General features: G+C 45.9%; 1 protein-coding gene across 1 annotated transcript; it reads right to left on the bottom strand.

Moving 5' to 3' along the window:
- Positions 1 to 22,680: 22,680 nt before the first annotated feature.
- MXRA5 (matrix remodeling associated 5) lies at positions 22,681 to 51,718 on the bottom strand. Its single transcript, XM_022561919.2, has 7 exons — positions 51,457 to 51,718; positions 48,813 to 49,028; positions 43,614 to 43,743; positions 42,975 to 43,365; positions 34,315 to 39,291; positions 30,059 to 30,959; positions 22,681 to 26,565 (listed from the first exon to the last, which is right to left on the bottom strand). Exons 1-7 carry the CDS (start codon positions 51,501 to 51,503, stop codon positions 24,657 to 24,659), a joined length of 8,571 nt encoding a protein of 2,856 aa, XP_022417627.2. The 5' UTR covers positions 51,504 to 51,718; the 3' UTR covers positions 22,681 to 24,656.
- Between the last annotated feature and the right edge of the window lie 20,371 nt (positions 51,719 to 72,089).

Below are 72,089 nucleotides of genomic sequence, written 5' to 3'. Positions count from 1 at the left end.
ATGAGAACATGTATGACAACATATAATTTAAAACACATATATGAGAATATATATTACAACATATACATGAGCATATATATGAGAAAACAAATGAGAGAATATGTACATTTTTTCTCATTATTCACAGTAGTTATGTTCAGTGAGATCACTGCAAACTCTGAATTCGTGCATACTAAACCATGGCTTCTGGGGAAATACAGAGTTAGGGTCTTGTGAGTCTCCAGTGACAATATTTTCGTCAGCCGATCCATAACACACCCTGGTTTTATGTGTTTTTCTTTTTAAAGACACTGTATAGAGCACATATTTTCATTCATTCATATTGAACTCACAGCCAACAGCGCTGAAACTTATGCCTGAAGGAAGCTTTTCTAACACAAGCATTTTTTTCCCTAAGACACATCACGACCTTCTCATGCTTCATGAACACTGGGCAGGTCTTTAGTGCTATGCTTGGGGCCCACTTTAAACAGCAAAACTCACCAAAAAAAAAGCACCAAAAAATGGGAAAAACAATGCACTCCATAGGCTGCAACAGGGACACTTGTTTTCGGTAAGACAGATGACACAAGAAGACAGTGTCACCATTTAACCTCAGCTTTGGCCACACAAGCTTTTCACTACTCAGCATGTGGCCACAAACAGCTGTGCAATCAATAGTATTGATTTGGGCATTACAAATGGATTTTAGAGAAGAAGTGAACGCACAAATATTGATTTCTTTTTTACTGTAGAGCACAGAGAACAACATTCAATAGCTTGTAATAACCTATAATGGAAAATAATCTGAAAAGAATATATATATCCGAATCACTTTACTATACACTGGAAACTAACACAACATTGTAAATCAACTATACTTCAATGAAAACAAAAGAAGGATAGCTAGGTCTAAATAGTCAATCAGGGAAATAATTGTATATTCTTTTAAATATAAACTTTTACATTTCTCTTCTTAAAATTTGCAAATGTTCCTGTGAACCTCTGTGGGAATAAATAAGGCAAGTATGTTTATTTCTTAAAAAAAAAAAAAAAAGAGTCTACCCCAGGAATTCCCTGGCAGTCCAGTGGTTAGGATTCTGCACTCTCACTGCGGTAGACCCGGGTTCAATCCCTGGTTGGGGAAGTAAGATCCCACAAGCTGCATGGTGTGACCAAAAAAAAATAAGTCTCCCCCCTACAAAAAAAAAAACAAATATGGAATCCATGAATAATGAGGATGGACTGTGTGGGTGTGTGTGCGTGTATGTGTGTGAGTCTTGGAGAGAACTAATAGTGAGTTTCAACTTGGACTCTCCCTCCCAAGGACTGTCTTGCCTAGTTTGGGAGTTTCCAGAGGATGATGCAGAAGAGACAGGTAAAAGTGAGGGAAGAAGGATTGAGAACCTACTTGAATTACCTACTGATCTGTCAAGACCAAATTTAAATAGTCCTCCCAGTGTCCTGTGTTTCCCAAGAGGAGTCACGCATAGAGTGTTCTCTACACAGTGAAAAGAATCTTGACATTGGCAGGTGTATTCACGGGATTGGTGAAGGGATTTCTGTGTCTGAATACGGCCCCAGAGTCCTGCAAAGGGCAGGTAGACCAGTTCTACGGGAACAAAGACCTGTCCTCACTCAAAATATCAGATTAAAAGTTAAGCTTCAGGCGAGGCTGGGGGGAGGGTTTGGACTCATAGCTCCCCGCTTTATCTGTTTGTCCAAGAGGGTGGGGTTCGGGCGTCTTCCGGGGAATAGTGGTCTTTGCAACAGAGCACTTTTCTCTTCAGGATGGAAATTCCTCCTTAGAGCTCATAGCCTCCTTCATCCAGGTGACGGAACCCATAGAAGAAGCATTGTCAGGATACCATATAATACAGTTAGGGTTAGGGTTAGGGTTGGGGTATTGTATGGTATCCCCACTCACTAAACTGAGCCTTTTGCCCAGAAGTGAATGGATTGATTGAATAATCAATTAAGGTGCCTTATTTCTAGCATACGAAACATGTGGATAAGGTAAAAACTTAAGATTTTGTTGTTATAATGTTACCGAAAGTCGGGTCTGGCTGGTCGCCACTCCAAAGCCAATAAAAAGCCAGGTTGGGGGAAAGGAAAGGTTGCTTTATTTTGGAGGCCGGCGATCGGGGGCGGGGGGTGGCGTGGACGCCAGTCCAGAGGCCGACTCCCCCCCTCCTCCCCGACAATCAGGGGGCAAGGGCTTTTATAGGCGGACGGAGGGGGCCCCAGGCAGAAACAGCACAGTCAGCTCTGACCGTCGTCTTGAAACTGGCCCTGCGGTGCTCTGATCTGCGTCATCTTGACTGTTTTAAGTACAGTTAATCTTTAGTTCCAGGGTTGGTTTGTTTCCACTTCTTTGAGGCCAGTTCTCGGAATTGTGGCAGGTTATATCACGGCTACAGCCTGGTCATCATGCAGTTCACTTCTTCCACATGGCGGGTGTTTCGGTGTCTACAAGACAGCTCACAGGATGTGGCTCAGAAGATGATCTATAGCCCTTGAGGAGGAACTGAAGGTCCTTGACTGACTAAACTGTGACTATTTTGTCCTGTTGGACTGTTTTCCTTTGTCCCTGCATTTTCTCGCTTCTCTGATTAAACCTTTTCTTTGGCTAAAATGTTTTCCACAGACAGAAGGCAGGCCAAGGACATGGGGGGCAAGGACCACAGGGTCCTGCTCTGTTTCAATAAGTATGACAGTTGTGCCATCTTATTAGTAAAGAAAGTGCACATAAGCTGTCCCTTTCCAAACCGATCTCCGTCTGTGCGGAGATCACCATACAGCTGCAACTACCTCATTCTTTTTTACGTGCTTAACATATTTTATTGGTCTTCGCCTTTTTTTTTAACATCTTTATTGGAGTATAATCGCTTTACAATGGTGTGTTAGTTTCTTTTTTTTTAACATCTTTATTGGAGTATAATTGCTTTACAATGGTGTGTTAGTATCAGCTATACATATACATATATCCCCATAGCCCCTCCCTCTTGCGTCTCCCTCCCTCCCACCCTCCCTATCCCACCCCTCCGGGTGATCACAGAGCACCAAGCTGATCTCCCTGTGCTATTGGCTTTTGTTTTTGTTTTGATACATGCCCTGTCTGTTGTCTGTCTCCCCAAGTGGGTGTTGTTGTTCCCCGTTGAGTTTGAGTGGGGTGACACCCTACCTTCTTGTATCAGGTCTCCTACTGAAAACAAGTGTCCTATTTGCAGCCTTTCTTGTGCCATGTTTTTCCCAGCGTGCGAACCCAGTGTCATCCTGTTTGTAATTAGAACTTTCCTGTTGAAACTAGACCGTTCGTAAGTTGGACGCTGTCACTTAGAACCTGCTTGAGTAACACAGTCAAACCCAGAGATGAATTATAGGTCCAGCCACAAGCCTGGTGTTCGTGCCCCGCCCTAGTGGGTGAAGATGGGAAGTTGACATTGTCAGCATCTTCCTACAGGCATCCCTCTCATGGACAGGTTTGCTTCTTTTTTTAATTAGTTTTTTTATTGGAGTATCATTGATTTACAATGTTGTGTTAGTTTCTGCTGTACAACAAAGTGAATCAGTTATATATACACATATATCTATTCTTTTTTTTAGCTTCCATTCCCATATAGGTCATTACAGAGTATTGAGTAGAGCTGCCTGTGGTATTCAGTAGGTCCTTATTAGTGATCTATTTCATATATAGTAGTGTGTATATGTCAGTCCCCATCTCCCAGTTTATCCCTCCCCCACCCCCTTTCCCCTTTGGCAACGGTAACGGTATCTGCGACTCTATTTCTGACTTGCAAATAGGTTCATTTGTACCCTTTTTTCAGATTCCACGTAGAAGTGATATCCTATGATATTTGCCTTTGTCTGTCAGACTTACTTCACTCAGTGTGACAGTCTCTAGGTCTGTCTGTGTTGCTGCAAATGGCATTATTCCATTCTTTTTTATGGCTGAGTAATATTCCATTGCGTACATGTACCACGTCTTTCTCCATTCCTCTGTCGATGGACGCCGACGTTGCTTCCATTCCTCTGTCGATGGACGCCGACGTTGCTTCCATTCCTCTGTCGACGGACGCCGACGTTGCTTCCATTCCTCTGTCGACGGACGCCGACGTTGCTTCCATTCCTCTGTCGACGGACGCCGACGTTGCTTCCATTCCTCTGTCGATGGACGCCGACGTTGCTTCCACGTCCTGGCTATTGCGAGTAGTGTTGCTGTGAACGCCGGGGTGCATGCATCCTTTTGAATTATGGTTTTCTCCAGATACATGCTTCTTCTTGAGGCTTTCCCCAACATCTCTGGCAATGTCTTTAATTCACTGTCCCTTTGGTTTGCTAGAGAAGCCCCGAGTTCTGCCCCTTAGCTGGTGTTAGAGCCATGCAAGAAGGATGCTTAACTGAATGTTGACACAGCCCTTCCCAGTGTGCCCTCACCCAGATAATCCCTGAAGGAACGTTCATTCTAAGGTGACCTTCTGTCTTCCCGTGGTGTCTCTTCAGCGGCCCTGAATCACCGCACAATCAAACGTCCCCGCGGTAAAATCAGCCCCTGAACTGACAGCGCCCTGCGTGTTGAAGCTTGTCATCCCTGCCATCTGGCTGAAGTAGCCCGGGGTTTATATTTTGAGTAGAAGAAGAGGTTACGTGGGATGCAGCAAATAAAGATCACAGAGCAGCTGTGCCTGTGGGCATTTGTGTAGTCAGGGATTCATGGGAGCTCTCCTGGCTACTTAGTGAAAAGGCAACCCCGGGGAAGGTGAGCTGAAGCTGGACAGTTTATAAGAAATGCCTGTGTGGTTCTCTGGACAGCCGGTACATAGGTCAGTTCTACGTACATTTTCCATAGTGAATGACCGTATGTGCAGGCAAGAAGTGGAGCTGCAGTGAGAAGCTGGAATAATATTGTAGGACTGTAAATCCTTCCTAAAAATATACAGAGGGAGAGAAGGAGGGAGAGAGAGGGAATTAAGGAAAACTGCAGAATGTGGCCATTCTATTTGATCGGCAAGGGTTAGAAGCCTTCTCTATGCTTTAAGTCTTGGGAAGCCCGGTAGGCATTGATGGTAGATGGCACTAAAATGCAGAGGTACGTACAGACCTTAACTCTCCTGTTTCCATTTCAGACCCTCTGCAGGGACATCACGGTACAGTGGACAGAGCAGAGTGTCTGCACTTGGTGTGACCTCATTTCTGACTCAAGATCTGCAGCTCACGGCTGTGCACGTTGCTCGACAATGGACCACGTCACCGACGTGGGGAGTGGCAGAGCTTAGGTGTCCCAGCTCTGACTCCAGAGGTCCAGGTTTGACCGTTATGAGTATCACCTGGCGTCCGAAAGCCCCAGTCCCCACCTGGCAAACAGGGAAATAGTATCTCTTGTACCAGGCATTCCTGAGAATCTAGAGAAAGGGTGAGCCTGGGGTTGAGCCAGCCTTGGCCCCTCAGGACACCTGAGTTACCTTCCACTGTCTTAATCTGAGGACCCTGCTTTTCCCGTGAATTATTGTAGTCGTTTTTTTAATGACCTCTGACCAAAAGCAATACATGGTTCGGCACGATCTTTTGTTGTCAATGCCCCTTATAAATTATACAATTTACAAATGAAGAAAAGCTTTACCCCTTTGTTGTCCAAAGAATATATTGATGATTTGATTTGTGGTAAAATGTTACAGCATTCACCTAGGTTTCAAACATTTTGTTAACGTCAGCCATGTCCATGGCCATTCAAGCCTCTCATTAGTCAGCTATGTACACGGCAATCTTAGCTTCATGAAGGTAACGATTTGCGGTATTTACAGGTATGATTCTGATGAAAGTTTTTGTCTGAATAATGCCGGTCTATCCCCTAATCACAGCGTTCCCTTCTGTTCGCTCGGAACGCACGTCTCCTTTCTCCTGGGATACTGACGTCTCCCTGTGCTGTCGCACGACTTCTGTTTACATGTTTCTGTATCCCTGGTGTCTATGGCCTCTGATATTATGCATCGCTTTACTCTCGTAGTAAGATAAGAAAGTTATAATGGAGGGTTTTCCAAAACTTATGGCAGTATTGGTTGTTCCGCCTGACCCTTCCTTTGTGATCCCATGGGGACAGTCCCCGAAAAATAAAATAAAAAGCTGCCAGGCCTGCCACTGCCCACGCGTATTAGTCATCCTGTTTCCTGGTCTGTCTGCTGGTGCGTCTACTGCAGGTTTGGCTTCAGCCTGATTCATCCTATAGGCATGTGGACCGAGCTTTAATGAGCTCTTGGTAGAAGCCCAAGCTTTCCTAGGTACCACCCTTAGGACAAAAGCCATTCACCAAACCTGGACGGGCCCAGCCTGCTTTATTTATCCTGGCAAATTGGTTGGCAGTTGGCTGTTTAGTTGGCACGGAGACCATATCAGGTCACTTCGACGTTCCGCCTAATGAGAATTCCATTCATCGACCATGGATGGAATTCATGGTCCTTTGTGATTCTTAAATCTGTACCTACTGGGTCTTCTCTCTTTTGCTCGTGTCCCTGGCTTGGCAAAGGAAACTTGTGATCCGCCCCCCTCCCCGCGCGTTTTCTCTTGCTGGCTTCTGTGGCTGGGGGCAGTGGCGGCAGCAGTCAGCACATCGCTGCCATGTGCTCAGAGGGAAGTCCGAGCTCCGGAGCTGTCTTTGTGCGTCTGCGATTCCTTCTTGCCGACAGGAAAAGAAAGAATGGGGAGGGGGTCTGCGTCTGGGCCTCCTGGTGGAGAGCCGGTCCCACCCGCCAGCCCCATATGCAACCAATCACCCTGGGTCCTCTACGTCCAGGCACACAGCTCTGCAGGCCAGCTGGGACTGTGCTCTGAGTGGATTTTACTGGGCTTTGCGGCAGCTTTGCGTAGGTTTTCTGGGTTGGGTCTTTATTGCCCCCACTTGGGCCAAGTAACAAAGGCTTTATAGGAGGCTAAGAAACCTTTCACCAGTCTCCGACCAGCACGCACTTGGGGGTATGACGATGCAGCTTTAAATCAAAATCAAAATCTCCAGTTTACCCCCTTGTATGCATCGGCCCGATGCTCCGCATTCCTACCGTGCCAGCTAGGGTTGGATTTTTGCCCCAATACCTCTATGTTCCTTCTTTTGGTATATATATATATTTTTAATTGAATTATACTTGATTTACAATGCTATGTTAATTACTGCTGTACAGCAAAGTGACTCAGTTGTGCATATATATATATACACACACACACACACATTCTTTTTTTTATATTATTTTCCATTATGGTTTATCATAGGACACTGAATATAGTTCTCTGTGCTGTGCAGTAGGTCCTCTTGTTTATCCATTCTTCTTTTGGTATCTTTAGCTCAGATCATATCAATGAGTGTCTAACAGTCAAAAATGTTAAACTTTGAAATAATGGAATAGATACATTTAAAAAAATGTAATTATTTCTGAATCTGGTGATATTGAATAGAATCTAGTTAATTTCTAATTATTGGCCAGATAACTTCAATTCACCATCTGGAAAAAGGCAGCTTCACCTTGGGACTTACCCCTTCTTGCTGAAGGAGATACATTCCTGTTAGTCACTCATCCAACTATTTTTAGGTGGGGATATTTCCTCTTTGACATGCAAGCAATCACCACATCTTAGAGAATCTTCCTGTCCTATTTCACAACCACCTTTTCTCCTTTCTCTTTTTGGTCGACCCCCTTCAATCAAGACTTCATTAATTCTTGTCTGGATGATGACAATCACCTCCCAACGAATCTTACCAGGAGCCCCATTAATTTTTCCCAATGGGAATCATGCCAATTTACCATGTCCCCATTAACTTTCTTGAAGTTTCTTAGAAGTCAAAGAATCTATGGTACGTCGTCAAAAAACAAACAAGACCCCTAGAACTGTTCCGTCTCGACTGTGCCATTCATCTTATCACGGACAGTTCGTCATAACACAGCACAACGGGTATACTTAGCTTCCCCCTATACCCCACACTCCGTGAACCGCAGCCCTAAGCTAAATCGAGCCACTCACTGTTTCTCAGAGACCCAGGAATCCACATCCTTGTGTCTTCCTTAAGGTCATTTTCTTCCAAGGATGTTTGTCTGCCATCTGTGCTTGATCGCATCGTAACCCTCCTTGACTGACGCTTCTTCTAAGACCCTTTTCTCATCCAATTGTATGCCCTCTTTAAAACTCTTTCAACTACCCCTGTTAAGGAGCGTTTACTTGGTGGTCTATCCTGTCCTTGGGGTCATTGGTTTATCTCACTCATTTTTCTCCACCGAATTGTGAATCGATGATCAATAGTAGGTCTTCACTAAATATGAGAAGACGTAAAGCAATGTCACTGATACCTACGTAAGGACATGGAATTATCATCTCTCTCTAAGAAGTCCATGTGAATCTGACTGCCCGTGGACCTCTACAGCTAAGAATAAAGGTTGGATCTCAAAAGGAAACTCAATTCGTAAACAAGTTGGCACGGCATTTTATCAGCTATTTTAATAGCAAACACAATAAAAATGGTACTTCTGTCACATAAAGCTAACGTAAACAACACTTGATAGGGCGAAACCTATTGCTACCTTGTACTGCTTATAAACCCAGGACACAGAGTCAGGGGGGAAAGAAACGTTTCCAAGTTCCTAAACACAGACACATGCAGAATTTGGGCAGTAAGTGAGAGAATATGAAGTATTCCAAGTTATGCTTTTATTATTTTGCTTCTTTTCAAACCATGTGGAACTCATTAGATTTCTTTTCCATGCAGCACTCTGCTACACAGAGACAATAATGTATCTGGGAACCAAAAGGACCAGAATTGGTGGTAGGTTGATGTGTGAGAATTAGACCTGGGAAACTTTGACCTGGAGAATCTTTCAGGAAACATGGTGGGTTCTGAGGATCTCCTGTAGAGTCCACTATAAATGCTCTGTCCCGTCCTTTGATCTCAGATCTCTCCCATATGAGTGAATCTTTATTATTTAATTCTGAGGCTTGGATTGCATACTGAGGCGGGTTCTGTTTATTGTGGTAAGCTGTTTTTTTTTAAAAAAGTGGTCTCTCTGCGTTTGATGTAGGGAATTCCAGTCAGAAAAGAACTGTTCATATATTTATAAGGTCCAGAGTCCTGGTGAGTAACTCGGTCAAAGCCGAGGCGTCATGTCCTCGGGGAACACTTGAGAGCTCAGCTTTGGCGAGATACCTGCTTTACAAACTCTGATCGCGTCCTGTTCTTCTTTATGAGATGTATCACGACTGTGTTTATCCATGGATTACTGTGTAGTTATTCATTAAATTTTCGCCTCCATTTTTGACGTTTTTATTATGCTCTTTTCACCTTGTTTGGCACATAGGATATGCTCAAAAATATGCATTTAATGAATGCATGAAGGAGGTAAGCTATATAATAAGTGGTGTGTGAAGTGGACTGTCTTTCAAACACATGCACTCAGATTTGTAGAGCTTGACAATTTCCATGGTGTAAATACTCCACTAGAGTTGAGGCCAAGCTATCCATGGTTGATCGGATGGCTCTCAGAATTCCTGTTTGACTTGGCTTCTTAGAGCCAAGGTGAGCCACTGCATACGCAGTTCATCCACAGTGTGTGAGAAAGGTCTTTGGTGCATGGAAACACCTCTTCTCAACAAAAGAACATGGTTAGTAACTTAGGGTCAGAAGGATTCTTCTTGATTTAATTTTTTTATTGAAGTATAGTAGATTTACAATGTTGTGTTAATTTCTGCTGTATAGCAAGGTGATTCAGGTATACATATATAAGCATTCTTTTTAAAAATATTCTTTTCCATTATGGTTTATCACAGGATACGGAATATAGTTCCCTGTGCTCCACAGTAGGACCTTGCTATTTATCCATCCTATATATACTTTGCATCTGCTAACCCCAAACTCCCACTCCATCCCTCCCTCCCCCCTCCCCCTTGGCAACCACAAGTCTGTTCTCTATGTCTTTGAGTCTGTTTCTCTTTCGTAGATCAGTTCATTTGTGTCATATTTTAGATTCCACGTACAAGTTATATCATATAATATTTATCTTTCTCTTTCTGACTTACTTCACTCAATATGACAATCTCTAGTTGCATCATGTTGTTGCAAATGACATGATTTCATTCATTTTTATGACTAATATTCCATTTTCTATCTATCTATCTATATATATATCTCACATCTTCTTTATCCATTTATCTGTCGATGGACATTTAGGTGGTTTCCATGTCTTGGCTATTGTAAATAATGCTGCTATGAAAATAGGGGTGCATTTATCTTTTTGAATTAGTGTTTTGTCTGGATATATGCCCAGGACTGGGATTGCTGGATTATATGGTAGTTATATTTTTAGTTTTTTGAGGACCCTTCATACTGTTCTCCACCAACTTACATTCCCACCAACAGTGCAGGAGGGTTCCATTTTATCCACACCCTCTCCAGCATTTGTTATTTGTAGACTTTTTAAGGATGGCTATTCTGACCGGTGTGAGATGATACCTCATTGCAGTTTTGATTTGCATTTCTCTAATAATTAGTGATGTTGAGCATCTTTTCATGTGCCTATTGGCCATTTGTATCTCTAGAAAGATTCTTCTTAAATAAATATTTTCTTTGTGTTGCCTGATGCAGATTTTCTTAAGTAGAAAAGCCCTTGTTTCTTTTTTAGAGCGTCTGTCAGAACCAGAGTTTTGAGCTCTACCTAAGAAATGCTGCTCCAGACACATTGTCCTTCTGTTAACAATCAGAAATGTTGTCAACCGGTGGCTTTAGGATGTATAGTCAATAGAACAGAACAAGAAACATAAAAAAGAGATCTAACAATTGGGGAAGAGAATAAGCTATATTTTTTCACAGACAATGCGATCAATTAAGTAGCTCTGCTGAAAATGATGTATGTAAAAAAGACCTCCATGAGAAGATTTAGCAAAAGGATTCAAGACTTCCATGAAAAAAAGATCACAGCGTTTCTGGCAGATATAAAAAGCAGCTTATTAATAGGAACAATTCATGTCCTTGTGTGGGAAGACTCAATCTCACAAAATACAAATATTGCAAAACTACTTCATATTTTTTAAAAATTCCAACTGAAATGTCGATGACTTTTTGTTATGAAATCTTGGAAAATAAAATTTATCTCAAGGCAAAATTGAGCCAGAATGCAGATGGCAATATGGGAAATACTGGGTTTCCCAGGTGGCGCAGTGGTTGAGAGTCCGCCTGCCGATGCAGGGGACACGGGTTCGTGCCCCGGTCCGGGAAGATCCCACATGCCGCGGAGCGGCTGGGCCCGTGAGCCATGGCCACTGAGCCTGCGCGTCCGGAGCCTGTGCTCCGCAACGGGAGAGGCCACAGCAGTGAGAGGCCCACGTACCGAAAAAAAAAAAAAATATGGGAAATACTAAGAAACTTGCCCTGTCATGTTAAAATATGATATAAAATACCCTCCAATAAGCGAGAGAACCAAAACCCGCAGGGGTATTTAATGTAAGGGAAACTTCTGATTACTGGGAAAATAACACATCAATACATGGCGTTAGAAAAATTGGCTTAATGAGTCAAAATTTAGTTTTTTTCATCTCATACCGTAGAGCCAAGTGAGTTACAAATGTTTTGAGTTTTGATATTTAAAAATGAGAAATATTTTTAAAGTATGTAGGAGAATACCTAATCTCAGAATGAAGAAGGACTTTCTAAACATACAAAAGGATTAAAAAAAATAGAGGGAAAAAAAGAGAGATACAGCTACAAACAATTTCAAAAGGCCTGTACTTCCAATGATTGCAGTTCTCCAAACAACTGAAAAAAAAAATGATGAGTGGAAAAAAAACATGTGCTATATTTAGAACAAGTATTGATGCCTTGTGTATTTGCTGCACTTGGGGTGCGTTAAGGCCTTGTTATGTAAATTATTCCATTGCTCAAGCAAGAAAGCATAAACAGCTCAAAAATGAATAACTAATTCCTCCATGAAATGGCCAACTTATGTATTTGGACCATTAATTCAAAAGTATGAAAGACAGGGCTTCCCTGGTGGCGCAGTGGTTGAGAGTCCGCCTGCCGATGCAGGGGACGCGGGTTTGTGCCCCGGTCCGGGAAGATCCCACATGCCGCGGAGCGGCTGGGCCCGTGAGCCATGGCCACTGAGCTTGTGCGTCCGGAACCTGTGCTCCGCAACGGGAGAGGCCACAACAGTGAGAGGCCCGCGTACCGCAAAAAAAAAAAAAAAAAAAAGAAAAAAAGAAAAAAGTATGAAAGACAGAAAATACAGAGCCACCTTTGAGTATAAAATTAGAAATTGTTAAAGCGAGAGCAGTTCTGAGGCATAAAGGGTGGAAAGGTAGCATCCTTACATGCCAGTACGGTGGCCACGGAAAGTGGAAAGCCTTTTAAGGTTTTCGACAGCACTTCCAAAACGGTTTGCAAGAGCCTTAAAAATGTTCACACCCTTCACTGTTGCAATGATATATCTCAGAATTCAGAGATTTATGGGACAGTCTTTGCAGAGACAGCCCAAAATGGAAAACAATGTAGATATCCACCAAGATAGGATTAAATACTTAATGGCACATCCGTTGAATGGGGTATTAGCCTGACTAATGACATGGGGAGATGCAAATCATATTGTTACGTGGAAAATAAATGGACTTAAAACCATATAGTTAAGCTTATAAATAGAATATATATATATATATATATATAATATATATAGGTATATATTTTCACAAAATCTGAACATGTTCAGAGAGTTTATCCTTGGGTAATGGGATTGTGAATTTTTGTGTATGAATAATTTCCATTTGTTCCTATATTTCTATATTATTTTTAGTTATTTATAAAATGTATACTATAAAATAAGGGTTTAAATCTCAGTAGAGTACACGCTTGCTATGTGACAACATTAGAAACTTGGTCTTTTCCTCCCCAAAGGCCCCCAACTCCCAGATCCACCTTCCTTCCGGCCAATTCCTTCTGTCCCTTGAGCAACCTGGCCTCATGGTGGGTGGCCTTATGTGCACTTTCCTGGTTTCTGCTGGAAAGATGTCAAGAAAGATGATTTTCCTCCATTTTGAAATGTACTCAATGTGGTATTTTCTGCAGGAAAAATCTCAGTGGTTATTTTTTTTTAATTATTAGCTTAGATCCCAGCTTTGACAAAATGTCTCACTTTCCAGAATCAACAATAAGAAAATGAAAAGGCAGTGGATACTAATCCAGTTCTCTGAAAATTGTGTTTTTAGTCTCTTCCTTTAACTGTTGATTTAAAATAGACCTCCAGCTCCTGCCATCATTCAGAAAGAAAATAGAAAGAGAGCTTTTATTCAGAATCTATTTTTATAATTATTCAGAGCCAAGGAAGTCCATAAACTCCAATTCTTCACCCAGACCCAGAAAATGTATCACTGAATTGTTCTGACATACTTCATAGATGCTATACAACACAAAATAGTAAAAAGAGACTGCAGGAACCTTCATGGTACACATGAGTTCTCTTAGGTGTGCTTGTTGGTGTTTTTTTTTAATCATTGTTTTTCAATGCACGTCGCCAGACATTAATGGAAAATAGCCTTGTTTTTTCCTTCCAAAAGCAGCACGTCCACATTTTTTTTTAATAACAAAAAGCTGAATTGGGTTTTTCACTAACAATGCATCATGACTCCCAATCTTTCTAGGACTTTGTAAGAATTAAAATATACTTTACTCGTTCTGTCTCTTAAATGATAAAGGGGTCCTCAGAGTCCAGATGTCTTCACTGCAACATTGTACAAAATTTTAACGTATGCCACGTTTAATAATACAACTGAAATGTTGAGCTGGACTTCAGACAGTCTTTCTCTGCCGCTCGCAGACGGCAAGAATTGGGGCTGGCCACGGAATTCCATGAACTTGAATAAAGACATAATAGTGAAAGTTCCGTTGCTAAAGTCACAGTGTACATGAAAGATTTTGAAAATTGCCACTCTTGTGCCAATTTGAGTCCCACCATCAATCCGTCAAGATGATAATAACAATAATACTAATGACTTTTTAAAAAACAATTTCCATGGCACGCCCTTGAGAAATGTTATCTTATTTAAACATCACAGCGTTTTCATGGCTTAATGTGTCACGTGGGACAATGCTATAGGTAAGATAAATAAATGGCTTAATGTTTCACGTGGGATGATGGTACGGCTGAGATAAACCTCAGGCTTGCAGACGCGTAACACAATAAGCACGGTTTTCCACTTTCAAGAGCAAGGATGGTCCTCAAGAGCCATGGTGGCCATAAGAGGAAAGGTGATGGAGACCAGAGCCCAACAGAACCCACAGGGCAGCCCATGACAGGTGTCTGTGCCCATGGTGATTCAGGAACTCAGGTCCTTCCTATCTTGTGGCTCCTCCATTCCCTGGTCCCTTGTAACCCCTTTACTCAGTTGGGGGATGGGAAAAGAGCCAGAAGGGCATCTCTGCATCTTCACCTTCTCAGCCTGGAAGGGACACACGTCATTGGTGAGAATTAGTCACGTGACCCCACCTCCAAGCAAGGGATCCTGGGAAATATAGACTCTGCCTGGGATGCTGTACTCCCACGAACATTCTGTCATCCGGCAGCTGGTGCTTGAGGCTTGGGGGACGGGTAACCAAGCACCTCTGCCTCAGGGAACTTGCATTGCTCTTAACATTTTAGCAGTGAAGGAACTGAGATAACCAGGAGCCAGATTTAGACCCAGGCTACAATGTGGTAGGATTGCTTCTGAAAAATACGTCTTCTGGGCACTAAAATGTGAGTGGCATACCAAAAAAATAGGACCGAGATTTTTAAAATTCATTTTTTGGGGTTGAAAATGTCCCCTAAGTTACGTGCTCCCACCTCTGTGTGACTTTTTGGGTTATCCGACTCTACAGTTGGAATCCCATCTGTTTACTTCTCCAGGTGTCACTACAGACACTCCAAAGACAAAGAGAAAAGGCATTTAAAATAAGAAATAACTTTTAAGATGATGTTAGGACGTGAGAAAGGACCTGGATACTATGAAGGATGGTGACATTCTCTTCTGTGGATGGAAGAGTTTTTGTAAACAGATGAGAAGCTGTAACTGGGACAAATGGATCCTGTATGATATTTTTATGGTGTGTGGACCAGGCCCAGGTGAGCAGAGTGTGAGATCTATGTGAATATTTTGTGGAGTAAACAATTCGGCCGGTAATTTAAAATTGATTGTATAGCATGCTTAAATGTGAGTCCTTGAATTCCAATACATATTCACATATACAATTTTATATTAATTTGTATATATGGTATACATTTACATATTATATACTATACCTGTCTATCTATATCTATCTATTTATCTGTCACCTAGCTATCAATGTATCTATCTGTGTCTATGTATGTATGTATGTATCTGTGTAACTATATCTATGTATCTATCGTCTATTATCTATCTATCAATGTAACTATATCTATGTATCTATCTGTGTCTATGTATGTATGTATGTATCTGTGTAACTATATCTATGTATCTATCGTCTATTATCTATCTATCAATGTAACTATATCTATGTATCTATCGTCTATTATCTATCTATCAATGTAACTATATCTATGTATCTATCTGTGTCTATGTATGTATGTATGTATCTGTGTAACTATATCTATGTATCTATCGTCTATTATCTATCTATCAATGTAACTATATCTATGTATCTATCGTCTATTATCTATGTATCAATGTAACTATATCTATGTATCTATCGTCTATTATCTATGTATCAATGTAACTATATCTATGTATCAATCGTCTATTATCTATGTATCAATGTAACTATATCTATGTATCTATCGTCTATTATCTATCAATGTAACTATATCTATGTATCTATCGTCTATTATCTATGTATCAATGTAACTATATCTATGTATCTATCGTCTATTATCTATCTATCAATGTAACTATATCTATGTATCTATCGTCTATTATCTATGTATCAATGTAACTATATCTATGTATCTATCGTCTATTATCTATCTATCAATGTAGCTATATCTATGTATCTATCGTCTATTATCTATCTATCAATGTAGCTATATCTATGTATCTATCGTCTATTATCTATCTATCAATGTAGCTATATCTATGTATCTATCGTCTATTATCTATCTATCAATGTAACTATATCTATGTATCTATCGTCTATTATCTATCTATCAATGTAACTATATCTATGTATCTATCGTCTATTATCTATGTATCAATGTAACTATATCTATGTATCTACCGTCTATTATCTATGTATCAATGTAACTATATCTATGTATCTACCGTCTATTATCTATGTATCAATGTAGCTATATCTATGTATCTACCGTCTATTATCTATGTATCAATGTAACTATATCTATGTATCTACCGTCTATTATCTATGTATCAATGTAACTATATCTATGTATCTACCGTCTATTATCTATGTATCAATGTAACTATATCTATGTATCTACCGTCTATTATCTATGTATCAATGTAACTATATCTATGTATCTACCGTCTATTATCTATGTATCAATGTAACTATATCTATGTATCTACCGTCTATTATCTATGTATCAATGTAACTATATCTATGTATCTACCGTCTATTATCTATGTATCAATGTAGCTATATCTATGTATCTACCGTCTATTATCTATGTATCAATGTAGCTATATCTATGTATCTATCGTCTATTATCTATGTATCAATGTAACTATATCTATGTATCTACCGTCTATTATCTATGTATCAATGTAACTATATCTATGTATCTACCGTCTATTATCTATGTATCAATGTAACTATATCTATGTATCTACCGTCTATTATCTATGTATCAATGTAACTATATCTATGTATCTATCGTCTATTATCTATCAATGTAACTATATCTATGTATCTATCGTCTATTATCTATGTATCAATGTAACTATATCTATGTATCTACCGTCTATTATCTATGTATCAATGTAACTATATCTATGTATCTATCGTCTATTATCTATGTATCAATGTAACTATATCTATGTATCTACCGTCTATTATCTATGTATCAATGTAACTATATCTATGTATCTATCGTCTATTATCTATCTATCAATGTAGCTATATCTATGTATCTATCGTCTATTATCTATGTATCAATGTAACTATATCTATGTATCTATCGTCTATTATCTATGTATCAATGTAACTATATCTATGTATCTACCGTCTATTATCTATGTATCAATGTAACTATATCTATGTATCTATCGTCTATTATCTATCAATGTAGCTATATCTATGTATCTATCGTCTATTATCTATGTATCAATGTAACTATATCTATGTATCTATCGTCTATTATCTATGTATCAATGTAACTATATCTATGTATCTACCGTCTATTATCTATGTATCAATGTAACTATATCTATGTATCTATCGTCTATTATCTGTCTATCAATGTAGCTATATCTATGTATCTATCGTCTATTATCTATGTATCAATGTAACTATATCTATGTATCTACCGTCTATTATCTATGTATCAATGTAACTATATCTATGTATCTATCGTCTATTATCTATCAATGTAGCTATATCTATGTATCTATCGTCTATTATCTATGTATCAATGTAACTATATCTATGTATCTATCGTCTATTATCTATGTATCAATGTAACTATATCTATGTATCTACCGTCTATTATCTATGTATCAATGTAACTATATCTATGTATCTATCGTCTATTATCTGTCTATCAATGTAGCTATATCTATGTATCTATCGTCTATTATCTATGTATCAATGTAACTATATCTATGTATCTACCGTCTATTATCTATGTATCAATGTAACTATATCTATGTATCTATCGTCTATTATCTGTCTATCAATGTAGCTATATCTATGTATCTACCGTCTATTATCTATGTATCAATGTAACTATATCTATGTATCTACCGTCTATTATCTATGTATCAATGTAACTATATCTATGTATCTACCGTCTATTATCTATGTATCAATGTAACTATATCTATGTATCTATCGTCTATTATCTATCTATCAATGTAACTATATCTATGTATCTATCGTCTATTATCTGTCTATCAATGTAGCTATATCTATGTATCTATCGTCTATTATCTATCTATCAATGTAACTATATCTATGTATCTACCGTCTATTATCTATGTATCAATGTAACTATATCTATGTATCTATCGTCTATTATCTGTCTATCAATGTAGCTATATCTATGTATCTATCGTCTATTATCTATCTATCAATGTAACTATATCTATGTATCTATCGTCTATTATCTGTCTATCAATGTAGCTATATCTATGTATCTATCGTCTATTATCTATGTATCAATGTAACTATATCTATGTATCTACCGTCTATTATCTATGTATCAATGTAACTATATCTATGTATCTATCGTCTATTATCTGTCTATCAATGTAGCTATATCTATGTATCTATCGTCTATTATCTATGTATCAATGTAACTATATCTATGTATCTACCGTCTATTATCTATGTATCAATGTAACTATATCTATGTATCTATCGTCTATTATCTGTCTATCAATGTAACTATATCTATGTATCTATCGTCTATCTATCTCTATCTATTCTGATTTCCCGTTTGTATCCTCACTACTTTGCCTCTATCTCAACTTCCTTCTGACAGTTCAGCCATGGGAAACTTTTTACATAATCTAAAAGTGTCCTAGCGAGTTTTCTAAAACAAAAACATATCTTTCCGATGATTTATGCTACCCTACTTGGGGGGGGCACAACTGTTGGATTTTTAAAAATATGACTTTTGACCTCTGTTCCACCATCCATACGTTATCTCAGTGGTTTTCCCAGTAATCCTATAAAGTGAGTGGTATCAGTGCCGTCGCACACATACAGAAATGGAAGTTGACGTAGATGACGCCAAGGTTCCCACAGCTGTTAAGGGGCAGAACCTAAATTCCAGCCCACTTCTCAGCTACTCAAGCCTTCGTTGGTTCTGCCATAAACTTCTAATCAGCCCCATGGTTGAGCAGAGCCCAGCACAGTACATAGGTTTGTTCTGATTCTGATTCTGGTTCTGCAACATGGCTTTGGATGGACAAGTCACAGCCAATGTTGCACGGTGTAGGATCGAACCATATCATCTCTATGCACCCTTCCCCAGAAATCAACTCTTCCAAGAGCAGTGGTGAAGCTTCAGTGGAATACAGTGTGTGAAAGTGTTTTGGAAACCACAGTTATATATTTTAAACCCTGGAGAAAAGTAGCAAGGATCATGGAAATAGCAATGCATACTAAGAACAGGCAATGGATCAGGCTGTTTTCTAAGCACCTTATTCCCTACCTTCACAATGACCCTATGAGGTGGGTGTGCAGTAATTCCTCTTTCTCAGAAGTCTGGAAACAAAAGCATAGAGAGCTTAAGCAACACGCACCAAGCTTCTGATTTCTGGATGGAGAGGGGTCCTACAGTATGGTGGGTCCTACAGTATGGTGGAAATTAGCACATTAGAATGTCCCATGGAGCACTGAACCATGAAGAAATGCAGTGGCAGGAACCATTGGCAGGACCCCAGCACTAAAACCTCCACAAATTCATCTCAGCCTCGATGAACATGTTATCGCTGGGGCTTCTCTCTCAAAGACTCTGGTCTAGTTAGTGGGTTGAACAGTGGACTCCCAAAAGATATGTCCACATCCTAATACCTGGAAACTATGAATAAGATTTTACTTAGGAAAAGGATTTTTGCAGATGTAATTAACTTAAGGATCTTGAGATGAGGTCCTCCTGGATGAGGGTGACCCTACGTCCAATGACAGGGTCCTTCTAAGAGACAGAAGAGGGGAGACACAGATACAGAGGAGAAGCCCTGTGAAGACAGAGGCAGAGACGGGAGGGATGCGGCCACAAGCCCAGGGATGCCTGGAGCCCCCAGAAGCTGGAAGAGGCGGGAAGGACCCTCCCCTGGAGTCTCCCGAGGGAGTATGGACCTGGGACACCTTGACCTCAGACGTCTGGTCTCCAGGATGGGCGAGGATGAATTTCAATTGTTTTGAGCCACCTGGTTTGTGGTCATTTGTTCCAGGAGCTGCAGGAAATGCACATACCAGGGCATGAGAAATTTTTAATCTCCTTAGGTGATTATAGCTGGAAGCCAAGGAGGACCACTGGTTTGCCCTGTCATAACAAGATTAACGTACAGTAGAGTCTCTTAGGATGGAGGCTGAATAGGCAGACGCTCAGGATGGAGCTAAAAGGACCCTTGGGCTCCCCCCACCCCCCGACATACCCCCCATAACCTCAGGTCCTCTTGGGATCCAGGAACTCACCACGCTGCCCATCCTTAGTCTGGTCTTACACGATTAAAAGTGCCGCAAAATCTCCCGCAGGGCTCGGCATCTTGCAGTGTGAATTCAGTAGCAGGTCACCCCTCACGAGGACTCAAGTCCTGTCCAGATTCTTCAGAATGAGAGCTGCGTCTGCAATGACACACCAAATCTTAAAGAGTGGGTTTAAAAGCCTGGTTTGGGTTTTGTTTTTCAGTGAGGACCTGGGAACAGTCGAAGACTGACAGTTGACTGCTAAGCGAGGATTTGTGCTTGTGCGCACAGATTTACAAGCGCATATACCAGATGTGAGACGTTGGTCATTTGGGAGGAAAAAAAACCCCTATCTTTTAGTTAGTATATTATTTACAAATCACGACAGAACCGTATGTGATTGCAATGAATGATCTCAAACCACATACACCCCCATTCTGAGCAAACTATTTTAAAAGACTCAGGATGACTAAATCTCAAAGTACTCGAGTACCTGTCATTGTGACTGTCTCCACCAGAAAATTTTTAAGATTTGTGTTTGTTTTCCACGGATGCTATAACCAATTATATCAAACGGGTTGTCTTAAAACAAAAGGGATTCATCCTCTCTCAGTCCTGGAGACCAAAAGTCTAAGATCAAGGAGTCATCAGGGTCAGTTCCTTCTGGAGGCTCCAGGGGAGGGTCCTTCCCGCCTCTTCCAGCTTCTGGGGGCTCCGGGCGTCCCTGGGCTTGTGGCCTCATCCCTCCCGTCTCTGCCTCTGTCTTCACAGGGCTTCTCCTCTGTGTCTGTATCTCTCCTCTTCTGTGTCTTATAAGGACCCTGTCACTGGATGTAGGCCCACCCTCATCCAGGAGGACCTCATCTCAGATCCTTCACTTCCTCACGTCTGCAAAGACCCTATTTCCATGTAAGGTCCCATTCTGACATTCCAGGTAGACATGGATTTTTGGAGAACATTATTCAACCAACTACGATATCATAGCATTTTCAACCAAAAAGGAAACACTTATTTAAACCCTAGTCCAAATATGCCTATTACTTTTTATCTGTTGCTCGACCCGAGGTCACCTTGCTGGAGGCTAGAACTTTCTTAGAAATGTTTTTGCTGCAGGGAGAGAGCAGTGCTTCCCTCCTATGCATGTTATCCTGCCCAGACATCCCTCTTTCTTAGCCCAGTAAAAATGGCTTCTCCATCAAATAACTAGCCCTTAGACTTCCATATGACGTGGCCTTTGAGTCCCCCGGGACAGGAACACCCCCTAGAACCACCATTAATGCTTCTGAGTGTCTCAGCCTTGTAGCAACCTGACTTGTAGTCTTATGTCTTTTGAGAAGATGGAGAGTGTAGACCACCATATACCTCTTCATGTCATGCTACCTCACCTACATCAGGACAAGGCAAGTCCTTAAGAATGTATGTTGAAGGAAATCCCTGGCAGTCCAGTGGTTAGGACTCCGTGCTTCCACCGCAGGGGGCACAGGTTCCATCCCTGGTCGGGGAACTAAGATCTCGCCAGCCACACAGCGCAGCCAAAAAAAAAAGAATGTATGTTGAGTTCACTCACAGAAACTTACCACCAGTTCTTAACCTTACATGAACCCAGAATGACGGGACCATTTTTTTCTAGGTGACGTGTATGTAGCAGCCTATGCCTTGGCTGCTGTACCATCCTGGGTCTCATTTTCTGAGGCAGTCAGTCCAAATGAGTCTGTTTCTAAAATTCCTTGCTGCATTTATTTCTCTAGCACAGTGGTTTCCAACCAGGAGTGATTCTACAACTCAGAGGGCACGTGGCAACGTCTGGAGACACTTTTGGTTGTCCAACTGGGGGAGAGGAGGGTGGAATGTGATAATGGCACGTAGTGGGTGGAAGCCAGGGATGCTGTTCACAGCCCACAGTGAAGGATGGTCCCCACCATGGAGGATGACTCAGTCCCAGAGAGCAAGGGTGGTGAGGTTTGGAGACTGCCTTAGCATGAGAGACTCAATCTGTTGGTCTCTCTCTATGCACCTATCCATCTATCCATTTGTCATCTATCTTCCCTATCTATATATCTATCATCACCACCACCATCATCTAGCTATTATCTTTCTACCATCTACTTACGTATCTATCAGTCATCTATCCATCCATCCATCCACATATCTATTTATCTCTACCATCTATCTCATGTATCTTATCTATCATCTATTGTCTACCTATCAATCATATCATCTATATTTATGTACGTATCTGTCATCTATCCATCCATCCACACACCTATTTATCTATCTCATCTATCTATCATTTATCTGTCTTATCTATCATATCATCTACCTATTTTCTTCCTATCTATCTATCAAATTGTATCTAGATCTACGGTGGTGGTTCTCAACTAAGGGTGATGAGGGGACATTGAAAATATCCGGAGCCATTCTTTGATTGTCAGTCCTGGAGGGGAGGATGCTAGTGGCATCTCGTGGATACAGCCTACAGATGCCACTAAAAACGCTACAGGGCACAGGACAGCCCTCACCCCAGAAGATGATCCAGCCCCAAATGTCTGTAGTGCTAGTGTTGAGAAACCCTGTCCTGGATGAAGGGTTTGTCTATGGAGGATGAACTCTTCAAGCAGGATGTGTTTCCTATGCATCAGGGTACCCTGGTGCCCATCCCGGTACCTGGCACACCCCAAGGGGCTGTGTGCTTATCCTTAAGCAAATAAATGGATTCATGAGTGAGACAGTGTCCGTGCTTCCCACAGTCTTGAAAAGCCAAGCTCTCTTTCACTTCAGTGACTGCCACTCTTTCCAGATTGGCAGCACGGTCAAAAGTCACGTGCTTCCCCAATATTTATCTTGCGTTTGCTTTTTTCCTTCCTCTAGCGGGAAGCCAAAGAGTGCATATTTGAGCAATACTGCTATGGGCACCCGAGATGTCTCTCCCCTAAAGAAAACTGGCTGCAGGACTGCTGTGGCACCCTTTCTTCAGCCTCAAGTAATCCTGATTCATACTGGAGCTGGTCCCACCTTACCTTCCTGTCAGAGACTCTGCTGGAGCTGCCACCTTGGACTTAGTTTCCTTGCTGGTGAAATACTCACAGAGAAGAGAATAATTCCAACGTGGTGGATAAAAGCAGTTTTTCAACCAATCTGATCTAAGCGCAGACTCGCTTGAAGTGGCTTTTGCCCTTGAAAATATCACTGTCATGACTGCCTGGTTCTTTGGAAAATATTATTTTATTATCCAATGTACATTATTTTGACCTTAAAAATACAGCAAAGCAGTCGTGGAAGTAACAGATCTATTTTTCGAGGACACAAATTGACAGGAGGAAAGATATTTCTGGGCTCCTCTGGAAGGCTCTGGGTTTATTCTGTGCAGTCACAACTTCGCTTTGTCCTCCCTCTCCTGTCGTCTCCCCGGTCCCGCATGGCTCTCTCCGGATAAATTTTATTATCAACAGGGAAATCCAATATCTCAGCATCCCCTACCAGAGGGTCGCTGGGAAAGGTAATATAACAGTGGTTTATGAATTTGAAGGAAGTCGGGAAGGAAACTGGTTTTAATTGCATTTCCGTGCCTGCTCTAATGTATACAAGCCTTGTAAAGACCAATAATTTATCATTTTTAATGAGACAGAAAGTATGTCTTTCTCTTTCTACTCTCATCGTCTGATTAGAAAGAAAAAAATATATATAAAACACTATATAAAAAGTGAGTTCCAGGGAGAAAGCATCCTTTCCTATAAAATGGGAGCTGTACTGTAGGACACTTGTACACGAGACACAAACAAACAAACAATCCCTCTGGTTCTCAGCCCTTGTCGGGCAAACTGGAGTTCTGAAGTGGCAGAAGGAGTAACGGAAAGATGGATACTCATTCTAGAACGTTCTATCATGTTAAAACGGCAGCGGGTTAACTAGGTAATGCATCTTCCGCGGGGGTAGCAAGGCACTGTGAATCTCTACAGCTTCTTTGCAGTGAATGCTCCTTAGATATCCTACAGACGCCCGTTCAAGCATCAGGATGGTGCCAGCAACACAGAATTTGTAATTTGCGCCCAAGTCCTGTGAAATGGAAGGCAAGAGCATATAGCATCCTGTACTGTAAACATGAAAGGAAGTCCCCCGGAGAGGCTGACACCTGCTTCCCGTGTCTGCATTGCTTCCTTTCGTCAACGAGCACAGGTCAAGGTCGACAGTGAGCCTCGAACCCAAGCCGGAGGGGGCCACCGTGCCCCGGGACAAATCCTTTTACAGCCCTGACTCTCCGGCCCCACCTGTGAACCCAAAGGAGGCTTTGTTCTAACTTCGGAAGCAGCGGCCGTGGAGTCCAGGGTGTGCTCCCGGGGTTTCAGTAGACGTGGACGTAGGTTGTTTTTGAGTCACGGCCCAGGAGGTTTTTGGCGGTGCACTTGTAGAAGCCCGCGTCCCTCTGGGTGGCCTGTTGGATGATTAACGACCCCTGTGGGTGAAGAAACCTGTTCCCGTAGAGACGGGGCTGCCTCCCCGCGGTCAGGTGCGATTTGTCCGGCAGCTCCCAGCTTATCTCGGCTTTGGGAATGCCCACGGCCAAGCAGTTCATCTTCACGGTGCTCCCGGGCCGGGTGTAGATGACAGGTGTGGGTTCACTGGTGATCCGGGGAGGATAGGCAATCACGATCACCGGGACGTTCACGACGGAGGGTCCGTACTCCGTGTCCGCCTTGCACACGTAGGTGCCCCTGTCGAAGACGGACGCGTCGCGCACAGTGAGGGTACCGTTTTCCCAAAGGGTGAAGCGTCCTCGGACCTGGGGACCCTCTAACACCATGCCGCTGGGCAGCGTCCAGGAGGAGTGGGTCTGCCGGGCCCCCGGGAGGATGCAGGGCAGCTGCAGGGTCTCCCCACTGATGATGCTGACCAGATTGTGGTACTGGTTGCTTGTTTCGGGTTTCAGCCCCACCTTCAGAGACACCAGCCTCTCCGTGTAGCCCGCCGAGTTCCTGGCCACGCAGCGGTACGCCCCAGCGTCCACGGAGGAAAGGCCGCTGATGTGCAGCATCCCGTCGCCCTTGTGGTAGAACCTCTGCAGCTGGTGGCCACTCTGCAGCTCCGTCCCGTTGGGAAGGACCCACATCAGGGTGGGCGTCGGGGTCCCGGCTGCTGAGCAGTTGAGACTGATGGTGTGGCCAGCCATGGCGGTGATCTTCTCGCTGACCGGGTCGTGGAAGATGGGCTTCTCCACGGGCTCCAAGACCGTAAGCTGCACAACGAGTCTGGCTTCCCCGCCTTCGTTACGCCCAATGCACGCCAGCTGGACAGAGTCGCTCTTCCTCAGACTCTTGATGTCCAGGGTACCATTGCGATGGATGGTGATGCGGTTGCCATAGTAAGGAGCCGGCAGGACCACGCCCTCGGGAAAGGCCCACAGCACTCTTGGCGTGGGGATGCCTTCCGCCTTGCAGTCGATGAGTTTGCGACTCCCTCCTGGGGCAATCTCCCGCACCGTGGTGATGGCATTGGGGTGCCCGTTGATCTTGGGCGACTGGACGTTGACGTGAATCCAGACCGTCTTCCTGTCCTCCCCGGCGCTGTTCCTGACCACGCAGGTGTAGTTGCCGCTGTCCGAGCGCTGGGCTTTCTGGATAAGGAGAGTGCCGTCCTGATATATCTGGTACTTGTCGGAGGAGGTGGGGATCTGCCTGCTGGTTGGAGAAAGCCAGGTCACCCTGGGCGTGGGTTCCCCTTTGGCCTCACAAGCCACGGTGACCACGTCCCCGTAGGGGACCTGGACCACGGAGTACGTCTTATTCCGGATGACGGCGGGCTCGGTCACCACCTTGACGCGCACCCTCATCTCATCCTTGCCAACCTGATTTTCGGCAAAGCAGGTGTAGTCACCTTCCTCTCGCAACCCAACCTCGTTGAAGTAGAGGGTTCCGTTGTTGAAAACGACGTAGCGCTTGGTCCGTCCACCGCTGTCGTCGGACTGCATGAAAGAGTTGACCAGGCTGCCGTCCGGGAGGCCCCAGGAGATCTCGGGGTTGGGGAGCCCGGTGGCCATGCAGTCCACTTTGAGGTCGCCCCCGTAGAAGACCCTGTGGTCATTCTCCTCCTTGTGCTGGATCTTGGCTGCTTTCATGACCACGTTTACCTTAAGCATGACGAAGTCATCGCCAACCTTATTCCGGGCGACGCACAGGTAATCCCCCGCATCTTTGTCCGTGACGGATTTCACCACCAGGGTCCCGTTGGCAAACGCCTTGATCCTGGTATCAAAGCTGACCGAGAGAAAGAAAACAGAATAAGATGTCAGTCTCCCGAACGCTGTCTCTCCCGGCTTGAGGTCACCGGAACGAAACAAAAACTTGTGGATCTCAGAACTCTCGGCGCACAGGACTGCCGCTCAAAAACGTTAGATGGATTTTGCAGCCCGGAGGGGACGGCCATCCAAACGCAGAAGTGATTTATTTACCACAGTTAAGAACTCCCCGGTGGAGTCTGACCTTTGGCTGGCCTGGCCTCTGATTCGAAGATGTGAAACGCAGTCTAAGGCATCAGCCCGGTTTGTGTGGGCGTGTGTGGATCAAATATTTGCCTGGTTGTCAGTGTGGAGCTTGTTGTAATAATAAAAGCAGATAAAATTCTAGCGTCCTGGACAGAATGAATGTGCATTAACCTTAGGAAGAGGTGACATTTTTCCTAAAAGTTTTATAGACGATTTTTACTCTTGACAATTTTTATGATGTTGTATCCCATTATGAGGCAAACAGGCAGCAAAGTAGCTACAGTATGGATCACGTAGCTGTGGTTATACCCAGAGTTTCGAGGCTACGATTGGATTCTTCAGAACTTGGTGCTATTGGCGTAAAAGCTTCTTCCCTAGAATCTGTAACGAAAGCTTCATGACCCTCACCAGCTCGTACCCTCCTGCTGACTTTCCGTTTCTCCACGTGGTAGACCTAAACTCACACACTGCTGAGTTAATATTCGAGAAAGATTTTTCAGTTTAAAAAGGCAACATGGAAAGAAAGACAGAAATATCTTCACTAGGTGTGTGACATTTTTATAAATATATATCGGTATGTCCTCCAGCAACGCAGAACTAATGTTTTGAATAACGGGGCAAAGAGATTTGGGAGGTTCCTGCTTTAAACGTGTCCAGATTGAAAATCTCAATTACTTATAAATTATAATTCTGGCATCTGCAGGGAGAGCTTGACTATTACCCCTAAATATTTCCTGCATACTGTGTCATTCTAATAGCACGTCTGGAACCGTGTCACTGATAAAAAAAAAAAGAAGTGTCTGCCTATGATGGAATTCAAGCCTGATTATTGTTCATCAAAGCACCCACTAACAAGGACCACGTAACGTGTTTTGTTGGCCATGAGCGAGAGTCAAGTCAACCTGAATCAGAAGGTCATTCGATAGGCGTGGAGCAGACAGAGGTATTTTAATGAGTCTTGGAGTTAGAATCCAAAAATGTATATAGTAGCACATGTCTGTAAACATTTAGAAACTTCTATAGCAGCAAATCCTAACCTTGGTCATTAGCTGAATCAACAGAGCGACTCTGAAAAAGATGCATCATTACAGGAGACTCAGCTTCGAGACAGGAAAGTCCAGTATCTCTGTTTTAAAACAGTCCCAGTGTGTAGGCAGGGCAAACAGCCCGTTCTTTTAAAAAACTCACACGGGCTGTTTAATTACACTTTTCTAAGAATGTAATTAGCCGGAATCTAGGAATAATGAAGCTACAGAGGCTGTGGCTTATGATTTATAGCGAGATACCAGTAGAATGGCCCCAGTTCACACTGGAACTACTTTCTTTCACTTCAGTGTTCAGTCAGCACTGCCTCAGCCTCGCCAATGTCAATGGAAAACAACCCTCTGCATGGCAGGACACCGGCTCAGCTGGAAGATACTGCGGGGAAAATCGGGTATGTGGTATTCTGGATCGATTGTGCAGGGTTCACTAGGCACCACCCAGCCATCTGAAGTTAAAATACGGCGACTTGGCCCTTCTCCTGCGTCGGAAGGAGACTGGGCAGACCAGACATAGCTGCGCGGAGCCTTGGACGCTGCTTTGGATCACATCCCAGGGAGGAACCCGCGCTGAGGTGGGGGGGTCCTGTCTGAGCTGCCAGGCTGTGTGGGCTGAAGACACACCATAAGCCAGAGGGTTTCCAACACGGCGCCACTGAAGTGTCTTTGCTTCCTGTTGCCAATCACTGTCTCTTTCCTCTGCATCTTGAAACACTTATTAAAGAGACAATGGCTTTTGGGGATCTACCTCAGGGTTTCTCAGCCTCGGCACTACTGATATCAGGGGCTGGATGACTCTCTGTGGTGAGGCGTCCTGTGCATGGTGGGGTTTCGAGCAGCCTCCCGGGTCTCCACTAATTAAAGAGTAGCAACCCTTCCCCACGAGTCGTGACGACTAAAAATATGTCCAGACATTGATGAGTGCCCCCTGGTAGACAGAACTGTCTAGTTGAGAACCAATTCCATAGAGAGACAGGTGACAGACAGAGGGTTAGAGATAGATAAAGATCACAGAAGAGATAAATGACACACGATATACAGATACAGAGAATACATGATAGAGACACATGGAAAGATACTATAGAGGTAAATAATACATATCAGATAGGTGGTGACAGATAGATAAAAATAGATGATTGGTAAATAGGTAAAGGGTTTGAGCTAGATATGGAAAGGTGAGGGATGACAGATAGATACAGAATAGAGGATAGAGAGGCAGGTGGAAAGATACCAGATAAATGATAGATATCAGATAGGTGATGACAGATAAAAATAAATGACAGATAGATAAACAGATAGATGATGGTTTTCCTCGCTAAGAAAGTATTTCTCAGCGTCAGCACTACTGATATTTGGGGCTAGACGACTCTCTGACATGGGGCTGTGCTGTGCACTGTGGGGTGCTCGGCAGCATCTCTGGTCTGTACACACCACGTGCCAGTAGCATCCCCTCCTTGTTCACCAAGTCTCATCAACCAAAAATGTCTCCAAACATGGCTCAATGTCCCCGGGGGACAAAATCCCGCTTGGTTGAGACCCACTGCTCTAGATTCATACATCTGCGAATTGAAGACGGGGCATGGCAAGGTGCTTTTTTTCCTAGCCAAGATGAACTCTTAGAACTGCAGATGTGCTACCTTTGTGCTGCCATATGCCTTTAATTTCTTTGTTTTACCTCCTTTCCTTCTATTGCTAACACATTTTAAGATACGATCTGAAGCTCCTATGTGTTTTGTTCAGATTAGAATAAGACAAGAAATTGTTTTATCTAATTATTTAAATACAGTTAAAACTACGAGCATGAAAACAAAAGCTATTGCTTTATCTTTCTCTGGAGGCGGGGAGTAGAAAAGCAGGGCTAAGGGCTAGGTGTTTGCTCTGCATCTCAACTGATAAAGACAAGAGTGGGACTTCCCTGGCGGTCCAGTGGTCAACACTCTGCGCTCCCAGTGCCGGGGGCAAGGGTTCGATCCCCGGGCGGGGAAGGAAGATCCCACGTGCCGCCCCGGGCGAGGCGGGAAACAAAGAAAAAAGACAAGATTGCATCGTGTGAGAAAGAAACGCCCCCCACCCAGCCCACACAGGAAGGAACATCTGTGCGTCAGCACTGCCGACAAGGAGTCATTCCTTTTTCTGCCCGACCCCATGAGGAGGTTTCCCCAGCACCCAGAGGGGAGAGAGGCTCAGGAGCCCCGGGACCGCTGGCGAGGCAGGAGCGCCACGTACCTGAAGAGCGCGTCTATCATCCTCTTGGACGGCAGTCTCCAGAGGATGCGCGGCCAGGGGTCTCCGGAGGCGCTGCAGTCCAGCTGGAGGGTCCCCCCGTAGCGGACGTCGGTCCTCTGCGGGGAGGTGCCCGTGATGCGCGCGTTGGCGGTGGCGCGCTGCACGGTGAGCTGCACGGTCCTGCGCGCCGAGCCCACCAGGTTGGCGGCCACGCACTCGTAGCGTCCGCTGTCCTTGGGCGCCAGGTTGCGGATGTAGAGGGTCCCGTTGGGGAAGACGAAGAGGTTGTCGTGGATGAACTGCGAAGGGCGGATCTGCGTCCCGTCCCAGAGCGCCCAGCGCACGCTGGGCAGGGGCGCGGCCTTGGCGGTGCAGTGGATGTGAATGCTGAGGCCAGGGGGCAGCGAGATGTTCTCCAGCTCCTCCTGGTGGATGACGGGTGGGAGGGCCGCCACGTGCAGGCGGATGGCGAGGCTGTCCGCGCCGGCTGCGTTGCTGGCCACGCACTTGTACACGCCTCTGTCTGAGAAGGACGCCTCCTTGATGGACAGGGTCCGGTTTTCGTGCAGTGTGATCCTGCCCTCGACGGGGGAGACGGTCTGCCACACCCTCCTGTCGGGGAAGATCCAGGAGATCTGGGGAGCTGGGGTCCCCTTGGCCAGGCACTCCATGGCGATGGTGTCGCCCAGGTAGACGGTGACATCCTTGTAGTGGGCGGCTAGGATCTGAGGCTGCTGCACCGTGACTGACAGCAGGACCACCATCCTGTCTGCTCCGTGCAGGTTTGTGGCCGTGCACAGGTACTGGCCGCGGTCCTGCACCTGTACGTTTCGGATGACGAACGTGCCATTCTTCAGGACTTCAAACCGCTGTACTCTGGTGTTGGGGGTCATGAGAGCCCCTGGAAACCAAAAACAGGCACCGTCAGGTTCAGTGCAAACACGGTCTTGCCAAAGGGACGAAACAAGGATTATGAGTTAATCTGATTGTCCTCTTTATGTCCAGACAGTGAAAGCAAAAAAAGACCCACCACCCAGTTCCTCTGATATTCGTCTTGACTGTTACGCTAATTCCCAAATCAGGGCATATGCCACCTTCAGGCCAAGGCAGCACGCATGGTTTTCAGAGAGGGTTCTGGAAGCCGTCATGAACCCCAGGGTCTCCCAGGGTGGTCTCTTCATTTACTTTAGGTACTGGAGAGGCAGCCCCACTTTGCTCAGCCTCTGCCTCGCTGCGTGGAGGCTGTCCTCCTGAGGTCCCCAGGTCGGCTGCAGGGATGCCCCAGGTTCTCAGTCACCGACCGCCTCTGTCCGGCCAGGATCCTGAGAGCGACATGGGGCTGGTCGTGCTGTGCCCCGTCTGGTTGAGTTGCAGTCTGACACAGGCTTCCTGACGGTGCCTGACAGCCCCACCTCTACAGTCAGAGGGCACACACCCGTCCTTCTCCCCACTGCCTACACTCCCTGTATTTTATAGCCCATCTCTCAGGATTCTGCCACAGTCGGGGTCTGTAATAATCAAGAGTTTCTGATGTTTTGACGTGTTGGGGCCTTGCTGACCTTCCAGGGACGGCCAATTCCTAGAGATATAGCAGAGGACCCCCCTTCCAAATGCAAACTCACCCATCCAGAGCCTGCCCCCCACTCCCTGCTCTGAGAGGCTCCCATACTCTGGGCCACCATCCACCTGCCCTCATCCCCCCAGGACAGGTACCAGACAACTAGGGCAGCCCGTGCACCCAGGACCTGCTGGAATTATTCACACCAGGCCGTCCTAACCCCGCTCACCCTGCCTCACCTGTTCCTTCCTGCGAAAATCACAGTAAAGGCTCTCGTCTGGTTTCCCCCTTTCCCTCTGCCTCCTGACCGACCCTGGTGCTTCCCCGTGTAACCCTGCTTGGTGTGCTGTGCCCCTTCCTCTTGGCCACCGTGAGTGACCAAGTGTCTTTTCAGTGGCAGTCATCTCCTGACCTGTTAGCCTCGCCATACCTGAAAAATAACAAATCCTATATTGAAAGATTGGGAAAAGCCCCAGAAAACCCTGAGTTTCAATCCTCCCACCCTATCCCACGCTGCTTGGTTCCCGGGTCCATGCACCCGTCAGTGGGCTATTCATTTTACTTTTGACAAACTCCTCTGCTTCTTTTCCTAGTAATTTTCTCTAAGCTGGGAGTCCTGCCTTTGCATGGAACCCTGGAACCCTGGACGCCGTCCCCAGCCCTAGTGCTGAGGACTCATGTCCTCGACCTCCTAAGTTACCTGAAACTTCCCACGACAAGCCTTTCCGCCGTGCACGGGGTATTGCAGGTGAGTCTTCCCAGCCCACCTGCTCATAGGGAAACAGGTGTTGGCTGACGACAGTATAACCTCCCTGCCTTCGAGGAGATGCAGGTCCTTCTGGTCTGGGTCCAAGCCCTCCTGGATGACAGGTGACTGTGTGCGTGGAAGGCCTCCTGCTGCCCCTCAACCACTTCCCCACTGAGGGATTTTATGACGCAGAGACCCCAAAGCGCTTGTCTATTTCACTGGGTTTCAGGTGGGAGGGAAGGCCCACTAAAACCGCCTGCAGGTCACGATGGGCAGGTAGAAGGTGGCCTCCTATTAGCACTCGATGAGATGATTTGGTTTACTGGGTAGAAAAGGTTCAATAAAATAAGAGACAGCGTGCAGCTCCAGGACCACAGAAAACAACGCTGGCTGGATGGGAGACTGTCTGGTTTGGGCATGAAATGAGGAAGAACTTTCTAAAAACTGGAGCTAGCTAACAAAGGAGAAGCCAGCAGTAGAAACAGATTCCTGGTCAGGTAGAGGAAGGTGCATGACTGTCTAGGGAGGGGGCACGGTCCAGGGATGCTCTAAAATGGCACAAGGTATGGTAGACCCTAAGGATGAATGCAAATGGGATCTCCCAGGGGAGGAATATGCCTTCCTTCGAAGGCACAATCCTTCTAGAATGAAAACCCCGTGGTGTTCCCCATTGGTTATTTCAAGCAAGTTCCTTATTAGATCATTACGAAAGCGTTTGCTGTCAAATGCGGAGCTGATCAAAGACGCTGGTAATTTCCCTATGCTCTCTGCTCACCACTGGGACACATCCAACATGTGTGAGATAAGCAGGGAATGTACAGTTCGCTCTAGTGATATCAGCACTTGTCATTTCCTGGATTATCTAAATGGCAACCGAAAAAAACCCAACCCTCTGAACAGGACGCGAGCCTGAAGGACTCAGCCACGTTGAGAGAGGAGGGAAGACAAACGGGAAAAGGGAGGTCCGTTCGTGGAGGTTGTAGGCCCTCCGCTATTACTTTCTTCCGTCTCCTAGAATCTCTTTCGCCATCGGGAAAGCCGACGGTCATTTTACGAAGCAAAGTGGTCTCTGGGTATCCCAGCCTGCCAAGTAGAGACCACTGTAGAGAGCCTTGTTACGGACTGAACTGTGTTCCCACCACAATTCATATGTTAACGCCCTGACCCCCCAGGACCTCAGAATGTGGCTGTATTTGGAGTTGGGGGTCTTTAAAGAGGGGATGGAGGTAAAATGAAGTCATTAGGGTGGGTCCTGATCCCACAGGACTGGTGTCCTTGTAAGAAGACGGGATTGGGACACAGACACACACAGAGGGGCGACCCTATGAGGACACGGGGAGGAGATGGCCGCCTACACGCCCAGGGGAGAGGCCTCGGGAGGAACCAGCCTTCGTGACACCTCGATCTTGGATTTCAACCTCCCCAAACTGAAAGGAAATACACGTGCTGTTCCAGCCGCACCAACTGTTCCGGTGCTTCGCGACAGCAGCCCGAGCGGACTCATACGATCATATCTCTAGGTTCAAGTCAAAGCAATGCCTGATGAGCTCAGACCAAGCTTCACTGACCTCTCAAGCCAGCGCGAGGACAAGAGGGGTTTGCACAATTCCCCTCACGCCCCTCTGCACCCCGACATGGCTTGTGGATGTGCTGGACCTCACTGGGAAGAGGCAAGAGTGGCACAGCCCTGAGCCTCGGTTAGGAATGCCCTACCCAGAGAAGCTCGTACGTGTTTCCATGACTCCATTAAAACCCGACACCCATTTGAATGCCTCACTTCCCGTGCCCGAAAAGGAATACACCTGTCGGTAGATTCTCAGCTGTCCTTTGCCATCCCATCTGCCTGTCCCTCAGAGCCCGGAATCTCTGGTTCTACCTGCACTCACAGGCTCCAGTAAGCCCCTCCCCTACACAAGCCCCGGTTAAAATGCAGATGTTCAAACACCCTACCTGTGGACGGCTTTGTCCAAGTCACGAAAGGCTTGGGTTTCCCCACAGCCTCACACGGGAACATGACATCTGTCTCGGCAGTGACTGACACGGTCTGGGGCGATTTGGTGATAATTTGGGGCTTTTCCCCGAGCGTCCAGAATTTGGATGCAGGTGGTCCTCTGGAAGAGAAGAGCTTTGAGCTGCTCTGATGGAAGCTTCTGGAAGGCTGGGCAGAAGATATTATGAAAGGGATGGAGCTCCGGGTGGAGTAGACCAGAGGGATGTTTCTTAAGTTTGTTGAGGGTGGCGCCACGGTCCGGGGAAGGTGCAGTACAGGTGGTGCTGGGGGACCAAAGTCCACGTGGGTGATGCTCTGAGAATGTATCCTATTGTAGGGACCTGGGTTGACTTTTCTCCCTCTCGTCCCTGGGGCAGGAGAGGTGGGGATCTGAGGCTTTGGAGTAACTGCCAACTGTGGAAAAGAGAGGGTCCTGTTGAAAAAGAAAGGGACTCTTCCATCGGGATAATAAGGGACTCTCGAATCCGGAAGCTTGCCAGCTGGGTCTCTTGAATCAGGGATGCTGTTGTCTCCAAACAACGTGGAGCTGCCGTTGGATGGGTCAGTTCCCTGGTCAGTCGACTTACTAGGAATGCTAGGTTTGTACCTAGGCAACGGAACCACAGGAGTTGTGGAACTTGGTAATATTGGAGCCGTAAAGTGCTTATTCTCCGGCGGATCCCTCGACGGATATGCAGTGGTTTCCGGTTTGCTGGTCAGGTGGGGCTGGTGAGTGACCACGTACCTAAAGGAGCTTTCTGTGGCCGTGTGTGGCGGCCTCACGGTTCCTCTCTGGGGGACCGCGGTGGCAGTGACTCTGGCTGGTTGGTGGAAACCTCGGCCCCTCCCAGCCTCGTGGTGAGTATCTGGACCCCTTGGAAGGCTGCTTTTGGTTGTACCATCAAAGGCTTCCTTTCGCAACTCCTGCTTTGGAGTGAAGGTAAATTTGTCCTGGTGGGAAGAGGGAGTGGATAATTCGTTTGGCTTCGATACATGCTGAGTTCCTTCGTTACTCACTGAAGGTGTTCCGGTTGCTGGGGTCCCCGCAGCATAACGGAAGAAAACATTTCGTTTGGAAGCGTCTGACGTTGGCAGTGTTTCTGACGTAAGAGGTGTGGGCTTTGCGGTCGTTTCCGCCAGAGACACACGAGTTGAGGGTGGGAATGGGGTTGCTGGCTCCCCCACCAGGGCACGTGTGGAGACTTCATTCCGGTGTCTAATTTCTGAACGGACAGTGGCTGCAGTGGTTTCACGATGACTCTGACCACTGATGGAGGTTTCCGCCTGACTTGAAGATGCCTCTACTTTTAGGATGGCGAGAGTGGCTGAAGGGACCACTTCTTCCTGTTGCGAGAGCATGGAGACTGTGGCAGAAGGTGAAAACTCAGAAGGAAAACCTAGGTCCTCCAACTCTTTTAAAAAGGGTGAGTCTGTAAGAGCTTCTGAAGAGCTGGTAACAGGTGGGTCTGTCTGTAGCCGCTCAGGCTGGGCTGCCCTTGGAGGAGTCCACCTTGCAGTTCCTGGAAAGCCAGAAGGAGGGGATGCCTCCTTAAATACTCCCACACTGGAGACCTCGGCCCCAGAAGGTGATGCCACGTGAGTGACTGACTCGCCAGGGACTAGACCGTCGGTTTTATAGTCCTTGATGTTTGTGACATCATAATTCTTAATTTCCTTTCCGTCCGATACAGGCTCATATGTGACTGGAATTGTCTCTTGGAATTTATCATGAGATAAATGTGTTTCGGTGGTGGCTGTCCTATAATCTTCCACTCTGGTTATCTCACGTGGGTCTCCAGTTGTGAGGGAAACGGTGGTGGGTGAAAGTACAACTTCTGAACTGGGGGTAACAGTGCTTTTATATTTATTTTCTGGGGAAGGGCTGGGCTTGGACACAGACGCTACAGAGCTCACGGCAGAGGTGATGTATCGATGTTTCTTTGGCCTCTTCCCATGTTTCCTGCGTGGGGTGCCCCTGGATACCGGTTCTGCATGCTTCTCCATGTCCATCAGTTTTGGGGTACCAACTGTGCTATCAACCCAAGATGTAGGAACCAGCAAGCTTTCCGCTTGGCTTGGAGTCTTCACTTCAGGTGCCCGAGTCAGTGGTGGCAAAAAAGTGGCCGCTGGGGCAAACGTCCTGGGCGGGGTTTGTTTATGCCGGTGCCGGAATCGATGGGGGCGTAATCGCCTCCTCCCGTTGGGTCTCTTTCGGGAAGGATGAGTGGTCAGCGCTGATGGGGAAGTGGCCTTTTGGGTTGGCCTCATCATTGCTACCGTGCTGGTGTCCTCGTCGAGCAGAAGGCCAAGTGTGGTTCTCTCGGGATGCTTCATGGCAGTGATGCTCACCGTGGCTTCCAGGGTGGTGGATTCGATGCCTTGCCTCTCACTCTCAGGAATTCTGGAGCTTTTGGGGTCTCTCTCTAGCAGACCTCCTTCCTGCAGTGTCTGAGGATTCTCCTCTGTGCCCTTGGGAATCAGTGGGTGGCCCTGAGGACTTAAACCACTTTTCACAAGCTCGGGGCTCTCTGTTGGCTCTTGCAGAGCTGTTTGTGCTGGGACTTTGGGGTCCCCTAAAATGGGATCTTCAAATGGCTCAGAGGTCCTGGTGTTAGCAACCCACGAGGCAGGCACTGGAGTAACGTGTGCGGAGGTCTCTTCTTTCGTCGTACTTTCACCTGGTTGTGAATTTGTCTCCAGATCTTGGTAAAAGTATGGCAGGGTCTCGGACTCAGCCGAGGAGGTGGCATCCAATGGAGGCTCATACTCACTGGATGGAGACCCTGGCATGGATCCAGCGTCTAGTGTAGACCAGCCCTCTGTGGCTATGTTTTTGTTAGTGGGCTCTTCGCGGACCATATCCAGGGTCTGTAGAGTAGAAGATTCGTAAGGCACAGGTAGCAGTGTCGTGGCTGTAGCCCAATTCGAGTCAACTGCAGTGGGAGCTGCAGGCTTGGTCTTCTCAGAAATCTCATCAACAATCAATTCTTCCAGGTGTGTGCTTGTCACTTTGGGGTCAGCAAGAATCACTCCATCGTGCCCAGACTGGACCAGAGCCATCCTGGTTGAAGAAACAGTGCTAGAAACCTGCTCTTCCTTGCCAAATAAAGAGACATCTCCTGAGGATTCTTCCGCACTGGTTGTGGTCTGCACAGGTGATACTGAGCGGGGAGCAGCTGCAGGCAAAAGGGGTGTCACTTCTAGACTCTCCGATGGGGGAGTGCTGGTTCTAACGACCTGGGGTACTTCTGTTCCCTTAGGGAGACTTCTCCCACGCACTCTGGCGAGAATATCTGCCCACTGCTCTGGACTGATCTGTTTGTTTGCCACGTTTATCCTTCGTCTGGACTCAAACACTCTGCGACCTTCTGCGATGTTGGTGTCTGGTTCCTTTTCGGAAGTCTTCCAGTGTTTCAGTTTTCTGCGCCCTTTCTTGGTTTTCTGACCTCCAGCGATGGCATCGTCCTTTGCTTTGATGAACATCTCTTGGTCCTTTGGATGGAGAACTCTCCTCATTGTGTTACCTTCACCTCCTAGGCCAGATCCCCCTTCATCCTCCACGACATCTCCTCTTCCTCTGGAAAGGGTCTTCCCACCCGGGCGTCTGCCTCTTTTCGATGACCTGGCAGATCCCTTCTTACTCACCGTGATCCCCACTGTAAAATGATCTGCCCCTTGCTGGTTGACAGCCACGCATCTGTAGTAACCACTGTCGCTTCCTTGGACCTTTGGGATGTAAAGAGTTCCATCGGCCAACACGTATGTGTGTGACGTGTTAGCCATATCGTTAATTATCCTTCTGTTTGGAAGGATCCAGCTGATCTCGGCTTCAGGTATGGCCGGTGCATTGCAAGGCAGCGTCACCGGCTCCCCTGGGCTCTTCTGAATGGTCACGGTATGTCCGTCAGGGGGCTGAGTGACAGGTGGTTGCACGAGGACCCTATAGACCATTCGATCCATTTCATCCCTCACCTGAGCGATGCACTGGTACAAACCAGCGTCTGACTGCTCCGTGGATTTGATCTTCAGCCAGCCGCTGGTGAGGATGGAGAATCTCCCGTCCTTGTCTTCCATTGGTGCTTTCAGGACAGAGCCATCTGGGAGCACCCAGGAGATGGATGGGCTCTCAGAAGCCTTCACGTTGCAGCTCAGCTGGCATGGACTCCCTTCCAAGACGGTCTGGGCTCTCTGCACCGCTCTGCTAGGCTCAATCATTACCCAGCTTCTGCTCCGAGACGCCCTCGCGTCTTTGGTGGACACGGTGACAGCATGTTGAGAGGAATAGGACAGCAGCACCGTTTGGGCCGTACTCTGACGTCGGTTGAGTTGGAGGCCTATGGACGGCTGTGTAACCCACTCTGGCTCTGCCCGGATGTGGGCTCTGACACCCGTGTAGTAGAGGGTCTCATCGTCGGCGTCTTGCCTGTACTGGTAGCCGAGTCTGGGGTCTTTGCTGAGCGTGAGTTCCCGGTGTAGCTTCACAGGGACCTCGCTGTAATAGGCAATCAGCTTCCAGAGTTTCTCATAGTTTTCTCGAGTCATCGGACACTCAAAATCCAAGGCGACCGTGGCATTTACCTCTATCTCTTGAGGGTCTGTCTGGTTCAAGTGTAGCTGGTACACGTCCACGGGCTTCTTGATGTCACAGACCAAGTTCACTGTGTTCCCGTGTTCGTCGCTCATATTCAGAGAGACGTTCCATACGGGATACTGGAAGCCCTGCAGGGAGGACGGGGTGTCACCGTCCTGCTCTTGACTCTGATTTTCCTCGCTACTCCGGCTCCTGTTCTGCCTCAGAGGGGACTCGATAGAAGGCTTCTCACAAGCGATGTCCTGCAGCCTCTGAATCTCTTGCTTGTGCAGCTTCCTGGGACTGAAGCACATGGAGCACAGCTGACCCCCTTCGTAGGCTTTGTCCTTCTTACACTTGAGAATCCCTGAAACACGCAATCACACACAAACATGCCATAAGTCGGTGACGCAAAGAATGGCTAGAGGGTTAAAGCCTTTGCATCTTTATCACCCGGATGCACTTCCACAACGACTTAAGGCCTCACCCACCTCGCTCCGTGACGTCACCTCTGACTTGAAGTCAGTTTAGCACGGTGCGTGGTACCTCACCGGGGTTTTGGAACTTCTGGACGGTGAGTAATGAGTGCTTTTCTAAAAGGTATTTTTAAGTTAAAAAAGAATGTCTGTTTGTACGTATTATACAAGTAACCTTTTACGAGGGCCCAGGAGAATCTACGTTAAGTCACTGCAACCCATGAATATATTTCCAGGTTATAGGATCAACAGTTGGCATGGATCGTATCATGTCTACCTTTTATAATTATGTTTTCTCTTGCTAAAATTATTCATTTCAGGCAGTGTTTACTTTTTGGATTCACATTCTACTCTTGGCTTCCCGGACATTAAATCCTCCAGAATTTTCTCCTTCTCTGGCCAACACTGACTCTTTCACTGTTTCCTCCTTCTCTGCCCAACTCATTATGGATGATGTGTTCCTTGAGTCGGTCTCGGCCCTTTCCCTTCTTGTGCTGAGGTCTTAAGATGGCCTCGCCCACGTGCATGGTTTCAGTTACCGTTCACTCGCCAGTGATGAGTTCCAGCTGTGCTTCTCCAGCCCAGACTCATTCTTATGAGTCCCACACCCAATGCCCTACTTGATACGTCTATTAAAGGGCACAAAGGTTCCTCGAACTGACACCTATAGAACCACATTATGTTTTCTCCCTGCTAGACGTCTCGTGGCTTTTCTGTATTCGTAAGTGGGGAGACTAGAAAACTAGGATGCTTTTTGACAGTCTTCGTGGCACGTGTCCACTTCTTTCCATCCGCGCTGGGAATAAAACAGCCAAACTGCCGTCACCCGGAGTATTACAAACCTTCCAACCAATGTCACTATGTCTACTTTTGCTTCTCTGAAGGCAGCTTTCTATTCGAGTTTCAAAGTAAAAATCTCGAGATGCAAATAGGATGGTTTCACATACCCCCCCAAACACACATACACACAAATACAAGACATACCACACAGACACACATATGGACACACACAAACATATACAGACATAACGCATACATATGAGCACACAAGGGCACAGGCGTGTATCTGCAGAATGGCTGCGGTGGCTCTCTACCCCCCGAAGCTTCATGATTCCACCATCAGCGTGTAGTGTTCCTGCTGGGAAATGACGGTTTTCAGCCTGTCTTGGACCCAGTGGGGTTTGGGCACTGAAATATGAACGGAGGTGACGTGTGTCTTTTCTGATTAAGAAAATTAAGAGGTCAGTATACCTGTCCTTCCTCATCCTTTGCCTGATTTAGCAAATCTGGTATCAAATGTAAAGTGGAGCCATCGATGAAAGAACCTGAATCTCACCATCTCCACATGGAGGAAAGACACCTCGCCACTGCAGGTGTCTACATTAAACTGTGGCAAACCAAACCAAAACTACAATGAGGTACCAACTCACACCAGTCAGAATGGCCATCATTAAAAAGTCTACAAATAATAAATGCTGGAGAGGGTGTGGAGAAAAGGGAACCCTCTTGCACTGTTGGTGGGAATGTAAGTAGATACAGCCACTATGGAGAACAGGATGGAGGTTCCTTAAAAAACTAAAAATAGAGCTACCATATGACCCAGCAATACCGCTTCTGGGCATATACCCTGAGAAAACCATAATTCAAAAAGACACACGCACCCCAGTATTCACAGCAGCCAAGACATGGAAACAACCCAAAGGCCCATCGACAGAGGAATGGATAAAGAAGATGTGGCACATATATACAATGGAATATTACTCAGCCATGAAAAAGAATGAAATAATGCCATTTGCAGCAACATGGAGGGACCTAGAGATGATCATACTGAGTGAAGTACGTCAGACAGAGAAAGACAAACATCACACGATATCGCTTGTATATGGAGTCTAAAAAAGTGATACAAAAGAACTTATTTATAAAACAGAAACAGACTCACAGACAGAGAACAAACTTACGGTTACCAAAGGGGAAAGGGGGGAGAGGGTACATTAGGAGTTTGGGATTAACAGATGCACAGGACCATATATAAAATAGATAAACAGCAAGGACCTACTGTATAGCACAGGGAACTATACTCAATAAATAACCTACAATGGAAAAGAATCTGAAAAAGAATATATATACATACATGTAAAAAAGATATATATATATATATGTGAAAACAAAATTGTGACCTAAGGTGTGTGGGCTGGAAGTTCCTCGATGGCCACAGGCTGAGAGGCTAAGCTGAAATTAAGGGTAGCAAGACCTCTCAGAGGAGGAGAGCTTTCAGTGAAAATCTGAACGCTGAAAAGAAGCCAGACCCTTGAACATCTAGCAGAAGAGTTTTCTTGGTAGATGATGACCAGGTCCAATGACGCTGAGCTACAAATCGGTTCAGACGGTGCCTGGAACAGAAAGCAACGCAGTGTGGCTACAGCAGAGTAAGTACAGGGAACAGTGGGACCAGCCCATCGCAGGAGGGTAGGCACCGCGCTAGCCTGCGCTCTAGAGCCCACGCGCCACAACTACTGAGCCCGCGAGCCACAACTACCGAGCCCGCGCTCTAGAGCCCACGCGCCACAACTACTGAGCCCGCGAGCCCCAACTACTGAGCCCGCGCTCTAGAGCCCACGCGCCACAACTACTGAGCCCGCGAGCCACAACTACTGAGCCTGTGCTCTAGAGCCCACGCGCCACAACTACTGAAGCCTGCACGGCTAGGGCCCGTGCTCCGCAACAAGAGAAGCCACCGTAATGAGAAGCCCACGCACCACAACAAAGAGTAGCCCCTGCTCATCGCAACTAGAGAAAAGCCCACGCGCAGCAACAAAGACCCAACACAGCCAAACATAAATAAATAAATAAATAAATAAAATAATAAAGTAAGAAATGTTTTTAAAAAAAGAAAAGAAAAAGACCTACTCAGAGCACTCCATTTGCCTCCTTAGAGAGAGGAGAAAGGAGTTAGACCCAGGCTGGTGGCTGTGAGGTTGGAGATGAGCCACGAGACTCAGGTAGGATAAGCTCAACGGGCTCTGAGGATGGGTTCCAACGTGGGGCTTGGGGAAGGGGGTGTAAAAGAAAAAGGAAAAAAAATCTTTCTTATTTTGATGCAAAATCTACTTTCTTGCAACTTCTACCTATCAATCCTGGTTTTTTTTTCCCCCCTCTGGCTCAATACAGAACACCTGTATCCCCCATCACAAAAGAATAATCACATAGCCAGCCCAGTGTTCTCTTTTCCGAGCATCCTTGAACACTTCCTGTAGGACGAGGATGCACGGAAAATCCAACCTTTAGCTGTAACCCAAGGTCGAAAAGGATCCTCCAAACATCCTTGCTATGCCAACCAGAGTCAACTGTCTATCACTCATTAAATGATAATCACTCTACATTTCGATAAAGGATACATGCATTTGAATTATGCCATGGAGCTGCCTTGACATTTCAGTTATATCATTTCCTGCCTCACTGGTTTGAGGACGTGGTTTCACCCGACCTAAGATGAAGCAATGGCGCAGAAAGTAATTTGTCCAGAGAGGTAAAGGTTGGGCAGCTAAGGGTCACGCAGCCACTCTCCTGTCCTTACCTCTCGATTTTGCATCCCATTCCAGAAACCACTTCATCTCACAACCACAGGACCACGGATTCCCGTGCAGGTAAAGATTCTCCAGAAGCGGCATGCTCTGAAGCATGCCGGGGGGAAGGGTTGTAATCATGTTCTCGGCTAAGTAGAGGTGTCTCACGGTGGAGAGTCTGAAATAATCCAGAAACGTGAACGTGGAGAACGTGGCGGGGTGCAGCTGGTGAAGCATGTTTCCCTCTAAGTGGAGTAGCCTTAGGGACGTTAAGCCGCTGAACGCTTGTGGGTGGATAAACTCGATCTTGTTGTGGTCCATGTGTAGCCTTATTAGGTTCCAGAGCCCCCGCAGGGTCTCTCCTGTGATCACTCGAAGCTTATTGTAGCTGAACTTGAAAACCTACAAAGACGGGGAGGACGGGAAATCCTGTCTAAGATTAAATAAAAAACCAGAAAACCAACCAACCCACAACCAGGAAGAGAAACCAGAACAAAGGGCAGGAAAGTAACGACATTAAGCTCGTTTCTTATGTTAAAAAAAAAAAAAAGGCCATTTAAATCATTGTTAGGGAACATTCTATAGCTTCCCCTCTTCACGACTGGTCCTAGAGGCTGCTAGTCGCGCTGTTCATAAATGCCCGGGTTTACCTGGAGAGAAATGAGGTCTCTCAAAGCCCCGTCGGGGATGCTGGGAATGTCATTGCCGTGAAGCATAAGTAGCTCCAACTCGGTCAGTCCCGCAAACGAGGTTTCCGACAAAGCCTGTATGCTATTAAACCTGGAAAATAAGTGACTGAAATGAGGAACGGTGAAGTTAAATCCCATCTGGGGAGGATTTCCCAGCCCGCCCAAGGGCAACTTAGCAAAATGTTGATTCTAAGGTTGTACTGGTGCCATTCACAAAGCATAATCCTCTCTCTCTGTGTCCTTGTCTATTTCTAAGGTTGCAAAGAAACCCACACATTTTTATTAGCCTTCGTTCAGTGAAGGTATGATCGCTGGGAATTCTGACTGGGAGTACACTTACATGGTCACAGGCTATTTGGGGAGATACGTAAGATTTAGACCTTTAAACGCAGCTGGTCGAAAGGGCCCCTCATTGGAAATCATAACAAAGACATGTGGCCAGCATGAATGGAAACCAAAAAACCAAAAGGCAGCTTTGGAAGTGGCTCTGCATATAGTAAGACAAGGACGTTCTCTGAAATAAAGGACCAAATGAAACAGACACCCTGATTTCGCAGACACAAGCTCCCATTTCTGATGGGTGATGGAAGTTATCTGTAAACATTCTGGTGCGTTTGTTTTTGCGTAGAGATTGGTAAAGACGCTTCCTCGACCGGTCTGGAAATTCCTCACTGCTCCGTTGTTAGTGACACCAGGGAACCCCCAAAGTGAATCCCTGGAGAACCAATTATAAGATGAACAGAGAATCCTGTACCTTGCTGTGTTGTAGGGCAGGAACCTGGGGTCAGGGCTTCTGCGGAAATCCAACACATCTATCCTGACATGATTGCTGTATTTCCCCTTATCACCTCAACAAAAGGAAATGCATCTGTAGAGGAGGCCGGTAAAAGCTCAGAGCTAACTCGGCAGGTGATGGCCAGGTCCAGTTTCCTCCTGAGACACATACGTGCCCCACACCTCGGTGATCACAGCCTCTAGGGAGGTGAGGTCCACCCCAGAGCTCAACATCCTGCAATGCACTGGCCAGCCCCCATGACAAGGAACCGTGGTGTCCAAAACGGTAAGTGGGCCCCAAACGTCATGTGCTGAAGTGGAGAGTCCCTGCCTTAACCCAGGTTGGGATAGGACGGGGGGGTTGGTGTGCTGCCTCACTTGTTCATCATTACTTGGACTCTACCAAGAAATCTGCCTGAGATGGTGAACACCCAAGAGGGGATGAGTATCAGCCTGTAAACTCTTTTCCATTCCTTGTTGCCTGAGGCTCGTCTGGAAACAGTTCGTGGGAGAATATTATCAGGGGAAGTAGGTGAGGCTGGCAGGGACCAGGTAATCTCAGAATTGGGAGGATGTAGAGAGGAAAGAGCTTCCTTTGTTCCAAGTCCACCGGGAAGTCACTAGAGGGTTTTCAGGAAGGCTGTGGTATGAAGAAAGTCACGTGGTAGAACAACAAAGCTCCACTCTGTGCAGAATGGGTCAGAGACAGACAAGAGGGGAATGAGACCACGTGAATCCCGGGGAGGGACGCCGGTGTCCGCGGGCAGGGTGGCAGCCGTGGAGATCAACGTACATGGGAAGTTTCCAGACGTGCTTAGAGCAAGAGGCCACAGGCATGGCTGAGGGATGGAATTGCAGATAAGGAAAAGCTTGCGGGGGAAACACTTGCAAGTTATATTTGCCATGGGATGTTGAAGAGGCTTGTCAGACGCCACGGTGAGGGTGGGGCTCAGGAGGCACGTCAAGACCTGAGATGTGCACATGCAGGAAGCATTCCCGAACGGACGCATGAACTAAGGGCTTGGGGGGAGGTGACACCACCTGCGAAGACCCCACACGTAAAGAAGCGTAGAGAGGCCAGAGGGAAGAGGCAGGTCTTGACTCGGAGGCAGCGGTGGTGCAAGTCAAAGGCTCCATCTCTCAGATGGGTCAGAAAGGGTCTGATGTTCCACAGCACATTTTCGTTCAAGGCTGTGCTATTCCTCTCCTGGAATTTTTTTGTCTCCCCAAAGCCTCACTTCCAACTTGACGTCCAGCTACAACGGTGGATGCCGCGACGGGGAGAAGATAAAGGGGAGGAAGATGTTTGGGTGCAGAGGGTCACCTTGTTTGGATTCCCTCCCCACCTGAGTAAATCCCCTCAAAGTCCTGGATGGGGGGCATGTCAGCTCAGGAATCCTCCTTCCTGCATCACCTTCCCGGTGCTTCCTTTTAAGAGAGTGACAGATGCAGGAGCTGCTGGTGTCAAGGTTACGAATGCGGGGTGGGGGTGGGGGGCGGGTGGGGACATTTCCGGGACAGACAAAAGACAAGGGAATCACGTGAATGGCAAGTGCAGGAAGCATGGTATTCTCTCTGCACACCCAAGGGGTGTGGGTGAATTCTCTCCGCATCTGTCTAAAAGCCAGCAGAGAGACAGGGAAACTCACGTGGCAGTCAGGAAAATAATTTGACCGGCAGACTAAAATGACCTGGTGTACAGTCCCATCCTTTAACTGGTCAGCTACCCATCCTTCTCTCCAAAGCGTCTTCCTCATCTGTTGACGGGCAATAACTGACCACATAACCAGCTAAATGGAATGATTTTTATATCAGAAACACAGGGCCGTTTTGCAATATATACACATATCAAATCATTATGTTCTACACCCGAAACTCATATAATGGTGTCAGTGATACCGCAATAAAAAAGAAAGGAAAACAAATACAGGTAAAATTGCTTCACGGATACCCGTTAGGATCCCAAAGCAAAATTTAAAATGAAAAAGCGCTAATGGGCACGGGAGAAATTTCAGAAAGATGTCATCAGAACTCATCTTTCAATCAAAGGGGGGAAAATCTTTAAAGGTCTATAAATCAGACATGGAACTGGATGATATTTCCTTACTCAGAAATATTTGGAAAGTGATTTCTGAAAAAGCTCTGGGGCTGTCCAAACAGGAAACAGCAGATCTTTCTTTCAGTGCTGAGTGAGAACCCTAAAAACATCTGTGTGGGAATGAAAATTTTTCATTACTGCTCTGCCAATAATCCCTCATTCCTTGAGGGTTTTAAACCCTTTCCAGACCGCTAATAGACAACTCAGACCCTGAGTTCTATCTGTATTAGACGTTGCTATTGTTTTTTTGTGTTTTTTTTTCCCAACAAAAGGCACGGTGCCAGCCTCCTTATCTGCTTTGAGACCGGTTTCCAGAAATAGTGCTGTGATATTATAAGAGTGATTTTTAAAATGTGGCACATTGAATAATGCTACAAATTAAGCCAGATGGAAGTAATATATGTGGGTGCAGTGAAACTATTCCTTTTTTTCCCCTTTATCTTTAATATCACACAAAACCATCTCAAGATCTTATTGGAGACGGTAGGAAAAAGAATAATTTTGGTATCTGTCTTTCATTCTAGTGGCAAAGCCTTCAGGACACTGTAATTCACTGTGTTCAGCCCTAATCGTTTAAAATGAAACCACGGAGAACTAAGTTCTCATTGAGACGTGACACAGGTTCCGCGCTTACAAAACACGTCATTTTAAAGATGGGCGGAAGAGAACCCTCCTGGAAACTGTGAATGAGATGCAAACCGCTCCACAAAAAAATAGTTTATAGGTCTTGCAAGTCTCAAGCTATCACACAGCTAACTTTTGGGAGAGGATGCATGCGGTTTCTTCCCCAACCCCCCAGCCAACCTGACAGCCCAGACCCTCAACACACAACAGGTGAGGCATTCGGGGCTCCTACACAGGAAACACAGCAGAAAACAGTCCCCCTGCACCTTCAATCCCACACTGTCTAGGGGGCTCCCCTAAGGCCTAACAGTAGCCCCGATTCTGTGCCCTGACAAGGGGTCAGCCTTGAGGGATTAGGTAGTTAACCCAGTAAGAGGGACACTGTGCTGAAAATGGCTCACGAAAGGTGTGATCCCTACAGACAGAGCTCTTTTGCACCCCAGGAGGTGTAAGAAAGAAGAGAAATCATAGATAAGCTCTATTTCCCTTTCCACAAACTAGCACAGCCCATCCCAGCCTGACTCAAAGCAGCCCCAGTTCCTCTTCTGAATGAATTGTAAGATTGTGAAAAGGAAACTGGTTTTAAAATTGTAAAATGATTTAAAGATGGCAACGAGGAAACTGTTACTATTCTCTCTGCTGGCAAAGCCAAACTGTTTTCCCCACGGAACCATCATCACTGTGGTTAGATTTTTCAGAGCGTCAAATCGTAAAGTTTGCCAAACTTTTTGCTATTTAATGGCCTATTGCTATGGATTCAGTGTTTTTTCTTATTGTCTTAACTTGCCGTTCTTTTATTCTACTACTGGACTTTATAATCGATAAATGCAAGAATGGTTGAAGCTCTGTACTCAGAGATGTCTAGGCAGGTTTACAATTTTTTGTTTCATCTTATGAAAATGTCCCCACAGTGGCTATTCATCAAACCCTAAATAATTTTGTTGTTTTATGGGTGGTAGAAAGTAGCTAATAGGTTTTGTTGAAGAAGTCCAAATGATTGTTTACTATTGAAGTTGTACATTGTTTAATATGAAAATTGTACGTGAGTACCTGTAATTCATAGCAATGTACACTAATGTATAGAAAGCATATATGGGTATAAAAGGAAACTAAAAATACAAAAATTCTACCTTGAAATGCTGCATTAAAATATCTGTTTAAAAGATATTAATATTTTAAATAGGCAAAATCTGAAAGAACTTTTATTTCCTCAATGTCACAACTGCGTCATGCAGATAACCTACAAAATGTCACAGATGTCTCACTTACTCTTTTTATTATCCTGTAATAGTTCCTGAAGTCTATTTAGAATACTATTAGTATACTTATGTGTGTGTCATATGCTTTCATATCTGCATTAAAGAACTGTTATCAACGGAGACTTATCAAGGAACTGAAGCTCTCCGAGACGGTTCGTTATTAAGCCTTGTGACAGAAGCTTCCGGTGATGGATCAATTCAGATAACAGCCCCCAAAGGACCACATTGAGTATAGTTACAAATGCCCCCTCGATTCAGCCCATATAGGAGCACATAACGCAAGACACAGTGACACATAAAGGAACATATATTCGCAGTTACGTAAACGCACACACACATAACGAAAAACCAAATCAACACGCATGCAAGGAGGCTGAGATGGCTCAGAAAGAACGTGGTACAAACCCCAGATTGATTCTTTCCACATGTTTAGAAATCCCAGCGGGCACGGAAGCCAAGGAGCGAAACGTGCAGTGGACCTCGCTGGGAACATAGCAGGCGCAAGGATACGGACAGGCCAGCGCGGCGCGCGGATGTCCCCACAGCAGAATCAGCACCACGGAGAGTGCTCGCCACTGCGCCCGCGTTGGCATCTTGTCGGGGTGGGTCATCCCAGGACACCTGTCGTGGAACCACAAAACCAGATGTCAGGTAGCGCTTCCGTATTTCCAGCAGATCTTACTTGAATTGTGCACCATGGGGGTAAGCTCCGCAAGACATCACACAGTATATGTCAGTGACACAAAACATGTGCATCAAGAAACACAAAATTTATTTTTTAAAATCTTTCGCCATTCACTTTAATCGTTACTATAGAATATAACCTTCCCTCCTGACTTTGAGATGACTTGGAAATCTCACTATGCTGTGTAGGAGGGTACGGAATCCACATGCCCACATACACGCCCATAAATATACTTACATACATATGTGCGTGTATAAATGTATACATACAGAGACATATATATTTGTATAAATGTGTATATATGTTTGTGCTTATAGATACAGAGAGAGGAGAGATACATTCATGTTTCTATAATAAAATAAACAATAAAAGTAAATGTTATGCGTCCGCCTCCAACGTTATTGCCGAGCCGTTGCTTATTGTATATATCTGAATAAAAAGCTTCTCAGGAAGGCCGTTATTATCAGAAGGGTTTCCTTCTTTTAATGACATTCCTTAAAGTTTTAATTATATCTTCTTCAAGTGCTTACAGAGGCATTCACTAAAGCGAAATATGTTCCATTATATGTGGTTTTGTTTATGATCCTTAATTGTTTTTTCCTTGGAAGAGCGAAAATGTTGAGATGGTGCAGCATCATAGTTACCGGAGAGGAAATTTGGGGCAAACCTCTGAAAAATCTGCCACTAGAGAAAGAGGAAAGGAATTATTTCCTGATGAAGAATCTTGAGGCAAACGAAAAAGATCAGTAAGACAAAAGAAAAAAAAAAGGAAGAAGGAGAAAGAGAGAAGAAAGGAAGGAAGGAAGCAAGGAAGGGAGGGAAGAAAAGAAACGGTCAGATAAATATTAGGTTGCAGGCTTCCCTGGTGGCGCAGTGGTTGGGAGTCCGCCTGCCGATGCAGGGGACACGGGTTCGTGCCCCGGTCCGGGAAGATCCCACATGCCGCGGAGCCGCTGGGCCCCGTGAGCCATGGCCGCTGAGCCTGCGCGTCCGGAGCCTGTGCTCCGCAACGGGAGAGGCCACAGCAGTGAGAGGCCCGGCTACCGCAAAAAAAAAAAAAAAAAATGAGGTTGCATCAGCTACCTCATTTAGAATGCCCGTGATTATTTTTTCATGCCTCGGTCATGCCTTCCTTCATCGACTCATATTTCTGTCAACTGTTGCATGAGGTTTATTTGCAGATAAGTGACACACACGGAGAGTAAAGGGCACAGAAGAGAAACGCGCCTGTCGGTTCGTCCCTGCTCTGGGCAAGCCCTCACTTCTGATCATAAACTCTCCCTCCGCTGACACGCGGGAGGGACACTCCGAGGCCGCAGCTCTTCCATCCGTTACAGGACCTCCAAAGAGATGCTCTCTAAAATCCGGACGCGTCCCGCCTTTCAGCTGCCCCTCCAGAGCTGACGGTGCAGGCGGCCGCGCAACAGGCAAGCGCAGCTTCCTCCGCCGCGCCCTGGAACGAACGGGCTCCTGCCGCTTTGCGGAGAGCAGCCGGCGGGCTCTGCTGAGCCCAGGCCTCCCCCGCTCCCGCCTGCGCGCTTGACCTCCGCCCTGGCTTTCTGCCAACGGCCTCCCGATGCCCCCTCCCCAGCCGCGCTCCGCATCCTGCCTTCCACCCGGCCCCCCCCGGAAGACCGCAGGAACGCTCCCCCGGGAACCCTGGTCCCGAGGTCTCGAGGGAAAGCACCCTGAGCCTGCAGGACCTCCCGGCACGCCCGGAGAACCCCGGGAGGCTGGCCTCGGGACACCAGGCGGTAGACAACCTGGAGGGGCCGGGCAGACGGCGCGGTGAACGCCGAGCCTAACCCGAGCGCGGCTCGGGGGGCCCCGCGGGTCTCTTGAGGCCTGGCACCCGGGCAGCGAAGGACGTCTCTCCCAGACAGTGACTTCCCCAGCTCCCGCGCGGCTCAGCCCCCGGCTGAGGGGGGCTTCGCGTCTCCCCCTTTCCAGGGGAAGACGAAGGGGGAGGAGGACGAGAGTCTCAGCCCCCGGAGCGTGGCGGCCCTGCAGCGCCGGTGTCCCCCGCCAACGCTAGAGCGCAATCGCTTACGCTGGGGGATCCCCTTGGTGACGCCCTGGAAACCAGGGAGGGATGAGAGAGAGGTCGCGAGGGGGAGGGAGGAGAGAAGAAAGGCTCGGGGGTTCCTTAGACCTACTCAGCGCATCTTCCCGGAGGATTCCGTCAGCCTCTCGCCTGGACGGAAGCCGGCCCCTCGGGCCCTCCACTGTAGTGCCAGGAAACAGTTCAACACGTCTGCTTGCCCTCGCCCCCCGCGGCACAGGTCCGTCCCGCACTCTCGTCACCCGCCCCTGGCAGACAGAGCCGGCTCCCCGCCGCGCGCCCCGGCCGCCCTCGGTCCTCACCTGTCCTTCGGAAGCCGCGGCACACGGGAGCGCTGCGCCCAGAGCATCCGCGGGGCCGGCGCGCGCGCGTCACCGCCGGGGGTCCGCCGGGGCCATGCCCTTCCCGGGGCCGGGGGCGAGGCGGCGCGGCTTCCCAGCGCGGCGCGGCGAGCCGGCGCCCTTTTATGCGCGTCGCCCAGAGACTTCCCCGAGTGCACGCCTCGGCCCACCCCCGCCCTGCCCCACCCCGGGGAGACGGGGCGCGGGCCTCGGCGCAGGGACCCTGGCCGCGCCGCTCTGCGCTCAGCCCTCCTCTCGGCTCTTCATGGCGCCGCGTCCCGAGTGGGCACGCCTCGTCCACGCCGCCGGGAGGACCGGCAGGGGCCAAGCGCACACGGCTTTGGGAAGGAGGGCTGCGGGTCCGAGACGAACTCCGGGGACCCGCGGGAGGGGCAGAGGCCCGGAGCGCGGTGCGAACTGCAGCCCGAAGTCCGCACCCGGAGCGCCCTTCCCAGCAGAGTTGGAGAGGGTCTCCTTCTTTCCGCGGAGGAGAGAGGGAACAGGGTCTGCACTCCTCCGGGCGGGTCGGAGTGTTCTCTGGCCGCGCCTCCGAACCCCGGGGTTGGCAAGAGCCGGCTGCGCCCGCCGGCATCCCACCGCCCCCCTGACCCGGAGGGGCAGGCGCGGCTGCCACGTGAGCCCCGCGGCCACGCCCTCCCGCCTCTGCTGTGGCTCCTGGCCGCCAGCCTCCCTCCCCCTGCCAGAATCTTCCTGCCAAAAAGGTGGAATGCCCTCGTCCCGTTTGGAGAGCCCGGGGGGGGGGGGGGGGCTGGGCCGGTGCCGGCATTCTGGGGAGCCCGGTGGTACTCGCTGGGGCAAGTGAGAACCGCTTGTGGACAGGACGAAATAACAGGTTGGAGAGGACCCTGCGTCCCCAACGCAGAAGGGGAAGGGAGAGAAGGAGGTATCCTGGTTCCCAGGAGGAATCAGATCTGGGGAAGGGGACCAAGGGGTCAGGTGAGGACTTTCATCAGCAGAGCCCCCCTGGGCAGAGCTAGGAAGAGCGCCCACTGTGAAGAGAAAGAAACAGGGGTGTCCCAGGGCCGGCATCCAGGAGGGGAACATGCCAGGTGTCCTGAGTGAGCCTGCTGCGTGCCTGGTACCTGTCCAAGAGCTGCTAGGAGGTGTCCAGAAATGAACCTTAAGACGAGCTGCTTCTGATGCACCCAGTAGGGACTGGCTTAGTTTCTCCTGAAAAGTGTGTAGGAGGGACTTCCCTGGTGGTACCGTGGATAACACTCTGTGGTCCCAGTGCAAGGGGCCTGGGTTAGATTCCACACGCATGGCGCAACTAAGACCCACTGCAACCAAAAACAACAACAAAAAAGTGTCTAGGAATTCCTCACTGCCCCTTGCCCAAGGTGGCGGGCGTCCACCAGGTAGATCAGGGGCCAGTTCATAAGTGGGTCCATTCACTGCGTCCATAGCAATAATGTGTTGACATATTTCCAGGGACTGGTTTTAGGGATCCTCTTTCTTGAAATGCCCCAAACCCTTTAATTACATTTATTAAAAACCTGTCCCCAGAACATCTCCTTAGCTTTCTTTCGTGGCTTTGCCATCCACCTACTCAGCTAAACTGGAAACCCAAGTCACGGTCCCCGTGTGCCTCTCCTCTAGGACCTTGAAGTCAACTGGTGGCCAAGTCTCGTGGATTGCGACTCCTGGGAATTGTTGAGCCCAACGGCCTTGCCCGCTCGGTACTGTAGTCTGGTGCTCAAGTCTTAGCTTCTGCTTGCCTCTTCCTTCATCAGTTGTTTCTTTGTCCCACCACCAGTGGGTCACCCGAACCTGGAGGGCTGCCCCATGCCCCAAACAAGTTCTGAAGTTGTCCACGGTGACACATGACATGGCAGGGTCTTGCCAGCCTGTCCAGGGACCTTGTATCTGCTGATGTCCCGGCTTTGAAGAAATGGTAGCAGACCCCTCCCTTCTTCTCTTCCTCCTTCTTCTTACGTCCATGCATGTTCTCGTCCTGAGGTACGTATTTCAGTCCATCGTTTGTCCCTTCCCTGCCGCTGTTTGATGATCTCTTCTTCAGCCTCCATCTCATAGCACTTTCCAACATTCCTGCCCATCCACGTGGCCCTTTGCTTGTCTTATGGCCAGTTACTTGCCCTTGTCTAATTATATGGTTACGTTTCGAAACCTGGAAACTAGCACAGAGCTTAGCACACACTAGGTTCTCGATCAAATGCATGAATAAGTGAGGGAGGGAATGAATGAGGTTCAATCCTACTAAGAAAAGTGTAGATTTAAAAAGTCACAGTACATAACGGATATGACAAATCCATGAATATAGCATTACGGATTCTCCATGATTCCATATTTTTTTTAAAAAAATCAGTAGTTTGGTGTATTTATTCCTTTTGTTTCAACACTTGTTCTGTTCCCTCGGTGGTTAGCTCCGGAAACCATGTTTGATTTACTGTTGGATCCCCAGAAGTGCCAACAAAAGTCCTTGAATACAGAGGGTTTTAAATACATATCGGTTGAATGAAATTCACCTGTTTCCCCACAATTCCACAAGGTGGAGGCTGAGGAGGGTTGAGGGGATAAGGGACAGGTCAGTAAGTTAGGACAGCGCGGAACGTGCTTTCTGAGGGAAGGAGTGATTTGACCTCCAAAGTGACAAGAGGTTGGAGTCCTCCAGAGTAACCAAACACCATGTGATTTGGTGGATGGCAGCTCCTTGCACGGTGCACCCAACGATTTTATCAGCAATTGCTTCTCCATCTTTCTAATTCTAGCGGCATCTGTCTTCTTGAAGAATTTTGTCTGCATCACCGTAAGAGCCCTCCCATCCAGTCTTCTCATTGGACCCCCTTAACAGCAGAGCCATTGGTAAAGAGTACAGACAGCTGGGCTTAACGCCCCCCTTTCCTCCTTCCCACTCTTTCTTGGCTGGGCAGAAACCTTCCCTAAAATCAGCTTCCCCAAATGTAACATAAAAACAATGATGCCCATCTTTCAGGGCTGTTGTGACCACAGGATGCAATCCTGTAGACAAAGACCTGAACACAGTACCTGTGTCGTACCTGTGGTTAATACACAGGATCTGTGGAACCTACACTCCTTTATTTTTTACTCCTTTCTTATATCTTTCATCCTTTTACCTGATTTCTCCCCAAGACAGGATCTCTGGGGATATAGGGCTGTTTCTTGCTTGAGCAGGAGCTCTGAATCTTGAATGGGAGAGTTTCATGTTCCGGGGGGGGCTGTGCATGACCACGGGATTATATGGTTTTTTGCTTAACAGGGATTGTAAAAGTAAATCCTGTATCAGCGGCTGTTACCCAGCCTCCATAATCAGATGAAGGACTGACACCAAATATTCTAGGATGACTGGAGTGAAAGGAAAAAAAAAAAAAAGTCTGCACAGGAAATGTCTCCTCGCATAACTGGGAAATCCCAGGGGTAGACTAATAGCTAGTGGGGATGTATCTTTATTTGAGCAGAAACAGACTTTCAGGAATGTTGCATGTGAAACTTGCCCCCGGTCTGTCTAGGGTAAGCCTTAAATGAGAATACAAGCTACTGGCAACCTCTCTGAAAATGAGGGGGTATTTTTTGTTTTGCCTCGTTCCTTCATACCACAGTCAGTGGAAGTCTCCCATTCTGCCGCATTTACTAAAATGCTTCCAGATTTTTCTCAACAGCGAATTTTAAAACAGAACAAAAAATAAGAAGTACACATCAGAGGAACTCCCCAGATCTCCCAAAGCACAGTTGAATTATACCTGCAAAATGGGCTGGAGCAAATTCTGCTCAGCGGGGAGGGTAGAAATCTACAGAAAAAGCATCAGATACAGACGTGAACTCAGTCCGACCCACCATGGGGGACGCGCTGAAGGGGACTGCTCGGCAAACTGGAAGCTATTTCTCCATCCCTCCCCCTTATCTGAGCCGGAAGCATCTAGAACAAGTCACAGACACAGGCTCTTCCACTCTGGGTCTCCAGATTCTGCTTGGTAGGAAACCAAGTGCAGGGGGATAAGATAATGGAATTTCAGCTCTCTCCTCCATACCACGGGATCACATGCAGACTGGGGTAAGCAGCCCACGCCGAGGCACCCGTTCAGAGACCTCAGCTCTGGATGGCAACGTGTCAGAAACCAAGATCGGTCTTCCGTTTCGAAATAAAAGTTACCCGTGGTCTCTACCTCAAGGTGAAATTATTCATTCCGGAGAGATGTCCTGTGATGGTGACTATTCAACCTTCTACGCAGTGTCAAGACTTGTGGTTTTCGGTGTGTTTTTTTGACAAAGCATTTTGACCTGCATTTATGCTGATTTTACATCCTGCCTCTAGGAATACAAATCAAGTAGCTTCTCCGGGATTTCATACGGCAGGTGCACGAAAGGCTGGGATGAAAGGTCACTAAAAGCTACTTCTGGGACTTCCCTGGCGGTCCAGTGGTTAAGACTCCGCGCTTCCACTGCAGGGGGCGAGGGTTTGATCCCTGGCCCTTCCGTGGGTCTCATAAGGATAGATCCCAGGGTATTTCTCTCACCTGTGGATGCATTCAAGACACCAGGTAAGGTCCCTTATGCTTTGGGAACATGCCTCTTTCATGAATTGGGATGGGCAGCCTCACTTATGGACAACAGATGACTTATGCAGAGAATTTAGGTCATTCTGAAAACAGACAAGCAGGAAGACATTCTTGTGTCTGGTGACCGTCAGTTCTCCCTGCACGTCGCGGAAGAGAAACACGGATTTGCCGAATTGTCAGTGGCATGGGCACGGACAACACACAGGCACGCGTTGTAAGCAGAATAGCTTAGACAGGCACCCAAACCCAAACTGAGTTCAAAGAAGTAACAACAGGCTTTGGGACATGGTCTTTAAAGATGCACAGAGAATTTACTTAGGAATAAAGTGGAAGGAACACATGACTCAAAACGATTAGAAAGTGTGAAGCAGAAACGGATGTTCTGTTCATGGTTTTCCAAAGAAGAACACGGCAAAGAAAATACTTAGAAACAGAAACTGCGTGGCGTCGTTACGACTCCTAATTAGCCTTCAAACTTGGATCGTACCTATATGAGTTTTCAGTGGCTGCTGTAATGAACTACCATAAAATTTGTGGTTTAAAACAACAGAAATCTGACTGCGCTCCGCTCTGAAGACCAGACGTCTGAGGTCAAGGTGTCCCAGGGCCGCGCTCCCTCCAGAGGCTCCAGGGGAGGGTCCTTCCCGCCTCTTCCAGCTCCTGGGGGCTCCAGGCATCCCTGGGCTTGTGGCTGCATCCCTCCCGTCTCTGCCTCTGTCTTTCCAGGGCTTCTCCTCTGTGTCTGGGTCTCTCCTCTTCTGTGTCTTAGAAGGGCCCTGTCATTGGATGCAGGGCCACCCTCCTCCAGGGGGACCTCATCTCAGACCCTTCCCTGCACCACATCTGCAGAGCGAGACCCTCTTTCCAAATAAGGTCCCATTCTGAGATCATAGTTGGACATGAATTTTGAGGGGATACTGTTTGCCTTACGGCACTACCTGTTTGCCCTGTAAGAGGGTAAAATGTGTCACATTGACATCGACCATGGAAGCAGTAAATCAGCCCCTAACAACCTTAAAACGTCATGTTTTTAAAGTAATGATAGAAATATTGCGATAGAGGAAATAGAACCCTATCATAGTGCCTACCTGAAAATGTAGGTCCCTGGTGTGGGGTACATTGATATAGGATGGATTTTTTTTTTTCTTGTTCCAGCATCTAGAACCTCCAGACCCAGCAGAAACACAGTCCTTCCTGGCATTGCTCTTCTCTGAGTCCTAAACTGGGTTCAAGTGCGATTGGCTAGGTTCATGTCATCCTACAGTGCTGGGCCATGACTGGCTGGCACCAAGGTGAGCAATCGCGGATGGACCTTCTGCGCCAATCAAAATGCCTGGCTCCTGGATACAAATGATTGGTGCACGGGTGAGCACATGACCCAGGCCAGGCCAGTCACGACCCATGCCCAGAATTTCTCAAACAGAGAGGGAGATGCAGCTCCTGGTGATGCCCAGTGGGCCCGTGTGAAGACCCATAGCCGCCATATTTCTTGTCCTGGTGAGGAAGGCTGTTCAAGAAAGTGAGGTCAACATTTTGGAGAACCAGAAAGGGGGCATGCGGTAGAGAGCACTTGCCTCTTTTTTTTTTTTTCTTTCTTTTTTGGCCTCGCTGTGCAGCTTGGGGGGTGTCTAACTTTCCCGACCAGGAATTGAACCCGCAGCCTCGGCAGTGAGAATGCAGAGTACTCATCACTGGACCACCAGGGAATTCCCACCTTTGCTTCCTTCTCAAGGTTCATGTGGGTTCCAGTAACCTCCCTGTCTTGCCTGAGTTGGTTCAGCTGAGTTGATAGCTTTTCCTGTTATGGATCAAAGCAGAAATGCCCACTGGATGGTGTTCCACTCCAAGCCCCTTAAAGACAGATGTTCTGCCCTCAGATGTGTTGGTTTATTGTGGGGAACTACAGATTAACTATCACAAAAGACGCTGCCTCAGGACCTTTGCACTGACTGTGTCTGCTCCCTGGAGTGCTCATTCCCCAGATTCCCCCATGCCTTCCTCTGGACCTTCTCCTGGTCTTTGCTCAGGGGGGTCCCTTTCAGCAAGTCCTCCTCTGACCACTCCCCCTATACTTTTCACTCGTCTTTCCAGCTTTATTCTTCCACAGGTTGGAGCTGAGAAGAGACAGGTGGACCTGAGGAGAGGCAGATAGAAGTGGGTGGCAGCTTTGAGTTTCAAGGTAATTGTAATCTCCACGGACTGCATAGTTTCCCTTCGATTCGGGCAACTTTCCATCACCTTTCAGCACACACTTAGCCAACAGGCACCTTTATTGCTTTCCTAACTTGAGTTGGGTTTTTGTTACTTGCAATGAAAAAAGTTCTCAGTGATATAACAATCACCGTTGAAATGTTAACCCAGTTTTGTTTTTTTTTAAATTGCACCACTTAGAACAAATCATTTTCTGAATCAACAAAACCTGTATGGTTGAAAGAAAAATGTATGTTTGCTTTGTTTTCATTATGATGCTATGTTTTATTATTATTAGGACACATAGTCATTTATCCGTGAGTTTCATTTTTTTCCTGAAAAGGGTTTTCAGGATTTCCTGAAAATAATTCCTAAGGTAACGGTTTACAACTGGTCCTTCCCCATTTGTTTCTCAGGCATAATCGTTATGAATATAAGCGTATGCATTAATGTTTATTCTTTCATGTTTTACAGTGTTTTTAATGGCATATACCCATATATACATGCTTGACTGTACATAAAAATTCTGAAGAAGTTAAAAGAAATCGTTAATTGTTACTTCTGACATTTAAGACCGAAAAACAAGCGGGGGGTAGACAAAAAACGTTTAGGGTTTGTATTCTTTTTCTTTTTTTTTTGCAATATGAGTTTTTAGTTTTATACCAAAAGGGGCCTTTGTTTGGTTTAGAAATGTCTCCTGATTTTTATAACAATACAGTGGAATGTTTTATTGCCTTGGAATTTAAATGTAAAGCTATTAAGGAATATGATGTGAGCCCAGTCAAAGATGTTAGCCCAGTCAAAGCCCAGTCCAGTAAAAGATCCAGGACATATAATGCTTTTAATTTGGGGGGATTCCTTCTTCTTTTAACTTAGAATAATCTTTTAAGAAGGAATATTTCTTGCTCAAATGAAACGTGTCCAAAGTTTAGTCATTCTTTGACTTCCACTTTTATTTTATCAAGGTAACAGTCACACAATACAAAATTTACCATTTAAACCACTTTAAAGGGCACAATTCAGTGGCTTTAGAGCGTCCACCATCTTGTGCAATCGTCACCACTACCTGGTTCCAAAACACCTACGTCGTCCCCAAAGGAGACCCATTAAGGGGTCACTCTTCATTTTCCACACCTCCTCCCACCCCCAGCCCCTGGCAACCGCTCATCTGCTTTCTGTCTCCCTAGATTTACCTAGTTGGGACATTTCATATAAGTGGAATCATAGGGTATGTGGTCTTTTGTGTGCGGCTTCTTTCACTCAGCAAAATGTCTTCAAGGTTCATCTATGTTGTAGCCTGTATTCATACTTCATTCATTTTTAGGGTTGAATACCATTCCACTGTATGGCTGGACCACGTTTTGTTTATCCACTCATGCACGGGTGGATAGGTAGAATTCAGTGAAATGCTTTTTAGAAAATAGCCAAAGATGTAAGACTCTGCTTTAGACCTAGTGAAACAGGCATGGTTCTGCAGGTCAGCAAATGACCACGGGTGACTGTGACACGCAGAGACTCCGATTCACACCTTGCAACCACAGTTCTTGTATTTTTTTGCAGGGAAAGGCAAGCTTTGCTCCTAATGTCTCTCCCCTCCACAGGGATGGAATGCATGAGAAATCTCTCTGGATCCCACGTGCAGCATCATTCCATACAATTACTGACGACAAAATCATTTTTAAGATTCTAATAGTTGTGTTGGATTTTGCTGACTTGTACTTAGCCGCTGACTTGATTTAAATAAAGGCATTTGACTCCGAACTTCCTGCCTAGGGGCAAGGGTTATGTCAACTTACAATTTGCATAGATAAAGCTATATTTAGGAAGAACTGGCAGCGTGTGTCTGGCATGAAGACTTTTCTCTATAGCTTAGGTGGAATTCTGCCCATTTTAGGAGTTTCTAAATCAGCAAAGAGAATGAGAGCACGCCGACATCCCGCTGCTTGCTAGTAGTTTAAGTTAGATGTAACTTGTGCAAGAAGTATACTTTATGGCTGTTGATGCCTTGACCACCAGGGGTCACACCGATGAGCCATGGTCAGGACTTTAAGGTCTCAGTGGAATAAGAATAGAATCCGTCCTGAGGTGGATACATACTCACATAACCCCGATTCAACTCAGAGCTCTGAGGGGGAGGGATAAATTGGGAGATTGGGACTGACATATACACACTACTGTATATAAAATAGATAACTAATAAGGACCTACCGTACAGCACAGGGAACTCTACACAATACTCTGTAATGACCTATATGGGGAAAGAACCTAAAAAAGAGTGGATATATGTATATGTGTAACTGATTCACTTTGCTGCACACCTGAAACTAATACAACACTGTAAATCAGCTACACTCCAATAAAATTTTTTTTTAAATAAAATAAAATACATCAAAATGATAAAGAAACAAGCAAACAAAAAAGCTCAGAGCTCTGAGACCTGATTCTGGACCCAAAGGGATGCCACGCTGCACTGCCTACGCATTGGCAAGAGAAGAAAAGGATCCCGGACATATCTTGTCATTGTACAAGTCCAAACACCAGACTCTGAAATCCCAGGTACTTGGTGAAGTCTCGGCACCACGAGGATGACATAGGAATACACAGGAAGCTTCTCCTTCCAGCCTCTGTCCGAAGACCTTCGAGGGCAGGAGTCCCCCTCAAGCAGAGGTCGTGGACGAGCAGATGACTTTGTAGTTTGCACTTTCCTAACATGTGAAATACTCATTCCTGGCAAGGACTCAGAGAAGCTCTCCAATGAAGCATCCATTTAGAATCATCACCTGGTCGGCTGTTCTCCCAACGTAACTGGTCTACGCACGGAATCAGGTCGTCAAGTTATAATGAAAGCCTCGTAGAAACAATGTTACCCCAGCAAGTGTGGGTTTTGTCAGACTTTGTACATTACTACTTCTTAATGTGGTCTATTTTTTCCTGAATGGAGTAAGATAATCTATTCATCATTTCTGTCTATCATCTACCTACCTGCCTATACCTATTATACCTAAGACAAACGAATGCGACTAATTTCCATTAATTTGACCCCAAAAACAGCCTTATCCAAAGGTTTGCTCGAAATTTTTGAGTCTGACGATTTCTTCTTAAATAAAATAATAATAAACTGCATTCCACATTAAAACAAAAAGTGAGATCCTGCTTTCAATTCTTTTGACTACATACCCAGAAGTGGAATTGTTGGATCATATGGTGGTTTTATGTTTAATTTTTTGTGAAACTTCCACAATGTGTCCTCTGCCAACTGCGCTATTTCACACTCCCACCGACACTTCTGATGTTGTAACATCTTCACCGACACTTGTCGTTTTTCTGTTTGTGTGTTTGTATTTTTTTGTTTGTTTGTTTTTATAGTAGCCACCCTAATGAGCGTGAGGTGATACCTCATTGTAGTTTTGATTTGCATTTCCGTGACGATTAGCTATGTTGAGCATCTTTTTCATGTGCCTGTTGGCCATCTGTATATCTTCTTTGGAGGAATGTCTATTCAAGTCCTTGGCTTGTTTTTTAATTGGGTATTTTGAGTCAAAATCACCAATGTGGAGTCCCCTGCCATTGCTTTGTTGCTGTTGTTGAGTTTTAGAAGGTTGATATGTACTGTGGATGTGCATCCCTTATCAAGTATTTAATTTGCAAATGTTTTCTCCCATTGCGAGGGTTGCCTTTTTATCTGTTGATATTGTCTTTTGATGCACAAAATTTCTTAATTCTCATGAGGTCCACTCTATGTTTCCTTTTGTTGCCTGTGCCTTTGGTACGCTGTCCAAGAAATCATTGCTAAATCTAGTGTTGTAAACCTTTGCCCTATACTTGCTTCTCCCCATATAATTCAATTACACCAACTCACCAACCCTGGTGATGATTTACCACCTGGATACTCTTCTAACCTAAGGATCACACTGTCAGGAGGACAACATAAATCTAATGATCCTAGTTTCCAGTTTCCCAAGTTTCCCCTCAAACCTTCCTTCTTTAAAAGTGCTTACTGAGCCACTCACTACTGCAAATTAGATTCGATAATTGAACCCTTAAACGCAACATGACTTTAAGAACATCCTTTGAGTTCCTCCTTCAGCCCGTCCTGGAAAAAAGTGCTAAGCGCATGTGAATTGGAATCTTGAAATAGGAGGTCTGCGTTCTAAACGGACCACCCACCTTCTCCCCACGCGTCATGCAAGGTATCTGAGAGAAGCTACTTTTGTTTACCTAGCCAAATATCCTGTATCCTTAAGTGACACACACCGTGCAGTGATATTATATAACAGTGTTTCCAAGAGAGACTAAACATTTCTTGACTGTTAAGGAAGGAAAAAGCAAGTAACATGTTCATACATAAAGTTCAACCCTGGGGCCAACACACCTATTAAACACCTGGAAAATTTTATATATATATACTGTATATGCTGCATATATATATATATATATATATATATACTGTATATTTTTTGAAGGAACAGATACAATTTACATACTTTCCACGTACGGAAACGATAGTCTGTGTATATAATCTAGGGAGCTAAGTTAATTTGCAAAGGAATACACTGCTGCCAAACCAAGTATAACCTTGACTGGGGCGGGAAATGGGTACAGATCCAGAGCAAGTCAGATGACCTAGATCCTTCTTTAATTTTAGTGGTTAGGAGAGCTAGAAAGAGAGGTAAATAATAGCCCATGGGCTTAGCTCAGGATGGCTGTTTCAGAAAAAAGTGAGAGCACACATAAGTGTACTTCAAAAGGAAAAACTTCAACGGAGGGCAGTTGCCCATTTGTTTATATAGTCCCCATCTGATTTTATCACCCCGTTAATGGCTGAAGTAATTCCATACCATCCTCGCCAAGCTCCTGAATGAGTTGACTGCCTCCAATGACGGGGGCTTGATTCTTTTAGAGGCATGCCAAAATCGATCACATTCAGCCCCAAACCCATCTCTTTGTAACTTTCATGGGTCACAGGTATGCCCCAAGTGGACATCTAAGATGTCTGTGGTACTTCATCTCCATGGCAGCCCTTTGAAAGTTAAAAAAAAAAATCCCTGTGCTTCCCGTGTTTTATTTCCTTTAGAATACATACACGTCCGTGCACGTCCTGGTTAAAAGCCCTTGTAGCAGGCTTCGCTTTTCTATATTCTTTCAAAATAAGAGGACTCTTCGCTCGTGGGTATCCAGGTGGGGCTAGGTAGGGACGAGGGCTGTATCTACACTTCAGCTGATGGAGCCGAGTGTCATAGTACTGAGTTGGCCAAAAAGTTCATTCGGGTCTTTCTGTAACACCTTATGGAAAAACCCAAACTTCTTGGCCAACCCCAAATACATTATCTGACCTGGGAAGGTGTTTCTTATGACCAAGTCTCATTGAATCCGTTGTAGATTTTTGTAAAAGCTTTCGGAGGCATTTAGAAATCTTGATACCGAGCAGGGCCCTGGGGGGGCTCTTGGGCACAGAAGCCTTTCTGTGTCCCCCGTTTCTCGATTACAGGAAGTAGGCTTCATTCAGCCTTCCCTGAGTTCCAAAGGGCAGGTTCAGACAGATGCTAATCAGGGAAGGGGGGGATGCAGAGACAAGGGAGGAGCAGTGAAGAAACAACAGTGCAGCCTGGGGGCAGGTCCTGGTTCCCCCTCCACGGATACACAGAACAATATCTTTGAGCCGTCTTGAAGATACTGAAACCCCCACGGGGCAGGAGAAGTTAACTGCGTGCTGCCCACCAGCACGCACACCTCAGACGCTTGGAACCAGAAGGTTGATGATGCCGACTCCCACCTACCTCCCCACCAACCAATCAGAAGAAGGTCCACGAGCTGACCACGCCCCCTTTGAACCATGACTGTACAACTCCTTCCTAACCCCCTCCAGGTCAGGACACAAAGTTTTGAGGGTATGAGCCCACTGTGGCCCCCTTTGCCTGGCAAAGCAAGAAAGCTATTCTCTTCTACTTCACCCCAAAGCTCTGTCTCCGAGAATTAATTCCGTGTCGGGGTAACAGCGGCTGGATTCAGCTTCAGTCTCTGCGCATCGGGTGTGGAGATAACAAGTGCTGCTGTGCAGAGTGGGAGCACGTGTCTTCTCCAGGTGGGCCCTACGTCATCACAGGGGTCCTTGGAAAAGGGAGGCCAGAGACTCAAAGCTTGAAAAGGACATGTGATCTGAGAAACAGGTTGGATTGATGTGACGAAGGGGCCGTGAGCCAAGGACTTCAGAGTTTTTTTTTTTTTGGCCGCGCGGCATATGGGATCTCAGTTCCCCGACCGGATATCGACACTGTGTCCCCTGCCTTGGAAGCGCGGTCTTAACAGCCGGACCAGCAGGGAAGTCCCTGGACAGATTTACAAGCTGGAAAGATAAGAAACAGGTTCTGTCTTGGTGCCTGCGAAAGGAGCCAAGCCTGCCCACACTTTGATTTCAGAACTTTGTGTCCAGAGCGCGAAGAGAATACATCTGTGCTGCTAAGCGGTGGCAGTTTTGTTACAGCAGCCCCAGGAGACAATAGACTTAAATCCTGTCGGTCAAGCTACAGCGCAAGATAGACCCCTTCAGCCCCTTTAAACCTACTGGAAGCCTCTTTCTCCAAATGCTGAATGGTTTATTAAGATACCGTCTCTTCAGAGTGGCTCTCCTGCTTCCCTTTGTTCCAGAATAAGCTTCCCCCCTCCCTGTGGCCGGATGGACTTTTGGAAACAGTCGTGAATACTGGGATTTGGTATTTATTGCATCGTCTCTAACCGCTCCCCCTGGAACATGAGGTCAACGGGATTGTCAGCATTCTCACTGCATTCTTCTAAGAAAGTGCCTGGAACCATCAGTATATATTGGAGGAAGAAATGGGCATGCCCAGGTTTAGGGGGTGGAGTGCTAAATGAGTACAAAGCATCGTCTCAGGAAGGAGGGAAAACAAATTAGGTTTAATCACGGACTGAGAGAGCCATGGGGTTTCTTACGAAGGGAGCAGAAGCACATCTATTGGAAACCAGAATCAGAGGACACCCACATACCAGATGTGTGCAGGGGACACGGGTTCCAGCCCTGGTCTGGGAAGACCCCACGTGCCGTGGAGCAGCTAAGCCCGTGCGCCACAACTACTGAGCCTGCACTCTAGAGCCCGCAAGCCACAACTACTGAGCCCGCGAGCCACAACTTCTGAAGCCTGCATGCCTAGAGCCCGTGCTCTGCAACAAGACAAGCCACTGCAATGAGAAGCCCATGCACTGCAGGAAAGTAGCCCCTGCTCACCACTACTAGAGAAAGCCCGCGCGCAGCAACGAAGACCCAGTGCAGCCAATAAATAAATAAATTGATTTAAAAAAATCAAGGTGGTCATATTTTCCTTCTACAGGGTAAAAAGAACTCAATTTTTAACCTGAGTTAGAGTGTGTGTGCATGTGTGTGTGTTTATCCCTTAAGGACTTGAGTCATTATACTATCAATTTATATTTCTGAAATTGTTTTATTTCACAGTGTTTTATACTCAGTGCCCTAGAGGAAAAAATGTAATTTTCTCTGATTTGAAGCCAATCCCATTTTTTGGCTGTGGTTCAGACATAAGGGGGACTGACAGAATTTTAATTGTCTGTGGGAACGCACGTAAATTGAAATTTATAAAGAGGAACAGTGTGTAGGCAGTGTTTGCCTATTAGCTCCCAAAGAGACAGTAAATATTTTTTTTCCATGTAATTCCATCCTAAGGAATGCCTTGTTTAATTCCCAGAAGCCACCTAGAAAATCAGGGTATACCCAAAGAGATGCCAGCAAGAGTTCTGACCCTAAACAGAGGAAGCTAGTGTCTCCACCCGATGACCTACACCATTCAAGGACAGAGAAGTAATACTGACTGTATGAAGGAAGAGCTACCATATGACCCAGCAATCCCACTACAGGGCATATATCTGGAGAAAAGCATGGTTTGAAAGAATACGTGCACCCCAAAGTTCATAGCAGCACTATTTACAATAGCCAGGACATGGAAGCAACCTCAATGCCCACCGACAGATGGATGGATAAAGGAGATGTCGTACATATACACAATGGAATACGACTCAGCCATGAAAGGAATGAAATAATGCCATTTGCAGCCACATGGATGGACCTAGAGATTATCATACTAAGTGAAGTAAGTCAGAGAAAGACAAATACCATATGATACCACTTCTATGTGGAATCTAAAATATGACACAAATGAACCTATCTACAAAACAGAAAGAGACTCACAGACACAGAGAACAGAGCAGTGATTGCCAAGGGGGAGGAGGGTGGGGTAGGGAAGGATTGGGAGATTGGGATTGACATATACACACTATTATATTTAAAACAGATAACTAATAAGGACCTACTGTATAGCACAGGGAACTCTACTCAGTATTCTCTAATAACCTAAATGGGAAAAGAATCTGAAAAAGAATAGATACATGTATATGGATAACCGAATCTTTTTGCTGTGCACCTGAAAACTAACACAACATTGTAAATCAACTATACTCCAATACAAAATAAAAATTTTAAAAATTCTCCATTGTTAATCTGAAACTCACCTTTCACTGGAATCCTCTAAACCTGGCAACCCTACCACTGGCCATTTGGAGTTTGAGAAATAAAAGATAAGTGGCTTGATATTAGACCGAATATTGGACCCTTTGGCGTCAACAGAGTAGTAATAATTATTATTACTATTCTATTGCATCAGTATTATTTACAGAATAATTACTATAAATAACTTTTATAGAGGAATTATTCTATTGATTGCTTATAATATATAATGTAATATATTAATAACAATAATAATTATTATTATTTTATTGTCTTTCGGTGGAAGAATTTCTCCATTTGCCTCAAATCCCGCTGCGTTAGGAATCGTCCTAATGCCCATCCAAAGTCAAACCTGCTTGCTGACTCTCGTTTGCCATTTCTTCTCACATCTCCGGGTCAGGATACTAAGAGGCAGAGACAAATCATTAAGCCCACAGGAAACAGAGGCTTCTCTTTGAAAGTAGAAATGCGGACTGAATGTATTTTTTTGTTTGCTTGTTTTTAACTTTTAATTAATTTATTTATTTTAACTAACCCGAATGTGCTTTAAAAATTCATCTCCATATGTGATACTAACGTATTCATCCTGTCCTTCTTTGATCATTTTCAGCCACCTGCCTTCTGGGTGTCTTTAAAGGATGTCCTTTGCGTTTGCAAATGGTTACAGGACTAGCATTTGGAAATAAAAGTGAAATCCGTTCAAAACACTGGAACTTCTTCGTTTTGACCCTGGAGTCAGAGGTAACCTTTGATGATCTATAAACCCTTGGAAACTTTAATTCAACTACATGCAAAAGGGGAAAAATTGGCATTTTTAGACATTTTTATCTGAACAGTTCTTAAACAGAACTCAGCACAGAAAAGAAAAAATCTGCCATGATTTTACTATACGAGACTACGTCACAAATGCGAAACATAACACATCTTCACTAAATAATGCATATGGTGAATATTCATTACAAGCGAAAGACAGGTTAATAGAATAGACCGTGATCTACAGCATGTCAGTGTCTAAAGAAAAAACTTTTAAACTTAACAAAGAGAAGCAACTGAATCTCCTTTTATGATTTTGGCAAAAAGACCTTGAAAATTGCAGCTTTTAGAGCAAATTCACATTTTCACGGTCACTAAGCAGGTAGATGTAAAGAAAGGAAAAGTGGTGGTCAAAAAAAAAAATAATATGATCAGAGGAGTGTTAAATTCAATAAAGCAGATGGCAAGGGGCCATCCGTTAAGTCGCTCCACATCTTGGAACAGAAATCCAAAAAGGAAGCCAATTTCCAAATTAAAAAGTAAAGCCATGGCTGAAAGAACGGTTCCTTTCTTCAAGTTTTTCTTTATTCTTTGTAAGTTGTGCCTACCTTCCCGGTTACCGGTCATCTGGGACTTTGTGGTCGCAAATTGTTAACATATAATTTGTTTCTAAGAGTCCACATGGTGCCCTGGAATTGGAGTCGATGTTCTTGGGGGGTTTAGCTTTGGTTTAGCAAAAACAATGATGAGCCATCAAAAGATTCTTTCTCAATATTGTTTACTTTGAAAGAGATTTAAGGTTCCTTTCTGGCTCTTAATTTATCCTGATTTAAATTAAAGGGTTGTGAGGGCAAGCATCTATTAAAGCAATCTAAAAATAAAAATGCAGATGTAATATCTATAAAGTATATATACCCTCTTATATATAAAGAGGGTGCTGGGGGAATGTGTTTCATGGGTGGACGGTCTGTTAAGAGCTTCTTAAAATACAATCAGTGCTTCCTAAGTTTAGGAGATACGGTATCATGCGTAACGCTTTGCAAGAAGAAAACCCCATAATGGACGGGTCTGAGAAATCTTCCTAGACCTGTGCTTCTAAAGTTTTAATGTGCTTTTGAATCACCCAGGGATCTTGTTACAATGCAGATTCTGGTTCGGTACATCCGGAGTAGGCGCCCCAAATTCTGCATTTCAGACTCTCCCAGGTGATGCTGATGCTATGGGTCCATGGACCACACTCTTGAGTAGCAGATCCATTAGAGCAGAATCTCTTGGACCAGAACCTAGCACTGGACCAGGTCACGTTAATATGTGGTCAGGATCGAAAAACCCAGATTGACCCCAACTCCTTGGTTTTCCAGAAGAGGAAACGTAAGACCTAGCGTTCTTAGGACTTGGCCATGTTCCCATGACAACAAGGAGGAATCATGGCAACCACAGCCCACTTCCCTGATTCCCAGGTGTCGGCATCTACTCTGTACCACCTTAGCATCCCTGATCTGAGGAACTTTGATGGGTGAGAACACAAAGTGTGTACTCATGTCTCAAAGGCTACAGCTGAGAGATTGGAGGAAAAAATTCAGTCACAAACATTTTCTTTCCTTCTTCGGTGCTGTTTTCACTTGCCAGTTGGGACGGGGTCAATCCCCATCCTCGATGAAAGTAGTTGGACGAGACAGGATGGGGAGACAGGTGGTAATAGGGACAATGAAGGAGAGGAAAAGCGAGACATACAGATGGTGGCAACAGAAGCCTTTGGTCAGGGCTGCCCTGGGCTCACGCCTACGTAACAGACACCTCTGCAGAGTCGCAGTTTCCACGGGGATGGTGCACCCATTCCCGGTCCACCCATCTGCATTCCCTGACATACCCACTTGCATCATCTGAAACACATTATTACTACTAGTGCTAGATATTTTTTTTTCAAAAGAAATTTCCTGAAGAGCTGCTAGAACCAACCATGCCTGAAGTCCACCTGTCACCAACCACACCATGAGATCGGCCTGAACACGTCTTGCTGGTGAGGGTGATTTCAAGAGGCAGACAGTTTCTCACAGCTCAGAGTTACGGAAATGTGAAACAAAGAGGAGTAAAGAGCAGGGAATACAGAGCTTCAGCCGGTCTTATCCATTTGCAGCTAAACGGAGCAGGGGAAAAGGCAGGGCCTTCCACAAGTCTGTACTTCTTGAAAGAGATGATTTCTTTTTCAGAGCTACGAGGGCTTCAGGGGAATGTAAGAAACAGATTTGCACAGATTCTTTTGTTGGGAGAGTTCACATTGAGAAATATCCTTTGGCACCTCATAGAAACCACCAGGGAAGCACACCTGCAGATTCAAAATCAAGGAGGGTGGTTAGGCATGGTTCTTCCTATGGCCTCACTCCTGGTTTACGTTGGAACAAAAATGCAAGTCTTGTCCGTATCTTCTGCCCCATCATAAGCTGTTCTTACTTGAATCACCATTTTTTTTCTTCGGTTACAGTCTTCTGCTTGGAGGGAGATGAAATAGAAAAAGCAAAGAAAAAAAAAGAATTTCTAGCAAAAAGTTTCTGTTTCACAGACACACAAAATCCACATTTATTTGTGTGTTGAAAGAATTCCAAGATCCTGATGTGAAAAGAAAAAAAAAAACCCACATATAATGATTATGCTGAGCTCTGAAATGCTCTGTTGTGTAGACTAGTGGTTAAGAACTCAGAGACAGAAGCCAAACCCTGCGTTCAGATTCCAGCTCCCACTTGGATAGTAAGTGTCCTGACTCACAAACATAATGTCTGTGAAGCCATTAGCCCCGGACCAAGCACACACAGAGGGCATTCAGTTGACAGTATTGTGATGATCCTATAATACTTTCAGAAGTCGGTTCATCGCGGTCTTACAATTAGCTCTTTCTTTTGCTTCTTCCTCTTCCAGACATGCTGTGTACCGACAAGATGCTGAGATGATATAAGATTTGTGTGCTGAGGAGATGGGCCATTAGGATGCGAAAACATCCCTGGAGAATTACAGAATAACACATGCAAAAAAAAAAAAATGACCAGCAATAGGAAGAGTAGAAAATAATGATTTATTAGAATCCATGACTCTGGCCAAAAATGATCTCAGCGAGCAACCCTTTAGGTAAGTAATGCGTGGGAGGTTCTTAATCACATATATCCAGTGTATCTATTGGGTTCCCAGAAGGCAAACTCATGGCATGGACGCCATTTCTCTCAGACAACAGAGCTGTCCCCGGGCTTTGTGGTCGAAGAGCTCTGGTCGACAGGGCCAGCCTACTCTGCGTGCAGGAGGAGAGCGGAACTCAGTGTCTAGGCATGAAGACACAGGAAAAATAACTTAGAATGGCTTCTTTTGAAGCCGGGAACATTATTCCATTGCAGGGATATTTCATATGCCTCCTCAGTCTTTGAGGATTGTGTGTGTGTGTGTGTGTGTGTGTGTTTCATCCTATTTGCCTGCCCTGTTGTTCTAGCCCTATTAAACACTTCACCATCTCTTGGTGTTGGGTGAATTGGACAAAAATGCAAACCTACTCAGGGCGTGACCTCAGTTGATTTTGTACTTTATTCCGATGCTCTAAAAATACCAATTCATCCATGTGCAGTTTTCCCTGTGTTTCAAAACATGTTGGTGACTTATGAATTTCCTCAACCCTAATCAAGAGAGTCAACTTTCCTGTTGAAACTCTCTGAGTTACTCTTGCATCCTTGACCAGGCTGGACATTTGCTATGACTAAGAATTGCTTCGATCAATATTTCTCACACGTTACTAATGAATGGCAGCCTTTACTGGTAATGGGAAGAGAGATGAGCAAAATATATCAATCCCTAAAAGTTGAAACTCATTGCCACAAACACGTTGTGTGAAACTCTCAAAACTCTGTGACCCATATTGTTTTAAAATAAGCCTTGAAATGATTTAAAGATAATGAATCTAAGTTGAAAATGGAAAAAAAAAAAACCAACCATGAACCAAATACCTTGAGGTAAGCAGCCATGGTTCTCATCAGCATTGTAAATGCCTGGGGAGAGAGGAACATTATCCAGCTCAGGTATGCAGGCTACCTGGACAGGTATGGCCAGTGCATGGGTGCATTCGTGTCCTGTGGATGCCATAGCATAGTGCCATGGATGGGGTGGGTTAAACAACAGACATTTACTGTCTCCCGTCCTGGAGGCTGGAAACTGAAAATCAAGGTGTCTGCAGGGCTGGTCCCTCCCGACGCCTCTCTCCTGGGCGTGTAGACGGCCCTCGCCTCCCTGTGTCGTCCCTCTGTGTGTGTCTGTGTCCTGATCTCCTCTTCTTATAAGGACACCAGTCCTATGGGATCAGGACCCCCCAATGGCCTCATTTTACTTTCGTCTCCCCTTTAAAGACTCCATCTCCAAATCCAACCACATTCTGAAGTGCTGGGGGCTAGGACTTCAACATATGAATTGGGGGCAGGGGGGAGGATACAATTCAGGCCATAACAGAACTGCTGGGTCATATAGTAATTCTTTGATTAACATTTTTAAAAATTTACTTATTTTATTTATTACTTTTGGCTGTGTTGGGTCTTCGT

This window comes from Delphinapterus leucas, chromosome X, assembly GCF_059928025.1.
Source record: "Delphinapterus leucas isolate spDelLeu-1000000601 "Yukka" chromosome X, BTC_Dleu_Yukka2, whole genome shotgun sequence".
NCBI classification, from domain to species: domain Eukaryota; kingdom Metazoa; phylum Chordata; class Mammalia; order Artiodactyla; family Monodontidae; genus Delphinapterus; species Delphinapterus leucas.
Note: the sequence above shows the minus strand (reverse complement) of the source record. Positions and strands in the feature narration are given on the sequence as shown.

Excerpts from the sequence above, each read along its gene's own strand:
- MXRA5 (XM_022561919.2), bottom strand. The coding sequence starts at position 51,503 with ATGCTCTGGGCGCAGCGCTCCCGTGTGCCGCGGCTTCCGAAGGACAG. Across the intron at positions 43,366-43,613 it reads GAGACCTCATTTCTCTCCAG|GTTTTCAAGTTCAGCTACAA; the intron begins GTAAACCCGGGC and ends CCGTCTTTGTAG. Across the intron at positions 30,960-34,314 it reads TTGGACAAAGCCGTCCACAG|GGGCTCTCATGACCCCCAAC; the intron begins GTAGGGTGTTTG and ends TTTGGTTTCCAG.